Here is a 72,089-nt window from a genome sequence, read left to right on the forward strand (position 1 = left end):
ATTTTAAAGCTAAATTGTGTATAATTGCGATATTAGCCTATTTTAAGATTTAATTGTTTTCATAATTATAAAATTGACTCCAGTATTTTTAGTTTGATATTACATATTATTAATCATTTTAGTATCTTTAATTTATTTCCAAAAATTATTTTACTATTTTTATAAAATAAATAAGGGAAAATGGCTATTTAAATGCTAGCCCCGTTTATTTCAATTTTAGCCTTATTTGAACCTCCAATTGAACCCAATTTTAAACCCAATTACCCTAACCCAATCCCTGTTTGAACCGGCCCAATTCCTAAACTACCCGCCCCTGATCCAATTAAGTTCAACCTGCCCGGCCCCCCATTAAATCCAGGTCGTTGATCAAAATGATCAACGGCCACAATCCCTCCTTTCCTTTTTTAATCCACCAATACCCCTTAACCCTAAATCATTTCACCTAACCAGCCGCCTCTGAAACCCTCCCCTCTCTCAAAACACTCTCGAACCTTCTCTAACCCTAGCCGCCTCCCATCACTTCTACCTTGAAATCCACCGGGAACCATGGCTTCTCAGGCTATGGAAGTCTTATACACACCTCCTCTTGCTCCCACGTGCCTTATACCTGAAGATTCGAGGCCTAACCGTGAAGGGTTGAACACAGACCTCTGTCGATTCGAGGTTCCAGGGTCATCTCCGGCTTTGCTCCAACGTACCAAGGTTATTTGAGCCTGTTTTTGACCTCTCCGACTCAGATCGGTGGCCTTTCAAAGCCTTTCTAATTTCTACGGTTCTTCTGAAGCCCAAACCTTTCGAGGTTTTTCTCCGATTTCTTTAGATCCGTTGTGTATCTGTGCTCTCCTTGAGTTTTCAAACGATTTCCCTAACTTTTCTTTCGAAAATTACTTTTTTAAAAAATCTTTCTTTCTGATCTAGGGTTTTCTAAAAAAATGTTTATGTGTTTCTCTTACTTTCTTTCCCTTTTCATTGTGTATTTTCCTCTACTATGCTCCAATGTTTTTATCTATCACGTTCTCGTATGTTCTCCTACTGTGTTCTGTTCTTGTATGTTCTTCAACTGAGTTTTTATACTCCGTTCTTATATGTTTCTTTTATTGTGTTTTATATACTTCATGCTTGTATGTTCTTCTATCATGTTTTTCGTACTGTGTTCTCATATGCTTTTCTATTATGTTCTTGTATTTTTCTTCTACTATGTTCCAGCATGTTTCTCCTACTGTACTTTCCTGCTAAGTTCTTAAGCTTCCTTACTTTCCTTCTACTAAGCCCTGTTTAAGTTTCTTCTAAAAAAATTCTTAAGCATGTTCACTGTTCCTATCGGTATTTCTCCTCTATTTTTTCTTTGAGTGCTTCTACTGTGTTCTGCATGTTACCTTGATATCATGCTTTCTCATGAGTTTTACTGTTGATAGAAGCATGCAAGAGGCTTCATTTATTCTCTGAAACCTCTGAGCCCGCTTTGACTACTTGTCTTCTCATCTCTGTACTTGATTCAAGGAGGAAACCCTAGAATTTGGGAGTTCTGCCAAGGTTTGATTGAATTAGGGTTTTATTTTAGAACCCTTAACTCTTTCAGACTGACTTTGAGTCTCTGACTGAGTTTGGACATCTTTGTTTTCATACAATGCTAAACTTTTTGCTAAACTATTCCACACAGGATTTTTTCTACTAATTTACACGGCAGTCTTCTTTCATGCTCACATGCTCCTTATATATGATGAATTTTCCTCTAAATGGTTTTCAAATTTGCAATTAGTGCAAGCTTCCTTCTGAATAAGGCCTGATTGATTTCTTTCCATTGTTTACTAATTTTCTCTCTGACACGACCTAAGTGAAACCCTTCTTCATCTTTTCTGACTTGGTTCATTCATACAAAATCTCTGACCCTTTTGATTTACTGGTTGTTAACTGATATTCTTACCTTATTTGCACAAACCGTGTATATTAAAACCTTGCCCTTAAATAACTTTTATGTATTTACCCCTAATTGCCTACTCTGCACAAAGTGTTTGATTAATTTCTTTCCTTAATTGGTTTATACCTGTTTGAATCTGAATCCCTTAATTAAGGGAAGCCCTGTGTAATTGATCGACAATCAGTTTTCAAACTATTTTCTTACCTTATTTCTGTCTGCTTTCTACACTATAAAAGGCACGACACTTCACACTTCACACTACACACTTCACAATCTCTTCTGAATTCTCACTCTCACATAATAGAATTCTTCCTTATTGTATGCATTCTGACTTTCACAAGACTATTGTTTTTCCCTGTTTGTTTCTTTGAAACTGGTATGTCCTAATTTAACTTTAGCATCACCACAATGTGTTTACTTACAGCTTTCTGCATCTATGTGTACTTTACTACTTCTGCAGAGTTAAATACTTAAACTAGCATGTTGATTTCCTTTTTCTTGTTTCTGCTATGAATCCCTATTCCCTATTTCCCTTCATGTGCTTTGAGTTACAGTTTAAAACATGGCAATATGCAAGTTATTATCTATGGTTTGAACTTGATCCCTTATGGGATCCTAACCTCTAAACAATGTGATCCAGTAGTCTTATGGGTGTGCCAACATGTCCCATTGTTGGGTTATATCCACTAACCCGCTTTTTCCTCTTGCAACTCCCCATTCCCTATATCCCTATGTGTACTGTCTCCCTTCCCCTTTTCCCCTTTCAGAATTCTACACTTGCACTCTCTCTTAGTTCCTAAGTTCTGCCCCTCTCTTGTGAGCCTTGCCTTGGGACCTTGAGTTCCCTCTGAACTTGGACACCTGAGGGCTGGCCCTTCCACACTGCACCATGGCTTAATCCGTGATACATTTGGGTGTAATCACTGCCCGGAGTTCATATGAGACTCTTAGGGAACTCTGACACACCCCAAATAGGAGAAAGTCTTTGAAATATGATCTCTTGGAGTTGATTTACTTCATACTTCAGACAGGAAGTCTGAATCAAGCTCTCCTTGGTTGCACTTTTTAATTTCTGATGTACTTTTCCTTTACTTTACTTTTCTGGGTTGTAATAATTTTGTAATAAAACTCTTGGGGATGATCAATAAAGAGGGAGGGTAACTATGTATGCAAAAGGGGGTAGATAACCTGCCTATAGGAGTTTATGAATTTCTGCATTCTCATGTAGATACCATGTCTATAGGAATCTTGCATTTGCGTATAGATACCATGTCTATAAGGATTTGTGCATAGATACCATGTTCATAGGAATCTTGCATTCTCTTGAAGGTACCATGCCTATAGTTTATTTCTGAACTTCTTCATAGCATATAGATATGCTGCCTATAGGAATTTCTGAATTTCTGCACATCATGTAGATATCCTGCCTATAGGTTCTTTCTGAATCTTGCATACGCATTCCTCATCAGGAAAACATGTTCGTAGGTCTTAAATAATCAACTGCAATTAGATATCATGTTCATAGGCTTTAAACAAAATTCAGCATCTAGATGTCATACCTATAAGGTTTCTGCATTTTTTGCTACGTTTATAAGAGTGTCCAAAATCGACAACACATAGAAAGCATGCCTATAGGAGCCTTAATCAAAATATGAATCGTTTTGCTTACTTATAAGTCTAAAACCAGTAACAATGACGAATGATCTTTTGTTAAAACTTGCCTTTCTTTAATAACAGACGATTTTCTTAAATTAGTATGTATTCATGTTAGTTTCATTATTTCTGGAATCAGTAGATATCATGCCTATATGGGTCTTCGTCTACACTTAGGCAAGCCATAGGGTGAAAGTTTATAAACTGAATCAGACTTTTTATCAGCTACAATCAGCAGGCAGGCCTGATTCGGGCTTCTTATCTGAACTATGTAATAAATCAATATGCCTATACCGTTTAAGTTTTAATCAGACCCTAAACAGTACATGCAAGTCATGCTACATTATGTGCTTTCTTTGGTTTAAATGAGGTCTATTTGAGCCCTTTTATTTATTTATATGCTTCCCCAAACTCGTTATATATGTTTTGATTGTCGCCTTAGTATTTTACCTTTTTGAAACCACAAATAAGCCCAATACCTCCTCCCTTTAGGATTAGTAGTCCCAAGTGCCTCTGGGGCTGATAATATGGGGACGGGTAATAGCATGCAATAAGTAAACGAGACCATTCCGCGCTTTAATACCTCAACGGGGTAGGAAAGGGTAGATATGAATAGGATGACCACGCGATAACATCACGTGTAGCCCCTCACTGAGGAGTGATTACCAGATGTTGTGTGGGGTGATCCATATTATTAATAAACCTAGGACCCCCCTTTCCTTTGTTTTCTTTGTTTCTTTTAAAAAAAATTTAACCATTTCTTTTAAGAAAATCAACTCTTTTTAGTTTCTTTTTCTTACTTTTGTTTATTTGTAACCATTACGGGAAAATCCTCTCTTGTTTGAAGCCTTTATTTGCCTATGTGTTATTTGCACTTAAGTCAAAACAATAGTTTGGCCGGGAACCACACTAGTGGATCCTGAGGGGTGCCTAACACTTTCCCCTTGGGATAATTCCAAGCCCTTACCCAATCTCTGGTTACTCAAAACAAACCCCTTCTAGTGTCCTAATGCACTTTAATTATTAGGTAGCGACTCTTAAATTCAAAACCCAATTCCCAAACGGGAACGAGTTGTCTCCCAAATGTCACAAACCCGATTTTTAGAGAAAAAAAGGGGGCGTGACATCCATTTGTATTGATTCCTCTGCGAGCTAGCCTATCCTTTATGAGTAACTTCTTTTGCACAGTCAGCCAGCATATAAAGCTGTGTTTTGGAATGTTTTGTTTCCTCCAGACCCATCTTCCGCATTGGCAAGTATCCAGATTTCCCTTCAACCATGAATAGCCTTTTTGGATTGTATACTTCCCTGTATCTGACTGCCATACTCCAGGAGTATATCCCCCTGCCAATTTGTCTATTATGTGACATATTTTCTTCCCATACTAGCTACTGTCATGTGGTACATTGTAGTGCCACCAATCTACATCTTTTAGATAGATATCATTAATCCATTTGACCCACATAGAGTCAGTCTTTTGAGTTATGTCCCAGACATACTTCCCTATGGTTTCCTCGTTCCATACCACATAGTCCTTTATTCCAATCCCCCTTCTTGTTTTGGTCGACATACAAGGTCTCAGGCCACTAGTGGTACCCTGTTTGTTTCCACCTTACCATCCTGCAAGTAATTTCGACAGATTGTTGTAATGCTTTTAAGAACTGCTTTGGGAAGTATGAAGATAGATGCCCAGTATATATGGATATGCATCAGCACTGCATTGATCATTTGCACTCGTCCAACATATGACAGATTTTTTTAACCCCAACTCCTTATTCTAGTAATTAGTTTGTCCACTAGCACTTGACATCCATTTTTGATAGTTTCTTAGATGATATTAGTACACCTAAGTATTTAAATGGGAGTTTGCCTTTGCTATAACCTGTTATTTCATACAAATCTTCTATCTCCTTTGCCTCCACTAACCCTTGACATCTAGAGAATGATTGAAGCTCTCACAACATTAGTATCACAGATTGGAACTCCCCTTTGCAGAAAAGGAGCACATCATCTGCAAAGCAGAGATGATTGAGCTGCAAGCTTCTACACTTGGTAAGAAAATGAAATCCCACCTGTTGTGCCACTAGTTTCATTATCCTTGAGAAATACTCCATACATATTACAAATAATAGAGGAGATATAGGGTCTCCTTGTCTCAGGCCTCTCTTCCCTTTTATGTTCCCATATAGCCCTCCCTTTATAGCCACAATATACTGAGGAGTTGATATGCACTCCATAATCCATCTTATGAACTTCGTAGGGAAGTTAAGTGCATGTAGAATCTCTTTCACAAAATCTCATTCTATTGAGTCATAGGCTTTCATGAGGTCTATTTAAATCAAACAGCTCTTGGTTGCTACTTTTCTATTGTATAGCCTTACCAGATCTTGACAAATCAGTATATTCTACATGATTGTTCTTTTGGCTATAAAGGCACTATAATATTCAGAAATGATATCTGGCAGGATGATCTTTAGCCTATTACACAACTTTTTGGATATGACTTTATAGACTGTGTTGCAGCAGGCAATGGGTCCATAGTCCCTAACTACCTCTGCATGGCTGCTCTTAGGAATCATTGTGATTACTGTGCTGTTGATTTTCTTTAGCAACTTCCCTGATGTGAACAACTCTAGCACTGCTTCCTTGAGGTCTTTGCTAGTTATGTCCCAGCTATCTTTGAAGAATTTACTCTCATATCCATCAGGACCTGGAGCTTTTTCCCTATCAATTTTCCATAAAGCCTATTTGACCTCCTATGTTACACCCCGCAATATTAGGATGATGTTACGTCCTGCAGTATTATATTACGATGATGTTACGCCTTGCAGTATTACATTATAATAATGTTACGCTTCGCAGTATTAAGTTACGATAATGTTGCACCCTATAGTACTACATTACGATGATGTTACGCTTCACAATATTAAGTTACGACGATGTTGCACCCTGTAGTATTGTACGTTGAATTTATCGTAAGGTAATTGACATCAGTCCAAGTAAAAGATTATTTGGAGATTATAAGGATTATGTTGTTTCACAAGTGATAAATAAATTCGTGAAAGTGAAAGGATAAGCAAATCAAAAAAAATGAATTTCGTCGAAGTTTGATATTTTGGGATAAAATACGGCCAAGCTAAAATACCCGGTATTCATGGACTAGTACCATACAAGATACCACATCAACCATGATAGTAAGGTGTATAAGGTGTGTTAAAAATGAGTAGTATTTTAAATAATTTGAGATGATTCTTAATTATGTGGATAATTGGTTAATTACCGGGTAACAGGACATTACCTAATTAATTAGTGGATAAAGATTTAAAATCACCCACCTCTATGTGGCAACAAGCCACTTTCTAATCAAATGACTCTTAGTCATTTGAGATTAGGTGGCACCATAATAGGTTAGTTACAATACACTTCAATTATAAGCCACCTAATATGTTACTTACAAGATACTTCAAAGCTAAGACTTTCAAACACAACACTTAAGACTTTCAGACGTGAACCTTTGCACCTTAGCCAACGTGATTTCTTCTTAATTTCCTACAAATTCCTACAAAAGTACTATAACCAGATGTGATTTCTTCACTTCTAATGTTATAACGTGATTTCTTCTTAATTTCCTACAAATTCCTACAAAAAGCACTACAACTAGATGTGATTTCTTCACTTCTAATGTTACAACGTGATATTTTCAACCAATAAGATTTCTTAGCACAATAGCAACGTTGGGTCTTTGTGATTCTAAGGGAGTACGGTGCAACCTTTTTCAAGAATATCATATGGATTTTTACTTACTCCAGGTATGTTAAGGTTATCCCGTCTTTCTTTTGGCATGATCCATATGGTACAAATGAAACGAGCAAAATACGCAACTTTCATAAATGACTCTATTCATATAAATAATAGGGGTGTCTATATTCTTGATTTCCTATGTGAATTATTATTATATCTTTTGTTCATGGGTCTAAGAAAAAAATTATATATTTGATAAAGTTTATCCGAAGGGCATATTGATTTTTATGGCATTTGGAGAAAATCTTATTAACATATTTCTTATGCATTTCATGCATTTATATATGTACATTGACCCATGATCAGATGGCGTTATATACGCGTATATATGTATATATATGTATGTATATATGTATATATATGTATATATATATATATGTATATATATATATGTATATATATATATGTATATATATATATATGTATATATATATGTATATATGTATATATATATGTATATATATATATATATGTATATATATATATAAAAGTTTATGGCATTATATACGTACCACCACCTGATCAGCTGGTATATGTTGATGATTTTGCCCACAGTGGCCGAGATAATATGATGGGACGCCCTTAGAGCCTGATGATGTTATGAAATATGTACCTATGCACGACATGACATTCATACGCATATGCATGACACTATAATTATTTCATGATTTATAAAGTTATCCAGACTTACAGGTGGAGTCATTTACTTTATATTTCCTCCATATCTGTTATGTACTTATTTATGTGCCTTACATACTCAGTACATTATTTGTATTGACGTCCCTTTTTCCTGGGGACGTAGCGTTTTATGCCCGTATTTCTCGATAGACAAGTCGAGAGTCCTCCAAGCAGGCGATCAGCTCAGCGGAAGATGTTGGTGCACTCCATTTGCTTCGGAGTTGCTTGTTTGGTCAATATAATTTAAATGTGTATTTTTTGGTATAGCGGGGCTCTTTCCCGACCTTTATGACAATTATGTGTCCTTATAGATAGATGTCATGTACGTAAAATATTGTATGGCCTTGTCTGCCTATGTTCAGTATACGAGTGGTTATTTTGTCTTTATAGGCCCGTACATCATAGGTATAAGTTTGGATTACATGTTGGATCGTCCATTATTGAGTATTTCTCTATGTTTTATTGTACTTATCTCATGACAACCGCTTTGGCTCATTTACCTATGATAGTATGATATAAAAGATACACTACGTAGGTACTCGGTTGAGTAAGGTACCAGGTGTCCATTGCGGCCCATCAATTTGGGTCGTGACAAAAGTGGTATCAGAGCAGTTCTGTCCTAGAGAGTCTACAAGTCATGTCTAGTAGAGTTTTGTTTATGGGTGTGTTATGCACCACACTTATAAGCAGGAGGCTACATGGCATTTAGGATTGTCACTCTTTCTTCTTACTCTAGATCGTGTGGTAGAGCTCACTTATAAGAATTCAAATTCCGAAATTCTATTTTATTCGTAATAAGACAATACCTACATCCAGAAAGAAGGTTGGAAAGAGAGATAGTTGTGGAAGAGCTGAGTTAGAGAAATTGGATATTTGTATGATGCCTACGATAAGTAAATGTGAGGTCTTTGGCAGATTATGGGTGTACTGAAAGGTGTAAGCTTCCTGATAAGAAGCCTTAAGGCAAGAATACCTATCCACCTTAATGGTGAAAGACAATGACAGATTCAAAAGATAAATACAAGTTTCAACAAGCAAGATGAAAAAGAGTAGGAGACACCCAATTAATGAAGGTTAACGTTGTTTATAATTCAGGTAGAGGAACATAAGCTTTTTGAGTTATATTCAGCTGTAACAGAGGTATGTATAATTGGTCATACCCCGTCTCAATTATTCCCTATAGGGGCTAACAGGTGTAGTTTAAGAAAAGGACGGAACATCAAGATCTAGCTGGTTAGAATAATCAAAAATGGTGAATGGATTGTTTGTGTTAGTTGACATTTATGAAGGGTATTACAAATGTACCAATAGATCTTCTTATGAGACACCCAGATGGTGCACTCTAGAATATTACGATTAGATGTGAATACTAACATTCAAAAGACAGGCACTAAAAGCCTGTATATGATAAATATTACCTTAGTGTAACTCTTATCCCAAGTAGAGCGAGGACGTTGAGTAACCCAAAGAGCCGATGAATGAAGCAAAGAGAGTTAAAAGAGAAAGAATGTCGTGTTGAAGTTTTCACAAGAAAGGGATATGTATAAATATTAGCAGAGTAATGAGAAGAGAGATAAGGAAGCATTATGAATAAGGTGTGATACATGGATAACGACGGTAGGAAAAAAAAAGAAGAAGAAATGACAGTATTACAGAGCGTAGTCAAGTGAATAAAGAGACGAGATGTGATAGGCCTTAGGATAACAAAAGAGTATAGGCCATGAAGTCATATCCTTATTTTAAGAAGTAAGTTCGTGACTCTAACGTGATTACCAATAGGAAAAGCTAGACCCCAGAATAATAGAGATCAGTATGGGCTGGTGAATAAGATAAAATAAACATGAATTAGGGATTTAGTGATTTGATAATGGTCGACATCCTGAGAATTTCAGATTTCGTGTCGGCAATAATAGAATGGACAACAGAAGACGATTCACGAGAAATTCAGAGAATGGCTATTCAGAAAGACGCTTCCCTAAAGCAAGCAATGTGAGCAAAGTTAAGCTTAAGTGATTGTATGTGCCAGTTACACTAAACGTCACCATCACGAATGAGAAATTTTGTTATACTTAGTACAAAATATTACCCAAGTGAGTAAGGGTCATCGATGATGTGAAAGGACGCCAAAGATGAAGAGGAAAAACATCTATAGGCAGGTTGTCATAGCTCCAAGTCATAGTATTCCCCTAAAGGGGGAATATGGAATGATAAAGGAAGAATGCGATAAAAATGAGAAAGGGATAAGATTGCACTTATCTAAATGTTACAGATATGCTATGATTCCAGGACGTTATGTAAGCACGAAGTCGAAAAAGGGGGGAAGTAAGGGTTCCTACCCGGGATATTATTGATAGATAAGGAGCCGGCACGCGAGGTAAGTTAAGACAAGGAAATAACCCAAGAAAGATTATGCAGAATATGGATATAAGAATGGGCCGACGAGTAATTAGTAGTTGATTCAGGAACAGCCTAGTCATGACTAGACAAGAAGTTATGGACAAATAAGCAGATCATGCAAGATGGATATAGTAAACCCCAACATAGAGAATTCAGCCTCACAGTAATGTCATTATAATACTTGAGATATATTCAAGTAGGAGTTGGGGTAGTTAAAGGTACCGTATAAGTGTTACAGGGATAAAAGAAAGTGACACTGGGAAGGCAATTAAAATGTTAGTTCAGAAGCAACCCTCAAGTACAAGGGCATGGAGGTAAGCAACTACAAATAATTATAGGAAAGGAAGGATATCAAAAGGTCTGTAATAAGCTCACATCTTTACGAGGGTCAAGGGTTCTCTCTAAGTACTACAACAAAAGACTAGCTGAGAAAATAAGGAAGAAGGCTTCAACTTAAGCACAACGACCTAAAAAGGAAATGGTCGTGTAACAACAGTCTCACAATAACATTGTAAGCACTCCAAAGGAAAGTGGCACCTATTGTGGCTAATGAACGAGAAGTAAAATTAAAAGTAATATTCGAGATCATATGAGTTTCACAAAAACTCTGGCATATATGGGCACTAAGATAAGCTAAGTATGGACGTAACAAGGGGCAGAAAGACCAGGAAAAAGTAATAGCATACGTTGAAAGAAAGCTAAGAAGGAACGAAAGAAATTATCCGATCAATTATCCAGAGTTGGTTACGATATGAACGCACTTAACAAGTTTGTAGTTTTATATATGCAGCATATACATTGATAATCATACAGCCATAGACGATTCCGTTATAAGTTAAAAGAAGGAATTGAGTCCATGTCGTAGACAAAGCATTTAATTGTTAGGAGATTATATCCTGGATATTCTATCTAGTACATGAAGTACTAAAGTAATAACTAATACCATGAGCCGCATATCAAAAGATAGCTTACGCATACATGAAGGTTGATCAAAGGGAAGAGGAAACTAAAGAGTTGCATTAACTAAGTAAATCAGGAGCCTGATTATTGGACCTAGAAAATTATAGAAATCATGATCGAGAACATTGCAGGACCAGCCTTAATATCAGAGGTACAAGAGAGATAGTACAACAATCACAGCCTATAACGGCTCTACGATAAAGCCAGTTAGAAAAGTAACAGCCTCATAAGAAGTTAGTATGGAGCTCTCACCGGAATGTAGTATTATAATAGAGCTTCAAGTTGTGGTGTGAATCATACCTATGTGGAAGGGAGGTTATGAAGGAGATAGAAGATATGATGCAAGATTTAAGTAAGTAAGGTAAAGGTGAATAACGTACGAGATCTTAAATGCAGAAAGTTATGAATGGTCCATAGTTCGGATAGAAGGCTAGAAGCGCGGGGATTCAATATCCAGGAATGATAGCGGCATCGTCTGTGGCATATCTCATGGCCTATGGTTTCTAGGTATCGAGGATGCTAATTAAGACAGTAAAGAAGATTTAGAAACGATGTGATGTCTCGCTTGATGTTCCATAGTGACATAAGGAAACCTATGATACAAGCAAGTTGAAAGAAGGTTGCGAGTAATATAAATAAATATGGGTAGGTCGCGAGCTTAAGTATGGCAAAGTGGCAAGGTTTTAGGAAGTCAAGAGTAAGGATACGAAAGGGCGAGTGAGAAGGTGACGATAATGGATAAGTCCTCAGGATTAAACCCATGAAGCGAGCTAATGGTTTCTCTAAGTCATAGAAATCTCAGTATAGCCTGAATGAACTCAACTAAGACTAATATCATTTGAAAGAGATGAGGGTGTAATTGTGGTAGATAAAGAATGACATTTGGACCTTCGTTTGAATAATGATTTTGAAAAAAAAAAGAGAAGGAGAAAAGATTTCATTAACAGCACGAGATTAGGATACCCCTCATAAGGTGAATTACTTTGCGACACTATGAAATACGATTATGGAAATCACTTCAAATATTCCTCAATGCAACATAAGCCCTAGCGGCAATGTATTAAGTAAGAAGTTTCAAATCTTCAAATGGATGATTGTAGATCAACATTGAGGTAAATCAACAATAGATAGATACAAGTTACAAAGTATGACATGAGATTACGACATCCTTCTTAAGACGAACGGTAATGAAGGAGCATTAAAGGACTGAGATTTATACCTAAAGGATAGGCAACAAAAGTAATTGGGACCTTGGTAAACATACCTCAACAATGATAAATTGAAGTAAAAACATTATGGTATATCATGACCCATGTAAATGCAGTAAATCCATACGAATGGATGACCATATCTATGAAATAAGATATGGCCATATTCGCAAGTTCTACAAAGTATCGAGCAAAGAACTTCAGTACACCTACAGATGCCCATAGAGGCATCCTATTAAGCCGTGTATATGTTTACAAAGTAAAGCCTAGAGATTAGATTGACTAAAAGCTAAAAGGAAAACGGAAAAAAATGAATCGCATAAGCGCACTTACAAAGCCAGGGTCATACAGGCTGCTTGACAGGAGGTAGCAGCAGTTGCGAGATTAGAAAGATTTCGATCACAAGTCATGATATGAGCAAAAAGACTAAAGGGGGAATACCATAGACTTTGAATTTATTCACAGAGCAACTACTTATGGCAAGGAGAGTATTAAGGTATTCACAAGAGCTATAAGTTATAAAAATGATAAAAGCATCAGTCAATATTCGAGGAAGAATATTCCAAAGGGGGGAATGATGTTACACCCCGCAATATTAGGATGATGTTACGTCCTGCAGTATTATATTACGATGATGTTATGCCTTGTAGTATTATATTACAATAATATTACGCTTCGAAGTATTAAGTTATGACAATGTTGCACCCTGCAGTATGATATTATGGTAATGTTATGCTTTGTAGTATTAAGTTACGACAATGTTGTACCCTATAGTATTATACGTTGAATTTGTCGTAAGGTAATTGACACCAGTTGAGTAAAGTACCGGGTTCCCGTTGCGGCTCATTGGTTTGGGTCGTGACAACCTCCTTCTCAGTGAATTCTTCAGTTAACATGTTCCTCTGTGCCTTTGTCACTAATTGGCCTTTTCTAACCAGAGTACTGCAAACATGTGTTCTGCTATTTGTAGTAGACCTTAGTAGAAGTATAAAATTCCACAAATGCATCTGTTATCCCTTCCATATTAGTCACCATGTTACCCATAGAGTCCTTTATTGAAAGGATTCTATTAGTTTTCCTTCTAGCCTTCATATAACTGTGGAAGTATTTGTTATTTTGTCCCCTTGTTTCAATCATTATACTTTGCTTTTCTGTCTTAAAAATTGATCATTTGCTTCCTTTAATCTACTATACTTGTTTGCCAGTTCCTGCTCCTTGTCTATAAGACTGCTGTTGGTGGGATTTTGCTGTATTTGCTTTTGACACTCCTCAAAGTTTTTCTTTGGCTTGCTCAGCTTTCAATTCTATGTCACTGATTTAGTTCTATTCAGTTATTTGAGGACTCGTTTCAATCTATTCAGTTTCTCCACTATTTGTTACATTTTGGTCCCTCTGATTCTAGTGTTCCAGCTATTTGCCACTTTTTCTTTAAATTCAGGATCCATACTTCACATGTTAAAGTACTTAAAAAGTATGTTAATCCTCTGATTTCCATTCTCCCAGTTAATAATGGCTAGACAATAGTCAAGCAATCCCTCAGTCATATACTGAACCATAGAAAGTGGTAGCTATGATGACCAGTCCAAGTTTACCAATACTCTATTTATTTTACTAAGTGCTCTGTCTCCTCCACTTTGTTTGTTGTTCCAGGTATAATAGGCAAAGTTGATTTGAGCTCTTGGAAGCTACATGCATCAACACATTGCCTGAAGTCTCTTATTCCAGCCACTGTCACATGGCTTCTTATTTTGTCTTCCTTATGCATGACAATATTGAAATCACCCATCACAGCCCATAGTATTTGCATATGTCCACTATCTCCTTCCATAGGTTCCTCTATATCATTATAAACATATACCATAGTTACTTGAAATTTCATCCCAGTACCTTTATGTCTAACTGCACTATGTATTAGTTGATCAATATTCTCAATATATCTACCTCAAATATCATTGGCTTCCACAATAACCAAATTCTCCCCTTTGGGTGTTGTGCTAGATTTGTTGTAAACGACTATCCGTTACAAATATTAAGAGAAGCTCTATGAGCTTTTGTTCTCTTAATCTTAGTTTCCAGGATACCAAACAAGCCAACTCCACTATTATCCATAAACAGATGAATATCTCTCTGTTTATCTGGCCTGTTGAGTCCCCTAACATTCCAAAAGCCTAACTTATCCATTAGCAAGGGCTTACCATCACCCCTTCCATGTCCTGGACCAATCACACCTAGTTCTTCTTCAGGGCAGGAAGTATTGGTTTTACTTTGTTTTGGGTCTTCTTCATTCCCCCCTTTGTCAAGTGCAGCAAATGCATTCCTTGTTGGTATTGCATTTGATTCACTTTGTTGTTTCCTTATCTCTTTGTCACTGGATTTATTTTCTCCCCTATTGTTCTCCTTACCCAGTCTAGGTTCCTCTGATGCTTGTTTCTCCTTCTCAATTTGTTTCCTTCTTATTTCTACTTCTTCCTTATGCAGCTTCCTACAGTCTTGCAGATCATGTCCAAAATTCTTACATTTTGGACATAATGTAGGCTTCCATTCATAATACACCTCTTGCTTTACTATTTTCCCCAATTCATTTTCAAATATTATTTGTGTAGGATATTGATGGCTTACTAACACTCCAAGTAGCACCCTTGCAAATGCTAATCACTCTTTATTAGTTATTACTCTGTCAGCTTTTAAAGGTTTTCCTACCATCCCGGATATTTTGGTAAGAGCATTCTTCCCCTCTATACTTGATATCCAGTCCTTTGAGTCTTATTCACACTGAAATTCTGTCAACTTTTTCCTTGCTCACATCTATGTCTAGTTCCCATGGCTTCACTACTACAGGCTTTTTGTCGAACATCTGGACTCCCTCCTCAATTACTTTGATTCTGCTTTCAATTGTGTGAAATCGTACCAGAAAAACTCCTCTATTGACTTGCAATTTTATCAATACCCAATCCTCCCCATATCCTCCAAAAGTAACCATCAATTACAGCCAATGGGGAATTGGATCCCAAAACATAGGATATCACTGTTGTTTTCCAATATACAATTTCATCTTTGATATCATCCATTGTAATTTTGACGTTTTCTCCTGCCAATTCCTCATAACTTAGGTTTAGCCCCTTCTCATCCGATATTGTTCCCACAATTTTACTCTATGTTTTAGGGCTCAATTGTGCCTTACTCATCTCCCTTGTCTCCGTAATTTCTGCCTCTACTCTATCTGCCCATGATTCCCCTGGTTGAGCCAGTGGAGTCTTCGTCTGAACTAGTGGATTCGTCGCCAGAGGAGTCTTTGTCGGAGTCATTGGAGTCATCACCGATACTTGGCTTAACCCTAATGGCACAATTCCTTGGATTGCATTGATGTTTCGCGTCTTCTTCGCATCAACTGACTGTGGAATTCCATTTCTACTCGATTGATTGCTTGAATTTCCTACCAGACGTTGCTGCCCTCCCCCTCCATTCTTCGTTTTCCTCGTCATTTTCAGTGTTACCTTGAGAGGAAAAGTCATTCTAGAGAGAGAAAGTTCCTAACCCTTCTATATAAGACCACACATACTCTTCACATTATCCCATCACAAACCCTTCTATCATCTCAATCTCTACTCATCAATTTAGCTCTTTAATTTTTTTCCTTGTATTTTTTTCTTAATGTTGACTTGGCCCACATATAATTATAATAACTTTTAACCAATACATCGGAGGCATAATGTATATATATGCATAATCTTTAAAAATATTACTACTGTCTACACATATAACATGATTTTTTCTTATGAAGCAGTGTCATGACAAATTTTACTAAAGGATGTCTCCACGACTGCTCACTCATAAAACAAAGAAAAAATTAAAAATGAAGGCCGTAGCTAGGACACATATTTTGCGATTGACATGATAAGATTCCACTAGAAGACTGATATAGTAGAGGTAAAACCTTTGCACCACAGAAGAAGTTGACAAATTAAGTGGCTGTTTACTTTCAACTGCTAACTTATGAGAAGCTTCTATATATGCGGTCGATCCTCTTAAATACCATATATGTGATTGTGTCGTGATTCTTTTGTGCACGTCCCTTAAAAAAGAATAGTTTTTGACTGATTTATCCTTATTAAATATTTTCTCAATTTATGTGTCATCTCTATCAATGACATTATCCATATTAATACTAAATGCGAATGCAATTTATTATTAAGGGTAAAAAGAGAAAATATAATCAATTTTGTCTTAAACTCCTAAAATGACAAATAATTTTAGATAACTATTTTTAGTAACTATGACACATTATGAGACGGAAAGAGTATATGATATATCATCCAATCTCCTGCACTTTCCCAAGCACTTAATAGCTAACGGAAACTCTTTTCACAAGAAGAACCACTTTATTTCAACGCGCTGTGACTTTATGAACCCCTTGTAGTTAGGTAACAATAAGCATCAGACTTGTCTTACCAATTGTCACTACTCTTACTAGTAGTTCTTTTTGTACTATATAAATACAAGAGTTTTCCTCATTATTTTATATCTCAGTCTTCAGATACTCAAATTCTTTGAGCTCAGCTGCCACATACTTCTCTTTTTTAATTGAAATCAGGTTTTGACCTGAAATTAAATGGCAGTAGAAGGAGAACAACAACTTCAGACTAACGGACATGCAAAGCAAGCTGAAGAATCAGCCAACTCCATACAATCCAAAGAGCTGCGCAAAAAGAAACGCAAGAAATTCTTGATTTTTGTTGCAGTCTCTACTCTATTTCAAATTGCAATCACTCTCTTCTCTTCATTGTACATAATGAAAGTCAAAACTCCCAAGTTTCGCATCCGGTCAGCTACCTTTGATGTATTGTCAAAAAATGCAGAATATTCTTCATTCAACATCACAATGAATGCTGAATTTGGTGTCATGAATACCAATTTTGGACCTTACAAGTACAGAGACAACACTGTTTATTTTTTCTATAAGGGTGTGAGTATTGGAAAAGCCTTTGTTTCCCATGGCAAAGCTGGTTTTAAGTCAACCAAGAAATTTAATGTTGTTGTGAATCTGTCATCGAAGGATGTATTAACTAAGGACTCGCAGATAAGGAACGATCTGAATTCTGAAACTTTAATTTTGACCAGCAAGTCAAAATTGGAGGGGAAAGTGGCGCTAATTTTTGTTTTGAAGAAAAAGAAATCAACGGAGATGGATTGCACCATTACTGTAGGATTGGCTGATAAAGTGATTCGGAATATAGACTGCGATTAGGGAGTTAATTCAATTCCTTACTAAAATATTTGTAATTTTTTATTTTATTTAGTAGTGTCTTTTAATTGGATGAGTTCGATTTGATATATCTATAAACCAGAGAATTAGAAACCACTAGTTTCGCAGTGTACAGTCGTACTACAAGCTGGTCTGGTGGTGCCTGCAGAAGAGGGTTAATATCTAATAGTGGTAATCAGTTGGTTAAAAATAATAATTAAGCCTCGTATTTACAAGTAAGCTTCTCCATAAGTAACACTTGATGTAAAAGAAAAAGAAATTTTTCAAAAGATCGCCAAGTTCAGAAAATATAATCGTTTGAACAATCAAAAAATGAGAGTTTTTAGAGCATCGGCTTCATTTCCAGACTTGGGGAAATGAAGAATCTTGTTTGTTATCAGAAATCTCTTAGATCGTATATGTGTGTGTGCGAACTTCCCTACACCCGTTATTACAACTAATCACATTACTATTTTACTATGGTTATCTAATAGATTAAGATGTATATAAACATTAATTAATCATGGTTAAGTACTAGTAAATTGTGTACAGCAGAAGAGACATGCCACCCTTTTCAAGTTGGATGGTGTGAAGGCGGAGTCACAGGTATTCAAGGGGTGTCAATTGATATTTCTTCATTAGAAATTAAATTGTGCAGCTAGATAATTTATATATATGTATATATTAATTTTCCTTCACATCTTCGTGCGTTCGCTTCTTTATATTTTAATCCCCTTAATGAAAAATTTGGCTTTGTCACTAGTGGAAACCCATTTAACTAAGTCGGCAAATTAAAAGGGAATAAGAGAATGAGAAATTGGACTCTGCATAAGCTGCTGCTTAAGTACAAAATGGCAACGGAGACCTTTATCTGTTTATTGTTTTCGAAATCAATGTGAAGACCATGAAATTTGTAGCATTTGTCAACACATGGTCTGCTTTCTTCCATTAATTGTTAGGTGTTTGTCCAGATTTTCTTGTCATAATTGGTTTTTCTTTCTCATGAAGGAAACGACAACATATTTATCATAATTGGGTTTTCCTTTTCCTAAAAGGAAAATATAATTCTTCTATATTTGGCTAGTCCCTTTTCCTGTAGGAAAAGGTTTAGAGTTCTATAAATTGAAGATCTGTCATTTCTCATTCAGTATCATCCATAATGTAACTATATAGGGTTTGAGAGTCGTGTTTAGGAGGGAACTTTATGGGACAAGTGTCAGTGTGTTCACTTATGTTTGCCTCTTTTTGAGGTTGGTCTCTCGATATCTTTGTACTCTCTTTTATTATAGTGGATTGCTCATCTCCTGTCGTGGACGTAGGTCAATTGACCGAACCACGTTAAATGTTTGTGTCTCTTTTGATATATTTCTCTTCTATTATCTAACTTATCGTCGTTCAAGGTTTGTTTTACTAACTTCCGCATGACACCTGGGTTTTTTCGATCCTAACAAGTGGCATCAGAGCAAGGTTCAAGACAGGTTCATCTTGGCGGATTTAGTTCTAGCTGCAACATATTTGATAATAATCGTGATTTTTGTCTAAGAAATTTACCTGTGTGTTACGCACATTGTGACAAACTTTGTGATGGAGATGCGACCTGTTGAAGGCTATGTGAAGAAGATGAATCAAGTTTATTTTGCTAGAAAATTCAGGCCAAGGGAGAGAATTGTTAGGTGTTTGTCTAGATTTTCTTACCATAATTGGGTTTTTCTTTTGATAGTGTCACTTGTGTTTGCCTCTTCATGAGGTTGTTCTCTCGATCAACCATAACTTCATCAACTAGAGCATCCATAACATCTACACTATGATGATCATTTTGATCTTGATCAATATCTCCATCATTGTCTTGGGTTCCTTCATGTGCAATAGGTGCCTTAGCAATAGAAACTGGATTACTATCAACTAAGCTCTCATTACTCTCAGAATCTATCTTCTCAGCTTTGTCAATATCTTCAATAGTCTGATCTTCAAAGAATATTGCATCACGACTTCTAATAAGTTTGTTGTCAACTGGATCATAAAAACGATACCCAAACTCATCTTGACCATAAACGATAAAGATGCACTGCTTAGTTTTGACATCCAGTTTCGATCTCTCATCTTTAGGAACATGCACACAAGCTTTACACCCAAAAACTCTAAGGTGACCATAAGAAATATCTTTGGCATACCAAACTCTATCTGGGACATCACCATCCAAAGCAATAGCAGGAGACAAATTGATGACATAAGCAACAGTGTTAAGTGCTTCCGCCCAAAATGTATTTGGAAATTTAGCCTCTGAAAGCAGGCATCTAACTCTTTCAACTAGAGCTCTATTCATCCTCTCTGCCAAACCATTCAATCGAGGCGTCTTGGGCGGAGTTTTCTTATGACGAATTCCTTGTTCCTTGCAATAGTTATCAAAAGGACCACAATATTCACCATCATTGTCAGTACGAATGCATTTTAATTTCTTCCCCGTCTGTCTCTCAATTAAGGATTGAAATTCCTTAAACACACCGAGTGTTTGATCTTTGGATTTCAAAAGGATACACCCAGAGCTTACGAGAATGATCATCAATGAAGGTCACAAAGTAAAGTGCACCACCTTTTGACTTTACTTTAAAAGGACCACACAAATCAGAGTGTACTAACTCTAATAATTCGGTCTTTCTTGAAGGAGGATGGCTATAAAAGGAAACCCTTTTCTGTTTGCCAGCTAAACAATGGATACATCTTTTCAACTTTTCTTGTTTTATTTCAGAAAGCAAACTTTTCTTAGCCAAACATATAATTCTCCTCTCACTCATATGACTAAATCTTCGGTGCCACAATTCTAATAAAGTATCACTTTCCATCAGATTTATGGAGTCATTAAGAATAGAGCCATATGTCACATATAAATAAGAAGACTTGACTCCTCGAGCCACTACTAACGATCCCTTGGTGAGCTTCCATTGGCCATTAAAGAGGGCATTATGGTAACCTTCATTGTCAAATCTTCATGCGGAGATTAAATTGAAAGGAAAGTCTGGAGCATGCTTGACATCTTGAAGAACTAATGTTGAACCATTATTAATTTTCAAACAAACTGCGCCAACACCAAACACCTTAACTTCACTGGCATTGCCCATCTTTAACACTCCAGAATCAACAGGAGTATAAGATGAGAAAAAGTCTTTTTTTGGTGTGACATGTGAGGTAGCTCTAGAATCTACTATCCAACTCGTCTCATGGGATACCAAATTGATAACGTTTTCATCATAAGCAAAAAGAAGGTCATCTCGAACAATAGCAGCAACATTGTTCTCGTTATTTTCAGCTTTCTTTCCTTCTCTAATGTCTTGATTCAACCGACAAAACATTTTAATGTGTTTTTTATTTTCACAGTGGTTGCATGTAATATTATAGTATTTGGACCTTGACTTACTGCTACTTTTACCTCTATTCCTTGAGCCTCTTGTTCTATCTCTCCCCCGATCTTCCGTAACCAAGATATCTTCTTGTGAGGACGAACCCTGAGATTTTCTCCTTACTTCATCATTCAACACACCACTCTTGGCATATTCCATGGTCACCTTATCTCCAGGAGCTGAATTTGTCAAAGAAACCCGAAGAGTTTCCCAAAAAGTCTGGTAAGGTATTAAGAAGTTAAAATCCTTGTAACTCATCATCAAAATTAACTCTCATTCCAGACAACTGATCAAGGACGCCCTGAAAATTATTTATATGATCAAGGATAGGGCCACCTTCCTTGTACTTAAAGGTCATCAATTGTTTTAGTAGGAATAACTTGTTGTTCCCGGTTTTTGAAGCATAAAGAGTCTCTAGCTTTTCCCACAATGATCTCGCATGTGTCTCATTCACAATATGGTTGCGAACATTATCTTCAAATCATTGTCGTATATATCCACATACTTGTTGGTGCTCGAAATCTCATCTTCATCAGATATACTCTCATGTTTATGAGTTGAAAAAATGGGTAGATGCATCTTTTTCACAAACAACTCTTTCATCTTGCTTCTCCAAACGTAATAATTTCTCCCATTTAAACATACCATCTTGCTCATATTCGCCTCCATTCCGTAACAACCCAGACAAATAACTAAGGCTTTGATACCACTGTTATGTCGAGAAAGAGGCAAACCCAAAAATAAAGAAAATAAAGAACACCAAATTTTAACGTGAAAAATCCTTCAAATCGAAAGTAAAAACCACGGGATCACAAAGATCCAAAAAGCTCCACTATAACAATAAGAGGGTTACAAAAGTTCTCCAAATTGGCTACACAACAAGTGCCAAACACGAAGCAAAAATAGCAACAATAAATTAATTGAAGAAAGAGGAGAATCCACAAAAATGAAGATGTTGTTAGAGGCTCAAAATCAGATGTTACGAGCCTCCAAATCCGATCTCCATCGTTCAAATACAAGACCAAGATGTTACAAACACTCAGCCAAAATTTCAGCCCGATCCAACGGTTAATATATCGAAAAACATGATTTAAAGTTGGCTGGTCGGAATAAAAATCTGCAGCAAAACAAATACGTTTCTTCTCTTTCTCTCTTGATAAAAACTCTCTCAAAACCCACTCTTATGTTCTTAAGTCTTTCAAAGACTTGTATCAATGAGCATAGAACAGTTCTCCAAGGTTGTCCTATTTATAGATCATGAGTGGTGCTTTCTCTTAGCGCCAAAACCCACTTAAAATAGGAATAAACATCGAATCTAATTCCGAATTGAAATGAAAACTAAAAGAAAATAGAATTAGGTCATTGGGCCTTTGGATGGACAACATGGGCATGTGTTCAACATTAATTGCACATAATATTGAATTTCTTTCCCTCAAACTGGTGTAAAAACATTTAAACTTATACAAGAAATGAGCATTAGCTTGCACTTTTCTTTGCTTTTAGACACTACATATGTAATGATAATTAAGGTGTGACCTGTTATATTAACTCTCAAACTTTTTGGCGGTGACTTACCTCTTAAAATACCCAGCAGGCCAATTGTTTTTCTTGACACAAATTACTTTCATAAGATAAAATGTCGTGATAAACGTCAGAGACTTTTACCATCTTCATTAGAGTACATTAAATAGGTGTTTTTTTTTTCTCATTTTATTTTTTGTTTTGTGACTATAAAAGGTGCGTTTTCAAGTCCACTACATGGAAATGGAAAGTGTTATTTGAACGAATAGTCTTTCGAAATTGGACTGTGGATGCGGTCTTTTGGTCTTTTCGTTTTTCCTTTCCCCCATACTGGGCTGCAGCCTTGGAGCTCAAATGTCCATTACTATTTGAGCCTCTTTTATTTGAGAGATCCACAGAAATAAAATATTTACGGCTCACTTATAGCCATAGATACTATTTACAGTGTTTGGCCCACAAAATTATCGATGATATACAACATAAAGAAGACCTACGACAAATATGATTTTTCCAGTATGTATGGTTGGAATTCGTTAGAAACACCTTGATAAGGCAATATTCAAATTTTGAAAAAGATTAAAAGTGATATGGACTAGTTTAGAGTCAAATTCGTGGTTGAAATCGAGTTTAAAAATATCATTGTATTATATGTATATCACATGTTTATCATTATGTATCCATGTATATCACATGTCCACATCTAACGTTCTAAACGCACCAAATGTAAATATATGAGCGCGCAGAAAGTGCTACTTGTTATGTCAAGGAAGAGGCAAACCCGAAAATATAGAAGATAAAGAACACCCTTGTCGCAGCCCTCGAGAAGCTGGAAAGTACCCATGTGGCACACCATCCACAAGCACTCCAAAGTCTTCATTACATAACATCCATGTATCAAATTCCGCCATTTATCACAAAAGCCCATTCGATCCAAAAAGATGCTACCAAATTTTAACGTGAAAAACCCTTCAAATCGAAGGTAAAAATCACGGGATCACAAAGATACAAAAAACTCCGCTATAACAATAAGAGGGTTACAAAAGTTCTCCAAATTGGCTACACAACAAGTGCCAAACACGGAGCAACAATAGCAACAAGAGCAACAACTAATCAATTGAAGAAAGAGTATAATCCACAAAAACAAAGCTGTTGTTCGAGGCTCGAAATCAGATGTTACGAGCCTCCAAATCCGATCTTCACCGTTCAAATTCAAGATCAAGATGTTACGAACACTAAGTCAAATTTTAGCCCGATCCAACGGTTAATGAATTCGAAACGTGATTTGAATGTTGGCTGGTCGGAATAAAAATCTGCAGCAAAACAAATATTTTTCTTCTCTCTTGACGAAAGCTCTCTCAAAATCCAATCTTATGTGCTTAAGTCTTTCAATGACTAGTATCAATGAGCATAGAATAATTCTCCAAGGTTGTCCTATTTATAGATTATGAGTGGTGTTTTCTCTTAAAGCCAAAACCCACTCAAAATAGGAATAAACCGAATCCAATTCCAAATAGGAATGAAAACCAAAAGAGAATAGGATTAGGCTATTGGGCCTTTGGCTGGACAACATGGGCATATTCTCAACAAACTCCCCTTCCAGCCAAGGGGCCAGATGTGTCTTCAAGTAGAGGAACTATTAACAAGCTTCATGCATGCCAATTTTCTGCAAAACACATGCTTATATGCAAACTTAGCTACAAAGTCATCAGGCTGCTTCATATAAATCACCTCATCTAAATCACCATGAAGAAAAGCAGTCTTGACATCCATCTTTTCAACCTCTAAATCTAAACTTGCACCTAAGTCTAAAACCACACGAATAGAAGACATCTTCACAACAGGGGAGAAAATTTCATCAAAGTCAACTCCCTTCTTCTGGACAAAACTTTTAACAACTAACCTCGCCTTGTATCTAGGCGCAGAGATATGGTTATCTTGCTTTATCTTGAATATCCATTTGTTAGATAAATCTCTCTTACCTTTCGGTAATTTCACTAACTCATATGTGCCATTCTCATAGAGTGGCTTCATCTCATCTTCCATCGCTTCGAACTACTGATCTTTGTGAGTATCTTGCATGGCTTCATCATAATTCTCAGGTTCTCCCATGTCAGTCAAAAGTACATACTCTTCAGGAGGATAGCGCATGGATCTTTGCTTCTCCCTTATAGATCTTCTAAGAGAGATTTCAAGAGCATTCGAAGTAGTTACCTATGCAGGAATTGGTTGTTGATCAACCACAACTTCATCAACTGGAGCATCCATAACATCTACACCATGATGATCATTTTGATCTTTATCACTATCTCCATCATTGTCTTGGGTTCCTTCCTGTGCAATGGATGCCTTAGCAATTGAAACTGGATCAATATCAGCTAAGCTCTCATTACTCTGAGAATCTATCTTCTCATCTTTGTCAATATATTCAATAGTTTGGTCTTCAAAGAATATTGCATCACGACTTCTAATAATTTTATTGTCAATTGGATCATAAAAACGATACACAAACTCATCTTGACCATAACCGATAAAGATGCATTGCTTTGTTTTGACATCCAATTTCGATCTCTCATCTTTAGGAACATGCACACAAGCTTTAAACCCAAAAACTCTCAGGTTATCATAAGAAATATCTTTTGCAAACCAAACTCTATCTGGGACATCACCATCCAAAGCAACTGCAGAAGACAAATTAATAACATAAGCAACACTGTTAAGTGCTTCCACCCAAAATGTATTTGGAAGTTTAGCCTTTGAAAGTAAGTATCTAACTCTCTCAACTAGAGTTCTATTCATCCTCTCTACCAAACCATTTAATTGAGGCGTCTTGGGTGGAGTTTTCTGATGACGAATTCCTTTTTCCTTGCAATAGTTATCAAAGAGACCACAATATTCACCACCATTGTTAGTGCGAATACATTTTAATTTCTTCCCCGTTTGTCTCTCAGCTAAAGACTGAAATTCCTTAAACACGCTAAGTGCTTGATCTTTAGATTTCAAAGGATACACCCAGTGCTTACGAGAATGATCATCAATGAAGGTCACAAAGTAAAGTGCACCACCTTTTGACTTTACTTTAAAAGGACCACACAAATCAGACTGTATTAGCTCCAATAAATCGGACTTTCTTGAGGGAGGATGGCTATGAAAGGAAACCCTTTTCTGTTTGCCAGCTAAACAATGGATACACCTTTTCAACTTTGCTTGTTTCACTCCAGAAAGCAAACTTTTCTTAGCCAAACACGTAATCCCCCTCTCGCTCATATGACTCAGTCTTCGGTGTCACAATTCTGATAAAGTATCACTTTCCACCAGATTTATAGAGTCATTAAGAATAGAGCCTTGTGTCACATATATTTGACACAAGCCACTACTAACGAGCCCTTGGTGAGCTTTCATTGGCCATTAAAGAGGGCATTATGATAACCTTCATCGTCTAATCTTCCCGCGGAGATCAAATTGAAAGGAAAGTTTGGAGCATGCTTGACATCTTGAAGAACTAACGTTGAACCATTATTAGTTTTCAAACAAACTGTGCCAACACCAAACACCTTAACTTCAATGACATTGCCCATCTTTAACACTCCAGATTCAACATGAGTATAAGATGAAAAAAAATCTTTTCTTGGTGTGACATGCAAGGTAGCTCCAGAATCTACTATCCGGCTCGTCTCATGGGATACCAAATTGATGATGTTTTCATCATAAGAAAAAATAAGGTCATCTCGAACAATAACAGCAACATTGTTCTCGTTATTTTCAGCTTTCTTTCCTTCTCTAGTGTCTTGATTCAACTTGCGGCAAAACCTTTTGATGTGTCCTTTCTTGCCACAGTGGTTGCATGTAATATTATAGTATTTGGACCTTGACTTACTTCTACTTTTATCTCTATTCCACGAGCCTCTTGTTCTATCTCTCCCCGGTCTTCTGTAACCAAGATATCTGCTTGTGAGGACGAACCTTGAGATTTTCTCATTACTTCCTCGTTCAACACACCACTCTTGGCATATTCCATGGTCACCTTACCTCTAGGAGCTGAATTTATCAAAGAAACACGTAGAGTTTCCCAGAAGTCTGGTAAAGTATTAAAAACCCAAAGTCCTTGTATCTCATCATCAAAATTAACTCCCATTCCAGACAGTTGATCAAGGACGCCCTGAAAATCATTTATGTTATCAAGGATAGGGTTGCCTTTCTTGTATTTAAAGGTCATCAATTGCTTTAGTAGAAACAATTTGTTGTTCCCGATTTTTGAAGAATAAAAAGTTTCTATCTTTTCCCACAATGATCTCGCATGTATCTCGTTTACAATATGGTTGCGAACATTATCTTCAACCCATTATCGTATAAATCCACATACTTGTTGGTGCTCGAAATCCCAGTCTTCATCGGATATACTCGCGGGTTTATGAGCTGAAAAAATGGGTAGATGCACCTTCTTCACGAACAACAAGTCTTTCATCTTGCTTCTCCAAACATTATAATTTTCCCATTTAAAAACATCATCTTGCTCATATTCGCCTCCATTCCGTAACAACCCGGATAAATAACCAAGGCTCTGATACCACTGTTATGTCGAGGAAGAGGCAAACCCGAAAATAAAGAAGATAAAGAACACCAAATTTTAATGTGAAAAACCCTTCAAATCGAAGGTAAAATCCAGGGGATCACAAAGATCCAAAAAGCTCCACTATAACAATAAGAGGGTTACAAAAATTCTCCAAATTGGCTACACAACAAGTGCCAAATATGGAGCAACAATAGCAACAAGAACAACAACTAATCAATTGAAGAAAGAGTATCATCCACAAAAATAAAGTTGTTGTTCGAGGCTCGAAATCAGATGCTACGAGCCTCCAAATCCGATCTCCACAGTTCAAATTCAAGATCAAGATTTACGAATACCCAGTCAAAATTTCAGCCCGATCCAATGATTAACGAATCGGAAAACGTGATTTGAATGTTGCCTGGTCGGAATAAAAATCTACAGCAAAATAAATATTTTTCTTCTCTCTTCTCTCATGATGAAAGCTCTCTCAAAACCCACTCGTATGTGCTTAAGTCTTTCAAAGACTTGTATCAATGAGCATAGCATAATTCTCAAGGTTGTCCTATTTATAGATCATGAGTGGTGTTTTTTCTTAAATCCAGAACACACTCAAAATATGAATAAAGCGGATCCAATTTCAAATAGGAATGGAAATAAAAGAGAATAGGATTAGGTCATTGAACCTTTGGCCGGACAATATGGGCATATGCCCAACACTACTCTCATATTGGTAGACGCATTACTTGTTGTTTTGGACAATTCTCATCTTGTAAGCTAACTCTTGTGATTGAGTTACACCAAGGACGTAGTAGCTATCTTTGTGGAAGGAAAATCAGCTTCGATGGTAAACTACACTAAAGCAGACAAAAAATATTTTTTGTTTATGAACGGATTTTTAAATTCCCTAGACATAATTAGAAATCTTCGGTGATAATTATATATTTTCTTGATTCCCTTATATTAAAATTTTGACTTTGCAATTGAGTTACGCCTAAAGTCAATTTTCTATAACATTCTTTTTTTTTCCCTTTCGGTTTCAACGCAATATATGCATCGCTTTAAACTGCCTAATTCTATTTACTATTCTTTTGTTTGATCTACTACACTTTCTAGTAGTATTAAAAAGATAATGTTTGCTAGCATAATCAGCTACCTTCCTTTAGTTTAATTTTTCTTTTTTTTGATTTACCTTATTGATTTGATAGCTAATTAGTTGAAAAAGGTTAACCAACACGAGTCTCACAAAGCGTAAGAGTTGCTCTTAATTACATCCATTGAATGGTTGCGTTTATAGTAGCCATCATAATGTCACTTACGAGAGAACTGTTTTTAACATAATCAAGACATGAAACTAGTTCTATTAACTCTGCTTAATGACGAGAATTAGAAAGAGGAGACACGAGACGAACAAGAAGACAACTCTATAATATATTGTCCTTAAACCTAGGAATGGTGTCGAGACTTTATTTCGTGGTATGTCCTCATACATGGTATCTCCCTTCTATTTTATCTACACAAAACTAGTCTAATAATTGTTTGTGTTTCCTAGAATCTTGATTGCACATTAATTTGTACCTAAATAACTCTCACCTTGATTTTTGTCTCTTCCATCATTCATAGCCATTTAATGAGTCCTAAGTTGTAGTGTAATAAGGTCAACTTTACAAATTGTCTCAGTAACCGTCCAATTTCTTGTAATTGCTATGTTCCATAATTTTTTTCAACTTAAGTTGACAAGAGCAACGTGGAACTTAAACTACATAACATCATTTACACTTTCCTTATAAACTAAAAACTTCCTTCATAAGATCAAAGACATCTCCCAATTGCATTCTCCGAAATTTGTTTCTTCGACGATTGATGACAGGTGTACTTATTTTAATTAATATTTTATCCGTATTAGAAAAATATATTGCTTTATTAATATATAGAAAATGAAGTTCTTGACTATGTATGTGTTACGTTGTTGGCATATTCCCTAAAGTTAGTGGCGGCAAAATGGTTAGAAAAAAATAGTTGTTCACCCATATTATTTATTAAAAAATGAGTTGGATAATGAACGTTTTAAAAACGGGTTAAATATAGATAAAAATCATATTATCCACTTCGAAAATGAATAACCAATGAATAAGTAATGGGTAACTAATGGATAACTTTTACCTTTGTAAAGACTTAAATTGGGGCCCTCAAGCTTGGGAGACTATGATTTCTCTCAAAAGTGATCATATTCAAAAAGTAATGGATAATATGGTTGGTAATCATATTATCCGCCGGTCAACCCGTTTCTTATCCGTTTTTTATATTACTCGTTTTCGACCCGCTCATATTCGACCCGCCTTGCCCGTTTGCCACGTTGCCACCCCTACCTAAAGCCAATAACATATCAGTGAAATCACACAAGTAGAGTTACAAATAGAATCTGGAAAAGGTAGTGCATGTGCACAATTTACCCTTATCTTGTGAAAGTAGAGAGGCTATTTCCGATAGATTCTTGACTCAAGAAAAACATAAGCACAATACTCATACAAATGAAATACGTTAATGGAGAAGAAGCCGTGGAAAAGAAACAATAATAACAACAAGAAAAATAAGATAATCGAAGCAAAAAATAACAGGTAATAATAGAAAACTTAGGAAAACTCGGACAAAAAACTTATGGAAATAATAAATTTAGGCATGTGCTGAAGTAATATGGGATATTTGTTTTGTTCCTGTTAATGGAGACGTAATCTATAGCGGGATCAGAGCAAATCTATGGTTTTCTCGGATAAGTAGCTAAGACTAGTCTCCTTCTTTGTACTGATGCACAGTATGCTTCCACTGATCATACGAATGTAACACTTTAATTTGCTACCGTCATGCGTTATGTCTTTATGCATGTCATTGGTTCTTGAATTCTAAGTTTTTCATTTTTATATTGTCCATTAATATTTGGGGGAAACTAAATGTTATTTCCTTAGGGATCTCCGAACGAAAAGCCAAAATAAATTCAATGAATCATGAGTGAGATATTCAGAACAGAACTTACTAAAAAGGCACTTTCTGGAGAGTGTGGATGTTGTAGTTTTGACGTTTCTCTACTGTGGGTATGGCCAAAGGATTTTGAATAAGTGGACTTATGATTTTTCTTTTGTTAATATTTTGTGGAATATGGTACGCATTGGCTTTAATATTATGTTCAATTTAAGAATCAAAATCTCATGGTCTCACTAGTCAATTTATAAAGAGACCAGCAACGCTTACCAAGGATCATGAGTTAAATAGATAATTAATTTTTTTTAGTGAATTTGGTTAATAATTGAGCAATTTTAAGTTAATCGAAAAATTTAAATTCTAGTCTTGAAACTTAAAAGATAATTTCATATACTAAAAGTTAGTAAACGAGAAAGTAATGTTATCAAGTGCCTCATTAAGTAAGAAGAGACATACGACCCGTTTGTCCAGAGATATTTTTTCATTTTTTTCGATTTTTTTCAAAAGCGTGTTTTCCCAACTCATAAAACTGCAACGTTTTTTCAAGTGAAATGCATATTCAAATATAATTTCAATTTTCTAATATCATTTTCCAACGTAACTCCAAACACTATTTTTTTTTTTCAAAAATTACAATTTTCATGTCCAAATGCCTACCTAATCTCACTTACTATACATTATTGTAAATGTAGGTTAATCACTCTTAAAAGTTTCAGCAATCCAACAATTAAAAACTTCAGAGGCATTTCATTAAAAAAGCGAATAACGAGAAGAGTATAAACTATTGTATTTGATTAATGAACTTAAAATAATACTAGTAATTTTGGAGTTTACTTATGCTTGATGTGATAGTGGGGAGCCAATGATTCTTATGATATTCTATTTTCGTAGACTGATTTAATAATAGCCTACAGACTTACAATACTCTAATAAGAGTGGCATAGCTTGTATACACTATTCACAAACATAAATTGATAGCAACATATTATAGTTTTAGACATTAGAGTTTAGATAATCTATAGAGACAGAAAGCAGTCTCATTAATTTGGTCCAAAGAAAGTAAAATTTGCAAACTCACTCTTTCCTTCTTTATATGTAGCTCGCTTTATTTCTTTTTCTACTTTTCCTACTCTCACGTTCTTTTATCACTTTATAATTACATTTATGTGGAACCATTTTTTTTCTTTTTAGCTTTAGACAGTGTTCCTAAAGGAAATTTGAGGAGGACTTTTACAAAGATAAGGAAAAAGAAGCAAGTCAAAACTTTGAGGCAATTGAGCCAACCTGACTAACCCCTTCAAAAGGAAAAAGAAAGGGTAAAGCTTTAAGGCCCGTTTGTCCACAATTTTTTCTTCTTTTTTCAAATTATATATATTTTTAAAAATATTTTATCCATGAAATTTTACATGATTTGAAATTTTTTAGAAAATGAGTTTTTCAAAAGACCACTTTTTCAACATTTTCAGGAATTTTTTTTCCCTACTCACAATACTATAATATTTTTTCAAGTGAAATATATGTCAAAATATAATTTCAAATTCCAAATATAATTTTTCAACTTAACTCCAAATACTATTTCTTTCAAAAATTATAATTTTATGTCCAAACGCGTACTAACAGCTTGTTTGGATGTATCGTATTGTTACTTTAAATACAATGTTTGTTTTGATTGTTATTTAAATTTTATTGTATCGTATTGTATCGTTAAATTCGTCATTACATAACGACGAAATGTGTCACTTTATGTAATGACCGATTTGGTGTGGTCGCTTCGTTACTTTGTCTCTTTCTCTCAATCTCGCCCTTCATTATTATTAAATAATTTTATTTTATCGTTTACCTTACTTTTTTATATAATAATTTTACCATGCATTAATTTTTCTTTAAGTTTATTCTTTATATTGCGGATGCGTAATATCATGAAATGATAACAAACGACACAATCTATCTAAATATTATATTTATCAAATGATACATTATAATATAATATTATGAAATAATAAGTAACAACCATCCAATGAACAAGCTGTGAGACTCGCAACGAGCGTGCCCACACTTTGGTCCTTATATTTTAACAAAGCAAAGAAGCCAATGTCTTTGTCTATCGGTCAGAAGTAAATAATATTATCACAGATTGACAACGAAAGAAAAGAAAAAGTTGGAGTGTCCCTCACAAGAAAAACAAAGGCAGCATTGCTTATATCGTCCCCTTTTTATGAGTCTTTTCTTGTTGGAAGTTTCTCGTCACTATCCTCCTCTGAGAGCTTCTCTGCCCCAAAATCCGTTCAATCTCTTTTACTCCCTTTTTCCTTCTTTTAGTTTGTCTCTTGCTATACCCTGATTTTCAGCTCTGTAAAAAGGACTGTTTTTATTGGTACTCTTTGAGTTTAAAAAAGACATATACTGCATATGAGATATGGATATTAGAATTTTAAGCAAGTTAATATATATTTTTTGCTGGGAACCATCCAGTTTCTAAATTCGGATGTGTGGGTGGGATTCTATTAAGGAACGGAATAAAAACTGTAGAGGATAGGAGAGGGCATCAACCTTGCTCCTAGATGCAAGTTAATTCAAAGTAACACAAAGCCTATTATTTTTTAATAACAATTAGTGTAAACTTCGTATAAATATACATATTTGTGAAATTTTCTGTAATTGAAAAACGAGTATCCTAAGGGTTATTAGTTCACAGTCAAATAATGCGAGAAATATAACATAAGATTGTTATCGTAATAAACAACATATGGCGTGAAGATAATAATGATTTTTAAACATTACCAATTGCATAATGGTTGTTAATAGTTAATATACATTATTCTATTCAATATTCATTCCTATATATAAAAAAAATGCTTTCATAATCACAGAAAAAAATGTATTTGAAGTTACAGTTAAAAAAGAGTATTTTGAATTTGAATGTAAAGTTTTATGTGAGAATTTAATGTTCTTATACACCAAACTAAACAACCCCTTAGGCCATCTCCAACCCTTACCTATCTTACCTCCATTTTCTCATCCAAAATACAGTAATCTCCAAAATGCATGAAAGTTACACCAATCATTACTCTATTTTTACTTCAAAAAAAATATATTTTATTTTATATTCTTCTCTCTTCAATATTATATTATTATCTTTTATGTAAATTTTATTTTCTTATGTCTATTAAAGAAATTCTATCTTTTTTTCTTTTTTACATATTCATCATATATAATTTAATATAAAATTATTTTATACCATAAATTTTTAAATAATATAATTTATAAGAAAATATTATAGAATCCAAATAAAAGTGAAATCATTGAGATACAAGATAATTAAATATTAACCAAAGTTAAGATATAAAATTAATATTATAAAGATATTACATAAAAATAATTAGGTATATATAAAAGAGATAAATTAAAAAAATTAAATAATAAAAATAATAATAAAATATACATGAATAATAATGGGAGAAATGATCAGTATCTCATATTTGGAGGAACTCTATTCATCCCAGTCTTAAAGACAAAAATGGAGAAGTGTTGAGCTCCATATGGCAAAAATTGCCCCACCATGGAGAAGTGGGGAAGGTTGGTGATGGGCTCAAGCTATTGAAAAAGTTACGGTCATTAATATCTATAGTGTAGGCTTGGAATTACTAGTCTACAACACTTAATTTTATATTGGTAAAATAAAAATTATAGTACTACCATTAGGGGAGGACGAGACCTTTAGGCTTATAGTAGGGAACGTTGGGGAATCTTTATCTGATAAGAAAAAGGCTGTCAAATATGAAGTGTGAAGTTTATTGGATGCAACCAAATATCCTGTTAGGGCTCGTTTAGTTGGAATACGATTTATATCGGTATAAGTTATATTGTGATAAGTTATGCTAAAATTATTGTTTATTCACTGTTTGGTATATTGTATTAAGCATGACAATTTTATAATTTCTAAGAAGAATGTATAAGTTATAACGGTGCTAATTACCCCACTATCTATAAGGTATAAGTTATTCCGGTATTAAAATTAACACTGTGATAACTTATATCTGATTTGCTAACCAAATAGAATATTAAAGTAGTATTAAATTTTTATATCACCCCTATACCTTCTTATACCTCGTACCAAATGACTCTTGCTACGTTAAATTAACCTCTAGTCCGTAGTCTGTATATATGCAGAAGCATACGAATTACTTATTACTCTTCTATTTTTTAATATTTAAATCAACTGAAACTGTGCCTCTCACATGAGGATGACTCTAATTCTCCTCCGAAAAATATTATTTGTATCTCATATAACTTATATTAATTGTATAAGATTTTTTTTGTGTTATAAATTTATGGACCGAGTTAGAAAAATTGCCTCGTATTAAAATTTTCCTTCCCCTCTCTATATAAAACGATGAAACCAACAAAGGTCTTTGCATTATTCCTCACTCCTCAGTCTTTCCTCCCTCTCAAAAAGTAGTGAAGTTTACATCAACTCTTTGCTTTCACAGCCTAAAATCCATTTCGAAAGCTGCCTTTATTTATAGCCCCACGTTTTCACTCTCTTTGCCCATTCTGATCTCACATTTTCACCATTCTCACTTGTTGAAATCAATGGAAGCTTTTAACCTACTCAAATTCTGGCGAAATACCAGCACCGATACTGCTGCTGATGATCGGGACATTGTCTCTGAACTCGATGATTTGGACTACGTACGCAACCCGGCGATTGAAACTGATGAAGAAACCGATGACGATGAGGACTCCTTCTTCGAGTTGGTGTTTACTGGACCAGATAGACGCCCCAAAGTAGACAACAACAACCCAAAGTGCATTTCTGTTAACAGTCCCCGCAACCCTGAATCCCCCAGAGACGTTTTCTTTAAACAAAAACCCTTTGCAATCGACTCCAACTCAAAGCCTCAATCTCCGATTTGGATCCTCAAATCAGCCCCCAAGTTTCGGGTCTTCTTATTGGGCTTCAGGAAGTCTAAGCCGGAGAAAGTGGGCATTGACGATTCAGCTACGGCAAGCCCAAAGATTCAGAGCAAACGCTTTACGGCGAAATGCAAAGCGGAAGAGGTTCCGGTTCCAATGAGCCCTGTTTTTACAAGAGACAACAGTTTAAGGAGCAAACTGCAGAAAGAGAAAGAAGAAGATTTGTCAGTTGACGAATCGTTGAAGAAGTTTATAAGAGCTGATGTGCCCAAGTATTTGAAATTGATGAAGCCTTTGTACGCCAGAGCTTCAAAAAGGTACACCGAAAAAATTGGAGTATCGCCATTGTCTTCTCCGTCGACGCAATCAATGTGCTCCTCACCCAGAAAAGCATCAGAGGAGGGAAAACAGGGGAACCGAGTTGCTGCATTTGGAGCTGTTCGTAAGCACCTAGGTAAAAGCCGGTCTGCGGCGTCTACATTTGCCGGAGCTTCACCGTCGCCGATGAACCGGAGAGACGATTCACTTCTGCAGGAGCAAAATGATGGAATCCAAGGCGCTATTCTTCATTGCAAGAGATCTTACAGCTCAGTTGCAAAAGGTACATATTATGTCCATAAAGTTTTCTATAGTGCACTTAAGTCCTTAATTTTTTCAAATTGTGTTTGGTTACTTTAGATTTGACTAATAGTAATTCTAAACTTTACAGACTGTTCGATGTTATTACCAAGATCTGGAAGTGAAGATCTGCCAAGAGCCTCTTGGGAGGAACTGAACAGATGGAGTATCTGAATAGTAGTAATATTTTGAAAGTGTAAAGATAGCGGGAATAGGAAACTAAAGGCTTTGTTCTATTCCCTTTGCTCTGCTATCATTAACTATTTTTGTTTGCATCAGTAGTATTCAGTACAAGTAGTGTTGAAAATAGAGGAAATAGGAGAGTAGTAGTAGGATATTAGAGGAGCAGTGGCTCTGAGACGTCACATGAGAACGTCCGTCCAAGTAATGAATAGTGTTTTGGTTTATGTAAAGTGACTGTAAAAGTATCTCAAATGGAAATCAGGAGATATGATTTTGTAAAGATCCACATCTTTTAAGTGTGCCTCTTCTTTCTGAGGCTTTCTGTCAAGTGTAAATTTTCAAGTTTTGTTATTATGTTTTTACGGAATCAATGTTATCATCAATGTCACTGACGTTCCAACGTTACAGCTGCTGCGAGCTGGACTGCGCATGACTTGCCTTGTGTTCTTGTTTTCTCCAGTTTAATGATTCACTTGTAGGGTGTAGCTAGAAATGGAGTGCTCCGTCTCCTTTATCTGTGAGTCAGACAAACAAGTTAGACTCATATAACTACACTCAATTTAATTCTTTCTAATACGTCCTTAATTGTTTTTTTCCCGGCTAAAGATAACTTGTTTAGCAATGCCTCCAAGGGCAGAAGTAAGAACAATATAAAATAGAAAGTAAAGTTATTTTATTTAGCTTAAAAATAGAATGTAGCATAAGTTTTGCCAAATATTTCCTTTTCCTACAATGTCTGTTGAGAATGCTATTTATAGCTAAACCTAGTGAAACATGATCCTAAGATCGAGCCCTCTTAAATGACAATAAAGAGGTCCATTAATGAATATGTAAAGATATGCTATGAATGCAAATATTCTCTGAAACAGCTGCCCATTTAATGCCTGAAAATATTCTTCATTAAATACTTTTCGATGACAAATATTTAATTCTGCTCACATTGATCATGTTCCCCTTGGGGTCAGCCTGATGTTGTCACTTGCAGCTATTTTTTCCCGTCCCACTTACTACGCAATTTATTTTATACCTGTCTTCCATTCCACGTGTCACGCTATCGTTCGAGTATTAATATAAATCAATTTTACCCTATACAGATAGTCCCCCTGTTTTCCAGTGGCATATCTTTGTGTTATTACGAAGTTGGTGAAGATTTCTTTCTTAGCAGAAAAACTTCTGAAATCCTTGTGAACAGTCTCTGACACTTGAAAGGACGCATGTCTTCTCGTATTTATTTCCCTAAACACGTGTTGCCCCACGATTTCGCAATATTTTTGTCACTTATTGAGGTAATCATGACCGTAATTTTTGTCGTCTATATCTTTACTTATACTCATTATTTTACCACTTTCACTTCTAAAACTTTTACAAGTTCGTTATCTTCTTTGCATTTATCCTTCTTCTCTTCTGCTCTCATCTCGTTCCGACTTTCTTCAAAATGTCCATCACTATTTTGCTAACATGGCTTCTTTTACCGAGTCTTTCAAAACCTCTAGTCTTTTCTTCGGTGGGAGCCCGAAGAGAAGCAAATATAAAGAGGTGGATGCCGATACTGATCCTCCTACGGTAAGCACCATTATCCCTAAATATCTGAACACCGTCAACGACTTCCAAGAGAAGTTTCCCTCCGCATCTTCGCGGACTTGGCCATTAGCAGGTATACTTTCTCTATCTGCCCTTCTTATATTCTTACTGTGAAGGAAGACTGTAACTGCTCGGACCTTAACGTCATTTCTCCTTACCTGATAGAGCAGGTTACCTTCACCAAGGAAGATTTTACGTATGTCTATACATATCCTTTCACTTTGGGCCCATTTTCTTTGAGCAGGGGGTTGACCCTGTAGTCTTGGAATTCTACCATCGGTACTAGGTTTGCTTGGCACAAAGTAGGACCCTAAATATGGCAAATGCTGGTTTGCCTACGTCGGTTATGCATCGAGACTGGGAAAACCCTAACTCTAGCGCATATGATGAATCTTTACTCCCCAAAGATTTTCCGTGGGGGAGTAATCAATTTTAGCAAACGTGGCCACCACGCTCTTCTCACAAGTGTGGATGATGACAATAACCCTAGGTGGATGGAGCAGTTTGTTATCATTGCTACCAAGGGTATCCGGCCATAACTCCATCTTTCTGAATTGTGGAATCATTCACGTAAGTTTGTAATTCATTCGCCCTTTTTCTTTGTAAAAAGACCGTCTCCCGACGTTGTTGACCTTTTTGTCTCAGTTGTTGCAGCTACTCAGTGGACACCTCAAGGGTTCAAGGACTTGACCGATGGGTTCAGAGGATTCTGGTTATCATAATCCAAAAACTCGTCGGTGGAAGGAGATGGCCCCAAAATATGAGTGGAAGGCCAAGCACCACGGTAAACTGAGTTCTTTTTTCTTGTGTCTCTTTCTTTCTTATGTCTTTTACATGAGTGGATTTGCTAACTAAATCTTTTGCTTGTTTCAGGTCTCCCACATGGCTCTGTCACTTGCCCCCAAGTGGACGTTTTGGCTGACCGCGTGGAGGCTGCAAAAGTACTACAAAGTGCCCTCGTTTGAAGCGGTGTATGTAGTCCATTTAATGTTATTGTTATTTTTTCTTCGTATTTGACATTATTGAGTGGTAATATATTGCCAATACGAAGGATTCTTATGAAACTGATTTTGTTAAACCTTCATACATATTTTTAATAAGAATCTAATAGATAAAATTTTATTAATTTTAAAATCTTAAATATTAAAATTAGCATTGAAGGTATTGTAGTCCAAAAAATAGGTTATTGCAGTTACATTATTTTCCTACATGTTTACCTTGAAAATGGTAATTACAATTAGATTTGATTTTGTGATTCTAACAATACGTAATTTATCTTAATGCTAGTTGTTAGGAAATAAATACTGAGTGTGAGACTAGAAAATAAGATAAGATCTTGAAAATAGTATGTTATGCAAACAGAGTGGCCAAGAGACGGGGTCTCGAGCCAGCCTATACTGGGCCTCGAGGTCGAGCTAAAGTTTTAGGCTGTGGATAGCCGATGAAGGCCTAACAACTCTAAAAGCTTTGATGAGTGCTCTTTATGATCAGTGATGAGTAATAAATGAAGAACAATCAATGAAATACAATGAATGTAAGCAATAAATCAAAGGAGAGATAGTGGAGAATGTTTAAGTTAGAGAGCAAAGAATGTTCTTATTCTTGTATTGAATATCATGTGTGCAAGAAATAGCAAGGGTCCCCTTTATATAGGAGGGGGATCCCAAAATAGTACATATGCATTTATTACAAAGATAAACGGCTGGTACAACCATTTAATGCCACGGTACAGACTTGTACTATTCTTATAGACTTGGTCAGCTCTAACCACTTGCCTTGGGAATCTCCTACTCATTCATCATAGCCGCCGATTTGCTCTGCCCGGAGGTCAGACATAGGGAACCCTTGGGGTCGAGGCTCGAACTGTGCTTCAGGCCTCCTAAAGACGAGCTATGGGATGTCATAATAATCATAAAATCGGGCTCTCCGATTTTAGCCATATACAGATAGTCCTCGCGTTTTTTAGAATGGAATGATATGAAACGACTTTAACATCGTTCTCCTCGAGCTTCTCACGATGACGTCATGCTTATAAGTAAGCTTTTGTGATGATTGAGACGTCCCATCGGTTCATCTTTCCAGAAACATTCAATGCACCGCTGATTTATTTTTCCAAAAGCGATGTTATCGCCTCCGATCCGTTTCCCAAAAAGCATTGATCGCGCCTGTCGATACATTTCCAAAGGCGTTGATTGTGTCATCAGTTACGTTACTGCCTTTCTATAAATGAAAGCTTACTTGAACCAAAATTCCACCCAACCTTACTTCAACAGCCTTTAACCATTTTCTTCTCTTCATCCTCATCCAAACTCTAACTTCCATGGTTCAAGCCGGTGACCGTAAGTTCACATGGCAACGGTTTTGCCAGTTATGTCATGGTTCTTTTTCAGAGCTTTTTCCCACTGAGTGGGATCGTTCTGGTTTTTTGTTGTTGTTGTTGTTGTTGTTGGTGGCCCGAAATAACGAGAGAGGGGCTTCATATTATTCCCGTATTAGAGGATATGTGGACCATGAACTGCTGCTTACCTCTCTTAACTTCAACTTGGTGTGGCGCTTCACTCCTTTTGCTTTTTATGGAGTGAAGTGGTGCCATCTACTAACTTTTGCATCCCGCACCATTACAATGTCTCAGGAAGTGGCTTCCCAATAGTAGTGCTGGCGAGTCCCACAATCGCCAAATTTTTCACCAAGCCACAATTTTCCCTGCCTATTAAAAGCTTTGGCTCTTTGATAGGCTACAACCTCTTCCTCATCTATTGCTTCTTCGGAGGAGATTCTCAAAGACGTCGTTCGGAAGATCGAAATGAAGTTCATTCTCGTAGATGTCGCTCCCGTGAATGTACCTCCGAGAGTAGATTAGGATTTTAGAATGTTGTTTTCTGCTTCTTTGTTTCTATGTAAGGACCCCTCATGGGCTTTTGTAACCGTCTTTTATCAATATAAAAGTTGCTTTGATTTGCCTTTGGCTTGTGCTGGACTTTTATTTTGCTTTTGATTGGCCCGAACACTGGAACCGGACATTGTAATCCCTCTGGTTCTTGATTAGTTAATATGATATTTCTTGAGATTCTTTGTCACCCCTTGGACTAAGTCTGGATTGATCTGGTACAAACTTAGGCCGGCGGGACTTCTGAGTTCGAGTTGAGCGAGAGCAGGGTTCCGATTTTCTTTGAAATAGGGGTTAGCCCATTTAGTTCTTGTCGCTAATCCTCGAGTGAGAGTTTGCTCGAACTCGGGCAGCCTCGAAAACTCGATTTCAACTTAAAATGAAGATAGCTGTAAGGCGTTATAGATGGCCCATAAGCGAGGATACACTTGAACTCGGATGGCCCCTGAGCGAGGATGCACTCGAACTCGGATGGCCCCTGGGCTAAAGTAACTGAGAGAGCATTTAAATTGATCAGAACGCGAAGATAACCCTAAGTCTTTATTAATAATTCTCGAGTGAGAACTGACTCGGGCTTAGGTAGCCCGAGGGCCAAAGAATCGGGTTAATTACCCGCACTTGTAATAGCAGAGATCCTCGAGATAGGGTAACATTTTGAGGTTGTTTGACTTCTATCGAAGATATCGAGTTACCCTAGCATAGGTTCACCAGTCGTTCTGGAGGATAATATTGATGATGAGGTTCTTTGTGGAGGAAGCTGGGCTTAAGTTCACCCTTAGCCATCTCATCAGATTGTACTGGCCCTTTCATTACCGAGGCCTGATAGCTTTACGATGTCTATCCACCAGGCCCTTTGTTGCCGATGATGAAGAAAATAGGGACCGAGGGTGGATAAATAGATTTGTCCTAGTGCGGGCTGTCGATATTTTCTCCGTGGAGTTCCAGCTGTTTCCTGAGAAATGGAATTTCACACGTAAGTGGTACACTTGTGTTTTAGTAATTTTTGTTTATGGTGGAGGTAGACTCCGTAAAGATGTTTTCCTTTTCCTTTGTACAAAAATTCCTTGGATTCCATACGAGGTCCCCGACCTAGCGGATTGGACTTGAAGCTAGAAGCTCGCTTGACCTACGATGAGCGTAAGTGATGAGACCTGTCGAAGGGTAGATGAGAGGAAAAATACCACGGTACGTGCTGTGTGGTTTATTTTCTTTGAAAGGTACTTTCTTTTAGGTATATTAAGTCCGTCGCCACATGCATTAGAGAATTTCCTGAAGTGAGACTGTGCCCCCCGGAGGGGAGAAAGGGTCATCAGCTTCGGGGCCGAGTAATAATAATAAACGGAAGGAATCCTCCAAGAGCAAAAGTGCTCATAGCGAGGCAAGCTCTGCCCGGAGGCTCAAAAAAGATGTATCAGTTGAGCCCGCAGCACCCGAGGCTTCTAGCCTTGGGAAAATGGTTCCTTCTTTGCCGCTGTCTTCTTCTCTCGTCGAAGGTACTTTGAGGGACACAAATTTTCTACCGCCGTCTTTTTCTCCCGTTGAAGGTACTTCGCTGGATGTTCGAGGCCAGGGCCTGCCTAATTTGAGCTGGGTCTCGATTGATCATATTCCTATCGAGAGTGGTCTGGTTGGGGCTAGTAAGACCATGCTAGTAGATGTACGTTCAACCTTTGAGAAGGCTCAACAACTCTGTTCTGTGGTGAGTTTTGTTGACTTTGTTGGTTTTTTGCTTTTGCATTTTCAGTTTCTCACTGAGCTTCTTCATAAGCCTTTGACAAGCTCAAGTCCGAGCTTCTCCTCTGTGAATCCAGGTTGCGGAAGGCCTTAAACGGGGAAAAATCCCTCAGGCTCCTTTGTGATGAAAGGGATAAGGATTTGAGACACCTTCGGTACGAGATGAATCGAAGCCTGAACTACGAAGGCCGCCTCGAGAAACAGGTAACCTTTGTTCCAAGGGAATGCATGCTTCTTCTTCTATCCTCTGAGGTTAATATTTTGATACTTTAGCTGCAGAGCAATACGGATGACCTGGAATGCCTTTGGGGCGAAGTCGGCTAGGCCAAGTATGAGTGTGATGAGCTAAAGGCTCAGATAGATGCCCAAGTTGCAGCCAAGAAGAATGTTTTGGCCAAGGCTTCTACCCTCAAGGTGCAGTTCCAGAACGCTCACAAAAACAACTTGGCCAGACGAGCAGGATTGCAAGTCTCGAGTCTGAACTTTTGAAGATGAAGGCCGAGGTTGTGGACACCGGGGCCGAAGCCGAAGAGATTCGAGATAAGGCTGACAAGAAAGTGGCCGTCTATTTAAAAGATGCTACCAATGCCCAGGCTGAGTTTAGAGGGGCTTACGATCAGGAGAGCAGAAGCAATGAGTATGGCCGGTGCAAATTCCTGAGGGAAACCCTCGAGGAAATCCATGCTAAGGGCTTCGATCTCTCCGAAGAGAATGAGCAGGCCAAGGCAGATGAATACGATGCCAAGTTCCTCGTATTTGATGCCGAAGATAATGAGGGAGAGGCCGACGGGGCCGTAGTCCCCGAGGGTAAAGTAGAATAGGCCATTCTTTTCTTATTCTGTGTATAGGTGATCGAGGCCAACCCTGCACAACTATTGAGTAGCGAGAGAGGGTATAAGCAGCTTTTACCCGATTAAGGTCGGGATCGATTTCCATAGGGAGCTAGAAGTTGGAGTTTAGTTTCTATCTAATTGAGAGTTGTGTATGTGTTCCAAATTACACTTCTAAACATTTTTGGGTTTTTGTTTTACTTCTAATTTTATGAAACTACAATGCTAAATTAAACTAGAATAAGCTAAGAGTAAACTATTGCGAGTTGTTCAAATGGTTAAAAGGCAATACGGTAGTGACTTTCGCCTAGGTGGTCAATTGACGGGTACTTGAGTCTAAGGCATGATTGACACATTTGGGGAGTATGATATAACTGTTGCACAATTTTACCCGCTCTACACCTCTCGGTGGTTCGAGTGATTTTGCCCAAATTGATTTTCTCAAGACCAGTTGGGTATGCAAATTTGTACAAGTAATCAAGGTTCAAGTCGGGTATTACTATCTCTAGGTTTAACCCTTTAATTGGGGCTATCAATCTCTTGAGTACGCCCCAATTCCTTGTTGGACCAATTTCAAAGACTTGGGCTCTCTTTCTCAAAAAGAGCCAAAGTCAACTAAATACAAACTAGTGTTTGCAACCACCAATTCAGCAATTAAACATGCAATTGGACCAAATATCAAACACCAATAGTCAATCTAGCCCTAAAACACAAGACTCCTCAATTACCCACACTAGGGTTGAGCCACAACCCTAACTTATGGGTCTAGCTAGTCATAATTGAAGAAGAAAACAAAGAAATAGATGAAGAAGAGCTCATATTAATTAATTGCTAAGATAAACTAGAAGATTCAATGTTGAAATGAAGCTAAAATTGCTCAAAATAGCCAAAACTATCGAAGTCACAAGCGCAGCAGTACAAAATCTATCTGATGACCTAAAAATGGGAAAAGAAGCTATTTATACTAAGCTGAAAAATCTGGACAAAATACCTCTGTGGGGCTAGTGCGGACCGCACAAAATCACGTGCGGCCGCACTAGGGCTCTGAACTTGAAAATCCAACTCTCTGAACTCGGGCAATGCGGACTGCACAGAATAGAGTGCGGACGCGGTGGCTTCTAGTGCGGTCCGCATGAAATGGAGTGCGGACTACATTGGCTTTAATCTCCAAACTGGCACTTCTCTGATCCTTGATTTTGCGGACCGCACTAAATCGAGTGCGGTTGTAGTTACTCCAATGCGGACCGTATTAAATCTCATGCGGCCAAATTGCCTTTTGTCCTGGAAATCAACCACTTTGAACCTCACTTGTGCGGATCACACAGAATGGTGTGCGGCTGCATTGGGCCTGTTTTGCCTGAGCTTTGTCTTGTCTTGGTACTTGTACAAGTTTCACTCCTTTTTGAGCAGATCTTTGATATCTTATCACTTTGTTGATCAAATCTGCAATCAAGCACAACTTGTGAGCCTTTTGGGACTATTTTGTACAAATTTCTAATCAAAACATAAGCAAGAAGGAGTATAAAATGTATCAAAATACATGGTTATCAACTCCCCCAAACTTAAGCTTTTACTTGTCCTCAAGCAAACAAAATAAGACCCACCCCTTAAGGAAAAATCCAGGAAAATTCAGATGTCCTAAAGTGACCTCATCTAGCATCAATTGGGACTAACAATTGCCCTAAATACAAATGAATCATTAACAACGTTTACCCTTTTAAACACCATGGATTAAGTGCGACACAAGAGCATCAAGAGTTGACTCAACATATCAAAGAACTCTTTCTATTACTTTGGTCATCGTGGAACCCAAACTCACACATCCTCTACTCTCCCTGAGCAAACCTCACCTTTAGAATAGTAGCACTCAGAACGAGGTTAATGGAAAATCACTCATCTCTCTCAAGGAAAAGTCACAAGTCCGGCTCTAAGTACCATATGCTTGCCCCTTATATGAGTCACCACTAATGCAAGTTTCATTCAACTCAAGATCATATAGGGCTTTTGTGGAGACATAGTGAAGGCTTTTTGGTTTAGTGTAGGTAATGTTTGGTCTAAGTAGGTTCCATCTTCCCTTAAGCACTTCTTTTATTTCATTTTGGCTCAAATTCATTTGACTTTTTTTAGTCTTTTCACTTCTTTCTAAGTGGTTAGAGAGACACACTGTTACTCTTTCTTATGCATTTCAAATCTTTTATCCTTTCTCAACTTTCCACACATTTCATTATTTGCTTTTCTTGAATCCCTTTTTATTCAATTCTACTTTGAGCATTCTTTTTGTCTTTTTACTTTTTTTTCTTTTTTATTGCCTTTCCTTTTTTTATTTGGTACCTTTTTACCACTTTGTTGCCATCCTCGTCCCTCCCCCCAAACTTATACTTTTGCCATGTGCTAAAGGAAAGATCGGGTACCAAGAGAGGGTATCTTTTAGAACGGGTAAAGGCTTGTATCATGGTTCTTTGAAGGAAAAAGGTCTAAGGCTCAAAAGGGTTGACTAGGGATCTTATCATTGGTAGGTTATTGAAGTGTTCAAGCTATCATTTGGACCAAGGAGAGCCTATAATCATGTCTCAAGTCAAAAGTCACTTAGGATTTTGCCTCAACAAACATTCAGGGTAAGTTCTAGACCAATGGCTCGAGACTTGGACTTGCAATGTGATTTCTCACCACACAAGCTACGAAATAACTAAAGACATAGATTTGAGGGCCCACAACGACCTTAGATAAGATTTGAGCGCAATGGTCCCAAAAAATCACTTGATGATTATCGGTCAATACAAGAGTCTCAAGGTCACGACTTTCACCATCCTAAACACAACAATTTATTTTTGACCATGAGATCAAAGGCAAATGTGCTAGGCCCAAGTGAAGCTGTGCTTGAGGCACCTTTAACCACTAACTACTAAAAGAGAAAAGAAAGACGGACTCAAACCATTAAGAAGGTTGGCACGCCATCCATCATTGGAAAGAGACACCCGGTTCACACAAACTCCACCTTTGGAAAAAAACTGTGACATTAAGAAAACCAAAAGCTTATTGCAAACGTTCAAAACAAGAAGCTACGAATAAAAATAAGGAGCTACGGAAAGGAAAAATGCGAAAAGTAAAATGAATATTTACAAGAGGGGATTTAATCGAATATACAATAGATGAGATGAATATGTACAATGTAACATAACTTTATATACAAACCCAAAGTAAAATAAAAGCATGAGAAATGTAACGAAATGTTAAAATTATATACAAACCACAGATGAAAATAAAGAAAGCATAAAAATTGTCAAATATATACAATAATCCAAATCCATAAAAGTAGGGCCTACCCCATGAAATGAAAGCTGGCATTGTCCCCAATGCCAACTAAACCAAATAAGCACCAAAAAGAAAAGGGAAAGTGATATAGAGACTCCCTATGGCCCGCCTGTCTGCATGGGATCCTGAGTGGTCCCTGGGTCCTCAATATGCTCGGGAACCTCAGATTGGTTCCCTATGACCTACTGCTCTACTACTAGGACCTAGGCCTGGACCTGGACAGGCTCCTGAGGTGCATCCTATGGCTGACTGGAGGAGGTCTCCGGTGGGTCTGCCAACTGGATGACTGCATCGTCTACTCGGGGAATCATCCTCTTCCTCTTGGGAGGCCTCTGGGACTACTCAGGCTAGGGATGAGCTGCTGGTACCGGGTCCTGTAGCAATAAGTCCAAAGGCAGATGATCTGCCTTCATCCTGTCAACCTCAACCCTCAGCTCTTTTACGGACTCCTTGGAAGCCCGCGCCTTCCTCAACTTCTTGTGCTCCTTAGCAAGCTACTTGAGAGCCTTGCTGTGTGAATCAACGGCATTCATGAGCACTTTCTGGGTGTCAAAGATTTTCTTATGGTTGGCCAAAATCACCTTGAGGGCGTCCTCGAAAGACTGCGAGACCTTCGGAGGCGGAGGTGGAGGTGCCGACTGAGCTTCTACTGTAGTAGTGAGGATAGACAACTTGGATGAAGCTGTCTGCATCCAGTTGTTGATGTTGAGAAAAGCCTGGCTCAGTTGGTGTGCAGTCACTGGGTAGTCTCGGTAAGAGGGTATCTCGGGATCTGCTGAAGTGGATGGACCAGGAGGAATGTCTGCGGAGGTGGAAGCAGGCTGAGTAGGAGCCACTACCACAACTGGCTCTTCAGACTGGCTAGTTGGAGCAGTAGCTGTTCCCTTGAAGTTCTTGCTCTTTGGGTTGTCATCACCCTGCATACTATACCATGAAAACGGGGCCTTTGCTTTCACTTTGATATCAAACAGCCTCTTTTCAACTTTGAGGTCCTTGAAGTACATGGTCAAGAAGCTAGGGATGGGGTAGTTTCTGTCACCCTCACTAACTACCTGCGTATTTACCCGAGACATTACCTTTTCGACATTAATCAGGTACCCCGCCATGATCGATGCCACCAAAACTGGCCGATGAAGAGGGAGGGAGTTGTCATGAGTGGTGGGGTCCAATCTGCTGCACACAAATGTTTTCCACCCCTTGGCTTCGAAATTCAGACTTCTTCTCAAAATTTTCACTCCCGCATTTAGCCAATCGGGGGTGGTACCTGGGATTTCCAGATACTGTGCCAACCAGGGACGGACCTCCTCGGCCAATTCCATCTTTGCCATATACAGTGCCTCATCATCCTCATCAAAACCGAGGTAATCATTTATTGTTTTTCTGTCAAAAAGCACCTTCAGATTTCGCACCTTGGTCATTTTTGTGCCCTTTTTGATGTGGGTAACATTGGTATAGAATTCCTTGACCAGGTGCTCGTTTGCATCCTCACAGTTGTTTAAGAAATACTCCCAACCCATTTTCTCTCTAAAATGACTTCTCACATTAGGGTTGTGAGGTAATAAGTCTCTATCAACAAAGCTCCTCTCCGAGATCAACTTTCTCACTGGCCACCATTCCCTAAATTTGTGATAAGCTACCTCGCTCACAAACCGGTCTTGCCATACCTCCGAGTTTTTAGTTCGTTCTACCCCGCCAACTTGGGGCTCATCCCCTTCTCCTACTACCTCTTCTTCTCATACTGCACCCTTTCCGGATAATGAAGCTATGGGAGAGGTGGAGTATTCATCCCCACTGCCTTCAGCTGAGCCCTTAGATGACCCAGAAGATACATTTACTGATGTTTGGGCAGTGGGGAAAGGTGGAGGAGTGTCTCTTAGCCTTTTCCTCTATGGCCAATCAGGGATGTATTCTGGCATAGAGTCTGAAGATATCTCTCAGGAGGGCTCGTACTCACTCCCAGACATGTCAATGGCCCTATCAGTAGATTTAATCATCTTTATCATGTTTTTAATGTTTTGGCGGGCTTGAGGAGTCAGTCTTATCATTTTCTATTTCCCTCCCCGGGAGGATTCTCCTCTACCTGGTTGTTTAGAGCCCTTGCCTCTATGTTTCACCATTGTCTGCAAACAACATCCATTAGGCTTGTTAGTATCAGTACAAGTAAGTAAGATCAGAGTTGCAGAAAAGGTTGCAGACAGTTGCAGAAATCACACAGTGCGAACCGCCCAAAATGGATTGCGGCCGTACAGAGGCCAATGCAGACCGCGCAAAATGGCAATGCGGTCCGCACAGAGGTGGGGTTCAGACTACCCACTCTCTGTATCTAGGCAATGCGAACTGCACAAAATATAGTAAGGCTGCACAAGGACCAATACGGACCGCACAAAAAGTAGTGCGGCCGCAGTCCTTGAAGATCAGATTACAGACACTCATCAATGCGGTACGCACAGAATGCCATTGCGGACTGCACTAAAGCACCACAGACCGCACAGAATCGACCGCGGTCCGCACTGAGTGCCCAGAAGCAACACTAACTTAGGGTTCAATGTATTTTTATTTTAAGTCCAATTTTACACCTAAGAAAGGTTCCTATGTGTTTGCCCAATGTTTCTGACTACCTAATCCTACTTTAATCAAGAAATTAACTAACCTAATTTTACCAAATCAAAGAAGTACGGGCATAACAGAAGGGAAGCAAGAAAAACAAAAATTAAAAGAAATTAACAAAATTAAACAATTAAAAAGAAGTTAATGGTACCGGATGTGAGATGAACTAAAGGTAAACGAGTCCAAGCAGTGAATTACGAGCAAAAGGAAAGATGAACATTGCTTTTATGAGTTCTGAGAGCAAAAAGTCGAAAAGTGTAAAAGGAGGATCTCAGGCCCAGCTTACAACCTAATGCGGACCGCACAAAATGGACTACGGTCCGCACCACATAGCATTTTTTAAGTTTGAGAAGGCAACCTACTGCGGTCCGTACAAAATACCGTGCGACCGCAGTGGTCCACCGCGGACCGCACAAAACGTAATGTGGCCGCGGTGGCAAACTTCAGAGAGCTGGACTTTTCGTCCTTCATCAGTGTGGTCCACACTAAATGTAGTGCATCCGCATTGAAAACTTTAGAGACCTAAACACTTTTTTCACTATGTCCTGTACTGCATCAACACAATCTTGTAGCATCTCACAACTAGTTAGTCCAAAAATAAATCCTATACTACAATGAAAATCAAATAAAAACAAGAAGAAAAACACATGGTTTGTCTCCCAAGAAGCACCTGATTTAATATCGCGGCACGACGCAGGTCACCATCAAATCATTTTAGATGAAGAAGTGCCACCATGTAGCTGTCATCAATTTTTCCCAAGTAGTCCTTGACCCTATTCCCATTCACTCTTAAAACTTCCCCATTTTTATTATTTAAATCAAGTGCACCAAACGGGGTCATGCACACCACTTCAAAAGGTCCACTCCATTTAGACTTAAGCTTTCCCAAAAACAGACGTAACCGAGAGTTGAACAAGAGAACCAAATCACATACTTTGAACTCCTTGCTACGAGCATATTTATCATGAAGGTACTTTATCTTGTCCTTGTACAAGGACGAATTGGAGTAGACATAGAATCTGAATTCATCAAGTTCATTGAGCTGCTCCACACAAAGATTGGCTACAATATCCCATTCAAGATTTAGCTTCCTCAAAGCCCACATGACCTTGTGCTCTAACTCGACCGGTAGATGACAAGCTTTCACAAACACAAACCGATATGGATACATACCAATCGGAGTCTTGTAAGTAGTCCTATAAGCCCATAGAGCGTCATCCAACTTCTTTGACTAGTCGGTCCTATTTGCATTGACCGTCTTTGACAATATGCTTTTGATTTCCCTGTTGGAGACTTCAACTTGACCACTTTCTTGAGGATGATAGGGATTAGAAACTTTGTGATTAACACCATAGTTTGCAAGCAAAGTGTCAAAATCTCTATTGCAAAAATGAGACCCCCATCACTTATGATTGCACGAGGAGTACCAAACCTTGTAAAAATGCTTTTCTTGAGAAATGCAACAAAACTCCGGGCCTCATTGTTGGGAAAAGCCACGGCTTCAACCAACTTTGAAACATAGTCTACCGCCACAAGAATGTATGTGTTCCCACACGAGCTAACAAATAGGCCCATAAAATCAATGCTCCACACATCAAAAATATCAACCTCAAGAATGGTATTGAGAGGCATCTCATCTTTCTTCGAAATTCCACCCGCTCTTTGACATTCATCACACCTCTTTACAAGTTCACTTGTATCTTTGTACAAAGTTGGCCAATAAAACCCACAACTAAGTACTTTGGAAGCCGTCCTCGCCCCGCCATGATGGCCACCATAGGGAGAGGAATTGCAAGCCTCCAAGATATTCAATTGCTCTTCCTCTAGGACACACCTTTGGATCACACAATCCGTGCAAATCTTGAAAAAGTACGGCTCATCCCAATAGAAATGCAAACTATCCCTCTTGAGCTTCTTCCTTTGGTTAGAAGAGAGCTCACACAGGATTATACCAGTCACAAGGAAATTAGCAACATCGGCAAACCATGGCATATCATTCATTGACATTGAAAGGAGTTGTTAGTCGGGAAATGAATCATTGATGTCTAGGCCATCACGAGGCCTCCCATCCTCCTCCTAGCGGGACAAGTGGTCCGCCACTTGGTTCTCACTACCCTTCCGGTCCACAATCTCTAAATCAAACTCTTGAAGTAACAAGACCCATCACATCAGTCTAGCTTTGGATTCCTTCTTTGTCATCAAGTACCGGAGTGGGGCATGGTTAGTATGAATAATAACCTTAGCACCCATAAGACACGGCAGGAACTTTTCCATTGCGAAACACAATAGCCAAAAGTTATTTCTCGATCACCGTGTAGTTCACTTGATCATCATTCATTCTCTTGCTCAAATAGTACATCGGATGAAATATTTTGTTCACTCTTTGACCCCAAAACCGCCCCAACCGCAATACCGCTTGCATCACATATGAGCTCAAAAGGCAAGCTCCAATTAGGTGCGGTAATGATAGGAGTGGTGGTCAACTTATACTTGAGAAGTTCAAAGGCTTGCATACATTTTTCATCAAACATGAACTTAGTATCTTTTTCCAACAACTTGCACAAGGGATTCACCATCTTCAAAAAGTCTTTGATAAATCTCCGGTAGAACCCCGCATGCCCAAGAAAACTTTAGACTCCCTTGACAGATGTAGGGGAGGGAGCATTGAAATCACATCAAATTTTGCTTTGTCTACCTCAATACCTGCTTTGAAATTTTATGCCCAAGAACTATGCCCTCTTCCACCATAAAGTGGCATGCCGAACACCAAAAAATCTTGCTCAAGACCCTGAACGAAGCGTACATACCAGTTGAAACTTCAGTCAAACAACTGGAACGAATGACGGAGAGGTTCTTCGCAGTTAACCAGGTTTCTTTCAGCAAGAACGACTTACCTCCAGAGGGAGCAGCTCACAACAAAGCCTTACATCTGACAGTTAAATGCGAAGACTACTACGTCAAGCAGGTAATGTTGGATGGAGGTTCAGGTGTTGACATTTGTCCGCTCTCCACGCTGCAGAGAATGGAAATTGGGACTGGAAGAATTTGCCCCAATAATGTCTGCGTAAGGGCTTTTGATGGCGTCAAGAGGGACACCCTCGGGGAAATAGACTTGGTGTTAACTATAGGACCAGTGGAGTTTGAAATAACTTTCCAGGTGCTTGACATGGATACGTCTTACAATTTTCTCCTCGGCAGACCTTGGATTCATGCGGCAGGGGCTGTGCCTTCCACTCTCCACCAAATGGTGAAGTTTGAATACAAAGATCGGGAAATTGTGGTCCTTGGAGAAGACGAACAGTCTATTTATCGGGGCCCATCCATCCCATATCTTGAAGCGAGGTAAGGGAGCGAGCACACGGTTTATCAGGCTTTCGAAGTTGTGCTAGCAGAGCAGTATGAAGAAGGAAGACCTTGCCCCTAACCTTTCTTGTCCAACGCCTCAATCATGTTGGCTAAAGAAATGATCCGACATGGATTCAGGCCAGGGAAAGGGCTTGGTCGAGCACTGCAAGGAATAACGGAACCCATCACCTTGCCTTCCACCAAGAAACTTTTTGGGATAGGTTTTCAACCCACTCCAAAAGATGAAGAGTGGGCAAGGAAGAGGAAAAATGAGGGTTGGAAACTGCCTCGACCATTGCTAGATTTATACGAGACTTTCGTCGGACCGAAATACATCGAAGAAGAAGACGATGAGGTTTTTACGGCCGAAGAGATTGAGGAGATATGTGGGGTAATGAGAGGCACATCATCAATAATACCCAATTGTCTCTTCATCGTTCTATCTGCCATTTGTAATCTCATGGAAGTCGGCCTCGAATGCCCAATACCCAAAGTCTTGAAAACGGAATAGGGCATCAAATTGATACTAGCCCCCAGATCACATAGAGCTTTAGCAAAATCCGCACTCCAATGGTGCAAGGAATGGTGAAAGCACTGGGATCTTGAAGCTTCAGGGCCATTGAATGCACTATTGCACTATCTTGGTGAGTTATCTTTATAGTTTCACAATCCATAGACCGCTTCTTTGTTACCAAGTCCTTCATGAATTTAGCATAGCCTGACATTTGTTCAAGATCCTCCACCAAAGGCACATTGATGGATAAGCTCTTCATCATGTCAATAAACTTTTTAAACTGATTTTCATTTTTCTGCTTCGCGAACCTTTGAGGATAAGGCGGAGGTGGCCTTGGCAAAGGAGCCATGGCTTTAGGCACAACCAGCTCCGACATGTCTATTATGTGTTCCCTAGACGGGTTCACATAATTTTGAGTTTCCACCTTGACATCTTGAATATCAATCCTCACTTCTTCATTCACATTTTCATCAATCACATTTTCAACCAGCAAAGGAGCTTCATTTTCTTGCAACTCAACATCATTATCTACAATTTTCTTTTATTTTGAGGTATGCACATCACTGCCTCTCCCACTTCTTGTTGTTACCGCTATAACATGATTGTTCCCACCCTTCGGGTTCACTGCCGTATCACTTGGTAAAGCACCCTTAGGGCGAGTATTTAAAGATTGTGAGATTTGGCCTAACTGTACCTCCAAGTTTCTGATAGAGGTATTGTGGAAAGCCAACTGAGCATCCGAGTCCACATTCTTCTTCATCATCTGTTCGAACATCATTTCAATTCTACCCATATCATTGCTAGAAGAACTAGGACATTGAGATGGAAATGGGGGTGGATTGTTCAGTTGTTGGTATATTGGGGGCCTTTGAAAGCCTTGCCCCCGGTTTACTTGGTTTCCATTGTTCTATCTACCTTGATTTTTATTACTACCCCAATTGTTGTTATTACCATTCCAATTTCCTTGGTTGTTTTGATTTTTGTTCTGATTGCCCCAATTATTATTTTGGTTGTTGTTTCCCCAATTACCATTGCCTTGTTGTTGATTACCCCAATTGCCTTGGGGTCTCCATTGTTGTTGGTTGGAAGAATTGCCTCTTTGGCTTTGATAATTATTCACGTATTGCACCTCTTCACTTTGTTCATCATAACCATCATTTTGAAATCCACCATAATCATTGTCAAATTGCTCCGAATTCCCTTGGTTCTGTTGACCTCTTTGTCTTCTTTTGTTGACAAGCATGTTAACACCCTCCATGGCATTCACTTGGCGAGGATTTTGAACTTGTTGCAACTGTGCCTTTGCTAGTTGGTTCATTGTAGTTGTCAACTCAGCTATAGCCTGCCCATGATCATGTAATTCCTTGTGCAAATGAATAAGCGTGGGGTCACCCTGGGGCGCATTGGCTCTACTTTGCCATGCGGAAGAAATGTCAGCCATCTCGTCAAGAATGTCACAAGCCTCATCATAAGACAGCTTCATGACGTTGCCCCCAGCAAGTTGGTTCACTATGCATTGGTTTGTGGTGTTAATACCCCAATAGAAAGTCTGTTGGATCATCACCTTAGTTATATCATTGTTGGGTAATTCCTTCACCTTTGTTCTATAACGCCCCCAAATCACATGCAAAGGTTCCGTGGGCTCTTGATTGAACACCAAGATCTCATCTCTCAATGTAACCATATTCCCTGGTGAGAAAAATTTTGCAATGAACTTATCCGCCAACTCATCCCAAGTAGTGATGGAATGGTTAGGAAGTCGCTCAAGCCAATCAAGTGCTTTCCCTCTAAGTGAAAATGGGAAGAGTCTCAACTGGAGTGCATTCTCGGACACATTAGTTTGCTTACTCCCCCAACATGTATCCACGAACCCCTTGAGATGTTTGTAAGTATTTTGATTTGCAGCTCCCGTGAAATACCCACGCTACTCTAGTAAGGTCAGCATCACATTGGTTATTTGAAAATTTTCGGCCCGGATTCGGGGTGGGACAATAGCACTTGCATAGCCTTGGTTCGGAAGCACTCTAGGAGCCACTCTTGGAGGTGGTGGAGGAGGGTCTGGAATATTGTCATTTGCATTAGCATTAGCCTGGCGGCCTCTGCATTGTCCTTCAGGTACTAGAGCCACCTCATCATCTCCGACGTCATCTACCTCCTCCCCCGCAATCATATTTCCAAGAGGGTCATTGGCGTTGTTTGTTGCCATTTGGTACCTAAAGTTGTGACACACACAAATTAATAACAAAGAAGGAAAGAAGAACAATATACAAAACTAGTTAGATAGATAGCCAAAACCGTTAGCTCCACGGCAACGGCGCCAAAAAGTTTATCGAGCCCAACCCTGCACTACTATTGAGTAGCGAGAGAGGGTTGAAGAAGCATTTACCCGATTAAGGTCGGGATCGATTTACACAGGGAGCTAGAAGTTGGAGTTGAGTTTTTATCTAATTGAGAGTTGTGTATGTGTTCCAAATTACACTTCTAAACATTTTTGGGTTTTTGTTTACTTCTAATTTTTTTCAAACTACAATGCTAAATTAAACTAGAATAAGCTAGGAGTAAACTATTGCACTGGCGTAGTGACTTTCTCCTAGGTGGTCAATTGATGGGTACTTGAGTCTAAGGCATGATTGACACATTTGGGGAGTATGATATAACCGTTGCACAATTTTACCCACTCTACACCTCTCGGTGGTTCGAGTTATTTTGCCCAAATTGATTTTCTTAAGACCAGTTGGGTATGCAAATTTGTACAAGCAATAAAGGTTCAAGTCGGGTATTACTATCTCTAGGTTTAACCTTTTAATTGGGGCTATCAATCTCTTGAGTATGCCCCAATTCCTTGTTGGACCAATTTCAGAGACTTCGACTCTCTTTCTCAAGAAAAGCCAAAGTCAACTAAACACAAACTAGTGTTTGCAACCACCAATTCAGCAATTAAACATGAAATTGGCCCAAATATCAAACACCAATAGTCAATCTAGCCCTAAAACACAAGACCCCTCAATTATCCACACTAGGGTTGAGCCACAACCCTAGCTTATGGGTCTAGCTAGTCATAATTGAAGAAGAAAACAAAGAAATAGATGAAGAAAAACTCATATTAATTAATAGCTAAGATAAACTAGAAGATTTAATGTTGAAATGAAGCTAAAATTGCTCAAAATAGCCAAAACTATCGAAGTCACGAGCGCAACTCAGTACAAAATCTATCTAATGACCTAAAAATTGGAAAAGAAGCTATTTATACTAAGCTGAAAAATCTGGACAAAATACCCCTGCGGGGCTAGTGCGGATCGCACAAAATTACGTGCGGCCGCACTAGGACTCTGAACTTGAAAATCCAACTCTCTGAACTCGGGCAATGCGGACTGCACAGAATAGAGTGCGGACGCGGTGGCTTCTAGTGCGGTCCGCATGAAATGGAGCGTGGACTGCATTGGCTTTAATCTCCAAACTGGCACTTCTCTAATCCTTGGTTCTGCGGACCGCACTAAATCGAGTGCGGCCGTAGTAACTCCAATGCGGACCACATTAAATCTCATGCGGCCACATTTCCTGTTGGCCTGGAAATCAACGTCTCTGAACCTCACTTGTGCGGACCGCATAAATTGGTGTGCGACCGCATTGGGCCTGTTTTGCCTGAGGTTTGTCTTGTTTTGGTACTTGTGCAAGTTTCACTCCTTTTTGAGCTGATCTTTGATATCTTGTCACTTTGTTGATCAAGCCTGCAATCAAGCACAAATTGTGAGCCTTTTGGGACTATTTTGTACAAATTTCTAATCAAACATAAGCAAGAAGGAGTATAAAATGCATCAAAATCCCTAGTTATCACATGCTTTCATTAAAAAAGGTAGTCACACAGCAAAAAAAAAAGGAAGAAGAAGAGGTTGAGATTTCATGCATCTCCCTTTGCTTGTATGTGTCTTTCTTTGTCTTGTATTTCGACGTTTGTCAATGATTAGCCAGATGAATTGGCTTTGAGGCTTGTTAGGCTGGCCCGTAGGCTTTTACGCATTTGGCCGGCATGACTGTTAATGTGGGCTGGTGCTTAGGCTCTTATGTGTTAGGTCAGTACGACCTTTAATGTGGTCTGGAACTTAGGCTCTTACGCGTTGGATCAGTACGACCTTTAACTTAAGCTGGCGATAGTGGCTCTTACATGTTGGGTTGGTACGACCCTTAATTTAAGCTAGCGATAGTGGCTCCTATGCGTTGGGTCATTACGACCCTTAATTTAAGTTGGCGACAGTGGCTCTTACGTGTTTAGTCGGTACGACCCTTAATTTAAGGTGTCAACAGTGGCTCTTACGAGTTAGGTCGGTACAACCTCTAATATATGCTTTATTTTTCCCTCGTTAAAGACTTTTTGAAATTTTTGTGTTCGTCCGACTCTTCGACGGTTCAATAAAGACCTTGATTGTGAGTCATTATGTGACGATAAATGAGCACCTTGGGAGGTTTCGCTCTATAGATGAATTATTTCGAAGCCTTTTCATTATTTGGAGCTGATATGATCAAAACTCTTTTGCTTATACCGAGGGTAGCCTGATTAACCGGTTCTTTTCGAAGTATTTTTGAAGTAATTGAAGGCCTGTGATTTTATGGTGACGGTCGGGCGTCCCCGAGTCGCGTTAGTTTGGCCGGAGCCTTATGACTGTAGTTATTATGTTTGGCCGTAGCCTTTTAGTTCCCGAGTGAAGTAGCTTCGGCGTCTATATCGAGGGTATGACCTTTTAGGGGTCTTACAAGTTTGAATATGTAGCATTGACTTTAAGATCGGGATTATGCCTTTTGTAAGGTCTTATAAATTTGAGCATGCCTTGCTTGAGGTCTTACAGATAAGTTACTTGGCACAAGTATAATTCATGCCTTGATTGAGGTCTTACAGTTTTTGTGTTGCCTTTTGGAGGTCTTATGAGCACGAGGTTGCCCACACGGGGCCTTATGGCCTCGAGTTTTTGACAACTCGATGGGTGACAGTCGACGACATTCCCCGAGACATCGAGCGCCTTTTTGGCTCTATAACCGTTCTTTGTGAACTTTGATGTTGCCTCGTTGAGGTCTTATGAGCTCAAAGTTTTCCAGCCTGGAGGACTTACTGCTTTGAGTTTTTGATGTCAGTCCCCAAGTGTTCGGGAAATTTCTGGCCCTGGAGCAATTTCTTGTAAAAATAGCATACTTCTTTGAAGAGCGAAGCGTTTTTAGTGGTAAAAGATACTCCTTTGATTACTTGGTACAAGTATACATGTTTTCATCATCAAGGGTTCAAATATTCTATGCGGACACGGTTCATTCGATCGTTTGGCCCGATACATCATTTTCCTATTAAGACCCTTTTTGGCTCATCTTGACTTCTTCGAGAAGGTGATCTTCCGGAGGGATGCCCCCTAGTGCTTGAGATTGATCGAAGAGAAGCCTTGAATACTTGTGAAGTTCTCCTTAGGTAGCATATAGATGTTGCCTCGTTAAAAACCTTATCGGTAAAACCCTTCTTGGGATAAAATCCGACCAAAGGAAAAGAGTGAAACGCATGCTTTAAAACATAAGGTCCTCAAGCTGGAAGGTGCTTCGATTCTTCTTATCCGGACGCCTGTGCAAAGGTTAGTATAAAACGTAAATAAAAAGGGAGACGGTTATACCTTAGCTGTGATGGCGCTCGAGCCTCGATATGCTTCAACCGCTCTCTTTGGGGACGTGGTACGGTCCTTCTCTTATTTACTCGGGTGCAACCGAGCATATAGCTCATGATTGCTACGTCATTTTTTTCTTATCCTTTGGCTACTTCAATATTGAAGGTGTCGATGTCGGTGCCACATCTTGCACTACAAACATCTCTCTTGCAGCAAGTTGCTCCCCGTATACCGTTTTTATTCCGTCCTTTGTTGGAAACTTCATCATTTTATGAAGGGTTGATAGTACTGCTCTCATGCAGTGTATCCATGGCCTTTCGAGCAAGGCATTGTATCTCATGTCTCCTTCGATGATATGAAACTTGACGTTTTGGGTTGTTCCGGTCACGTTAACTGGGAGGGTGATTTCCCCTTAGTTGTCTCACTCGCCATGTTGAATTAGTTGAGGACTCGAGAGGAGGGAACGATCTAGTCGAGAAGTCCGAGCTGCTCCACCACCCTCGACCTGATAATGTTGGCCAAGCTACCTAGATCCACAAGTACACGTTTAATTTGAAATGTATTCACAAGAAAAGAAATTACCAATGCGTCGTTATGAGGCTGAGATAGGATCTTGATGTCCTCGTCATTGAATGTGAGAGCATCCTTGGGTATGTAACCTCGAGTTCGATTTTCCCTGGTGATGTATATTTTTGTTCTTTTGATAGTGGGTTCCTATGGGATGTCGACTCCCCCAACAATTATGTGGATGACATGTTGTAGTTCTTCTGTTTCATTTTTCCCGTTCGCCTCTCTTTCCCGAAATTAATTTTTGGCTCGGTCGCTGAGGAATTCTTAGAGGTGCCTTTTGTTGATTAGTTGGGCTACTTCTTATCGGAGTTGTCTGCAATCTTCGGTCCTATGATCGTGTGTGCCATGAAATTCGCACACCAGGTTAGGGTTCCTTTGCGACGGATCTGATAGCATGGGTTTTGGCCATCTAGTGTCTCTGATTTTGCCGATGGCTGATATGATGTCCGAAACATCAATGTTGAAGTTGTATTCAGACAATCAGGGTGCCTCTGTTGGCCCTGTGTATCTGTCGAACCCGGCTCTGCTTACGAGTCCCCAAGGATTCTGACTTCAGAGTATGTTACGCCTTGGGGCGTTTCTTCGACTTTAGTATATGGTTGGTACATTTCCTTGTTTGGCTTTGGTTACTTCGCCAGGAGCCTTCTAGGATATACTGAGCCCGAGGGGGATCCTAGTTGGTCATCCTCGACCGTAATCTTTGATTGATATCGGTTGTGGACATCCTCCCAAGTCATGGTGGGATATTCAACCAAGTTTTGCTTTTGTTGCTTCGAAGCTATCGAGCTTCGTTCATTCAAATCTTGGGGGAAGGCCTGCACTGCCCATTCATCGGAGACTGGTGGTAACTCCATTCGCTCCATCTGGAAGTGAGATACAAACTCCCGCAACATCTCGTTTTCTCTCTGTTTTATTTTGAAGAAGTCGGACTTTCTTGTAGCAACCTTGATGGCACCGGCATGTGCCTTAATAAAAGAATCTGCCAGCATGGTGAATGAGTCTATCGAATTTGGGGACGGGTTGTGATACCACATCATGGCCCATTTTGAAAGTGTTTCCTCGAATTTCTTCAACAGGACGGATTCAATTTTGTTGTCCTTCAGGTTATTTTCCTTTTACGGCACAAGTGTAGGCAGTGACGAGCTCGTTGGGATCCGAGGTTCCGTTGTACTTCCGGAGATCGGGCATTCTAAATTTCTTCAGGATGGGCTTTGGATCTGCACTTTATGGGAATGGATTTTGTACGAATTTCTTTGAATCGACACTAACCAGGATCGGGGGTTCGCTCGGGATCCGATCGACCCTTGAATTGTAGGTCTCCACCTTTAATCATTAGCTTCTATCTTCTTTCCGCCCGATTTAATCCTCTTTGTGAGGTCCTTGATCATCTTCATAATAGCAGGGTCGATTGTTGACCCGTTGTTGCTTGATCTTTTTGGTACCTGTTCGACTTGAGGGGCCGCTTCCGGTGCTGCTGTGATTTGAGTTTTTTTGTGGCTTTGTAGTTGAGCAATCGCCAGCTGTTGTTCCTGCAACATCTCAAAAATGACGTGAAGGCTAACCTCTTATTCCTCCTGAGCAGGGGTCTTCTAATCTTCTTGTTGGTTTTCTTGGCGTATACTCCTGTTAGTGCGGGAGCTTACATCGACGTGTTGGGCATTGCGTGAGACCACATCTATGAGAATTGGTTCTGGTGCATCCTCAGGGTTTCTTGGTGGTACACCGATACCTGGAACAGCTACACCATTCTCCCCATGGTCCTCAGAACCGTTGTTTTCATGTGCATTTACCGAGTTAGACATTTTGACCTGAAATCAAAGATTCTTGGGCAAGAAAAAGTGTAAAAAATATCTTGTGTTTTCAGTAAACCAGCACGAAAACAATCACTGTTATTTTTAGCCCCACGATGGACGCCAAACTGTTTACCTTGAAAATGGTAATTACAATTAGATTTGCTTTTATAGTTCTAAAAATACGTGATTTATCTTAATGCTAGTTATTAGTCAGTAGATGCTGAGTGTAGGACTAGAAAATGAGATAGATCTTGAAAATAGTATGTTATGCAAACCAAGTGGCTGAGAGTCGGGGTCTTGAGCCAGCCTATACTGGCCTCGAGGTCGAGCTAAAGCATTAGGCTGTGGATAGTCGATGAAGGGCTAACAACTCTAAAAGCTTTGATGAGTGATCTTTATGATCAATGATGAGTAATAAATGAAGAACAATCAATGCAATACAATGAATGTAAGCAATAAATCAAAGGAGAGATAGTGGAGAATGTTTAAGTTAGAGAGCAAAGAATGTTCTTGTTCTTGTATTGAATATCATGTGTGCAAGAAATAGCAAGGGTCCCCTTTATATAGGAGGGAGGATCCCAACATAGTACATATGCATTTATTACAAAGATAAACGCCTGTTACAACCATTTAATGCCACTGTACAGACTTGTACTATTCTTATAGACTTGGTTAGCTCTAACCACTTGCCTTGGGAATCTCCCACTCGTTCATCATAGCCGCCGATTTGCTCTGCCCCGAGGTCGGACATAGGGAACCCTCGTGGTTGAGGCTCGAACTGTGCTTCGGGCCTCCTTAAAACAGGCTATGGGGTATCATAATAATCATAAAATCGGGCTCTCCGATTTTAGCCGTATACAGATAGTCCCCGTGTACTTGTTGCTCCCTATACGAACTTTTTAAAAGAATTATAGGTAATTTGCCATAACTAGGAAAGTACATAGGTGGGATTGATTGAATTTTTTCATCTATCATAGCAAACTGACTATGTCGCATTTTTAAATTTATAAACCAACGAAAGTCGGCCTTTTCCAATATCGATTCATTTTTTTTTTCGATTTGGTTCGATTTTTTCTCCGATAAGGTCTCTACAACATAAAACATGTTATTCATACTTCCAAATATTTCTCACATCCTAGTAAGTTATGATAATTATATGGCTTTTTCCTGTAAAATAACAAAAAATGTGAGATGAATCATGCATTATAGCTAAAATATAGTATCACCAGCAATAATGATAATGAAAACCCATAAAACAAGTAATGTTAATAAGTGAATATGAAAATGAACATAGTTTAATTCAAAATTTATTTGAGTTACTATACATCTATGGGTTCAGGAGCGAGGCGCCTTGTTCCAAGCGGTATCACATTTTTCCTCGCTTCGTCGAATTTTTTTTCATAATATATATGTAGAAATAATAAACAAAATTAAAATATAAGTATAATTATAAAAGATAACATTGTTTGTCACTACAGTAATTTATTTATTTATTTATTCACTTTTTCACATATTGACACCCTTACGAAAATTCCTGCATTCGTCACTATATGGGTTATGATTCTATAGTAGGCCATTGCATCATTAAAAATTTATATGTCTAAACATGAACAATATGTTACTCCTATAAAGCATAAACTATGAAAATTATTAAGAAACACTATTATAATAAATATTTTTATGTATAAAATATTTTTAAAAAGGTATATACATATAATATTGATTTGGTTCGGTTTTGTTTGACCTTTTTAAATTAAAATCAACTTAAATCAATTATGATCTATTTTCTTTTAATATCAAATCAAATCAAAACTAGATCGTTCAATTTTTTCTTCTATTTAACTCAATTTATCGATTTAGTGCGAGTTGTTGGATTTGGAGGAGCACCCCTGTCACGACCCAATTTAGGATTGTGACCGGCGCTTAGGAGCAAGTGCTCCCAAGTAAGCCTTATCAGTAATTTTACAGAAAATCAGACAGAGTTTCCCTTGTTTTTGGACCATCCCAAAATATTTCCTGTCTCAAATCAACAACCAACCATTCTAATATCATACCAAACAATTGACAACTTGTCAATGAATCAATACAAGTCTCCACCATAACTAAACCACCAACTAACAACTAGAAATAGTAATTTATCTCCAACTTTGATAAATGAGAACGATACTCAACATCAGATTATAATAACAAAAGAATACCCATAATACTAAAATAATGGATATGGAGCAACTCTAAGAGTTTAATGAAAAGATTATAACAATAAATAAAATCTCTGCCCACGCGAACAAGTGCGAGGCTCACCGAGAAATATCAACATGTGCGCTCTAATTAACGAAATCCTCGCCTGCGTCAACATCTGTCTCTGTAAAAAAAAATTAGAGGGAAATGAGTCGCTAGCTCAGTGAGTAATAACACTTAACCACAACCGTTTTTATTGGGGACAAGTCAGGAAACATGCTAGCATCTCAAACAGAAAATAACATAAAAATGCCCTTTTAAAATAATAAATAATTTTCAGCCTCATCACGCTTTTCTTGTAGTAAATTATAATTAACAATTTAGTAATAAGTTCGGTAACCACTGTATAATATCAGTATTCACATTTTGGGAGGTTTCAATGAACGGATCATGTAATCGGTATAACTGTGGACTTTTTTGCAAGAAGTCATATATAACGGTAGTCCCTACTCGAGGGAAATTGGTAAAGGTATGCTAGTTCTACCTTCCCACTAGCGAGAGCTATAACGGTAATCAAAAATTACAAGGTGAACCAGGTCTAACGACCTGCCGTTAGCTACGGGATCCTTCAATATTTACTCCTATTTATACTTGTCTATGTAATCCGTATATACTCGTAGAAACTATTTTAAAACAATATAGGGCATTTCGGTTCTTATCAAATCATATGATTTCCTTTCGATAATAGTAAATTCAAGTAATGGTAAAACAAATCTAGTGATAACGAAAATATTTAAAACCACAGTATTCATCTCAAATAACTATTTCGGTATCATATCGAGTAAAAGACTTGTTCCACATGCAACTCAAAATAATCGGTAACATATTCATATTAAAAATCATGTGTAAATCATGCAAGTTATGACAAAATAAATTGCGGTAAGATTACTACTCACTGTACTCGTGCCGAAATGTCAACTGCTTCACCTCAAGCAACTCGTACAAATTCCTCCAATCAATCTATAATTACATAATATCGATCTCATGTTAATTTCCTTTTTTAGGATAATTCATATCTATTTTAAAATACCCAATCCTCCGAGTTTTATACTTTATCATCAATTCGCCGAATTATATTTACCCATGCTATGAGTAATTTAAATTAGTCCAAAATCTTTTAAGTAAAAATATATTTATATGGTTTATTCCCTTTACTGTTCAATTTCCTTAATCATGTGCATAAATTGAAACTGAAATAACTTTACTTTCCATAATATTCCTTCTTAATTAGTACCTATCTTTTGTACTTAATACTAGATTCATAACATTCATACCCAAATTCACTATTGTCAATGCAATACAGTTTAACACCAAAACTCAATCTTTGTACCCTAACTTAATTTACACCTAGCAAAGATCATATATAATGAGACTAGTTTAAGTACAAATACATCAACACCCTTCTTTTTCCAAGTGAATTTATCCTACAATAACATTGACCAACTTTCAATTACATAAGTTGCCCCAAATAACTCTAATTGGTATTAAACTTCTTATACCTTGTGAAACCTTTAAAATATATGAATTGAGATAAAAATAATTACCAGGAGAAAAGAACCTACATGAGAAATTCGATTATTACCCGTAAGAACCAGTGCGTATTTAAAATTTCTCAAGGTTTAGTTCCATCCTTCTTCTTCTTCTTCTTCTTCTTCTTCTTCTTCTTCTTCTTCTTCTTCTTCTTCTTCTTCTTCTTCTTCTTCTCCCTTTTGGAATTCTGTTTTTTTCTCGGCGTTCTGAAGCTTCTGCTTCAATGAAATCGGCAGCCTCTTTTTGCCCTTTCTTTTCTTTTGGCAAATGGGCTTCGACCTTTTTTCCTTACTTATCTCTATTTTTATTATTATTATTATTATAATTATTATTATTATTATTATTATTATTATTATTATTATTATTATCATTTTCATTATTATTATTATTATGACCAATACACTCTTATTTAAAAATATAGGGTATTACATCCTCCCCACCTTATGAAATTTGGTCCCCGAATTTAGCTCAAATATGTACATGTAGACTGAAACAATTGGGGGTACTTGACTCACATAGTGTCTTCTATTTCCCAAGTAGCTTCTTCAACTGTATGATTTCTCCATAAGACTTTCACGAACATGATTTCTTTTGATCGTAGTTTTCTTATTTGTCTATCAACAATAGCCATTTGATCCTCCTTGTAAGACAACTTCTCATCGAGTGGTATAGTTGGTGCTTCAATCACCTGAGATGAGTTTGATATACATTTTCTTAGCATTGAGATGTGAAACACTGGATGAATAAAGGACAACTCAGGAGGAAGTGAAATACGATAAGCCACCACTCCCACTCGGTTTAATATCTCATACGGTCCTATAAACCTGGGGCTCAACTTGCCTCTTTTCCCAAACCGCATCACACCTTTAAAAGGGGATACTCGTAGGAACACTTTGTCCCCAATTGTGAACACTAAATCTCTTCTTCTCTTATCAGCATAAGAATTTTGTCTACTTTGACCTGCAAGTAATCTCTGTCTGATCAACTGGACCTTGTCCATATCTTCTTGTACTAGGTCGGGTCCCAATAAGTTAGTCTCACCAGCTTCAAACCATCCGATAGGAGAACGACATCTTCTACCATACAATGCTTCGTACGGTGCCATTTGAATACTGGAGTGGAAGATATTATTGTAAGCAAATTTAGCTAAAGGTAGATAAGCATCCCAACTACATCCAAATTCAATAATACAAGCTCTCAACATATCCTCCAAGATCTGTATAGTACATTCAGACTGCCCGTCTGTCTGTGGATGAAATGTAGTACTAAGATCTACTCGTGTACCCAATGCTTCTTGAAAAGATTTCCAAAAGCATGAGGTAAATTGTGATCCTCTATCAGAGATGATGGATATTGGAACTCCGTGAAGTCGGACAATTTCGTTCATAAATATCTGTGCATACCTGACTCCACCATATGTAGTCTTCACCGGCAAAAAGTGTGCTGATTTCATCAGTCGATCTACAATCACCCATTCTGAGTCATAACCTCTAATGGTTCATGGTAGCATGATGACAAAATCCATAGTAATTCTTTCCCATTTCTGCTCTGGAATCTCAATTTGTTGTAGTAGTCTTGTGGGTCACTGATGCTCAGCCTTGACCTACTGATATGTCAAACAACTAGAAACAAAGTTAGCAACATCTTTCTTCATACCTTCCCACCAATAAAATTGCTTCAGGTCATGGTACATTTTGTTGGATCCAGCATGTATAGTGTATTTAGAGTTGTGGGCTTCTTCAAGAATAGCATGTCTGAACCCATCTACGTCTGCTACACACGTAGCCTGTCACCCATTCGAAGAACCCCATCACTTTCAACAATCATATCCTTACTTTTACCAGCTAAGACCTCATCTTTGTATTTACATAATCATTCATCCTCATATTGGGTGGCCTTAATGCGCTCAACTAATGAAGACTTAGCCTGAGCACAAGCCAACAATGCCTCTGAATTTCTGACACTAAATTTGAAACCTGTATCTTCTAGTCTCTAAATTTTTTTGGCCAAAAGTCTCTTTGCAAGGGCTATATGTGCCAAACTCCCCATATATTTTCTACTCAATGCATCAGCGACCACATTGGCTTTTCCAGGATGATACAAAATAGAACAATCATAGTCTTTGAGTAGTTCCATCCAACGACGCTGCTGAAGATTTATATCTCTCTGCTGAAAGATATACTTCAGATTTTTATGGTCAGTATAAATCTCACAAGTTTCACCGTTTAGATAATGTCTCCAAATATTTAGAACAAATACCAATGCAGCCATCTCCAAATCATGTGTAAGATAATTTTGCTCGTGATTTTTCAATTGTCTCGAAGCATAATCTATAACACGACCATTTTTCATGAGAACATATCCTAATCCCACCATCAAGGCCTCACAGAATACTGTAAATCCCTAGAACCTGATGGTAAGACTAATATTGGTGCAGTTGTCAAACATGTTTTGAGTTTTTGCAAGCTCTGCTCACATTCCTACATCCACTGAAACTTTGCATTTTTCTGTGTTAGCTTGGTCAGCGGCGCCGCTATTCTAGAGAAATCCTGCACATAACGCCTGTAATAGCCTGCTAAGCCTAAAACACTACGAATCTTTGTAGGAGAAGTAGGTCTGGGCCATTTCTGCACAGCTTCAGTCTTCTTAGGATCTACCATAATTCCATCTTTGGATACAACATGCCCCAAAAATGCTACCGAGTCTAGCCAGAATTCACACTTCGAGAACTTAGCATAAAGCTGATGTTCTCGCAATGTCTGCAACATAGTCCTGAGATGATTCTCGTGTTCTCCTTGGCTACGAGAATCTATCAGTATATCATCAATAAATACTATTACAAATCTATACAGAAACGGATTGAACACCCTATTCATTAAATCCATGAATGCAGCTGGAGAATTTGTCAGTCCGAAAGGCATCACAAGGAACTCATAGTGCCCGTATCGAGTTCTAAAAGTAGTCTTAAAAATACCTTCATCTTTGATTTTAAGTTGATGATAACTAGAATAGAGGTCAATCTTTGAAAAGTGGGTAGCTCCTTGTAACTGATCAAACATATCATCTATACGAGGCAAAGGATATTTATTGCGTATTGTTATCTTGTTCAACTGCCTGTAGTCAATGCACATTCTCACAGATCCATCTTTCTTCTTTACGAACAGTACTGGTGCACCCCATGGTGATACACTAGGTCTAATAAAACCCTTATCTAACAAATCCTGTAACTGTTGCTTTAGCTCCCTCAACTCTGCTGGTGCCATTCGATATGAGGGAATTATGGGCTGTGTGTCAAGTAGAAAATCAATATCAAAGTCTATTTCTTGTACTAGAGGCAATCCTGGTAAATCCTCAGGAAATACATCAGAGAATTCTCTTACTATTAGTACATTTTCTATACTAACTGTTTCCTTTCTTGTGTCATTTACAATTGTTAAGAGACCCAAGCAACCTTTCTTTATAAGTCCTTGAGCCTTCATAAAAGATACAATTTTGCAAGTCTCTGGAACCTGACTCCCTCTTAGAATAAAACTGGGTTCATTTGGTATCTCAAACTTAACTATCTTTGCATGACAATCAACTATAGCATAGCAAGAAGATAACCAATCCATTCCCATCAACATGTCAAAGTCAATCATATCAAGTACAATAAGGTCAGCTAGAGTATCTCTACCTTTAACCCGAATTTGACAAGCACGATACATGTATTCGGCTAATAGAGACTCTCCAACAGGATTAGCAACTAGAAAAGGATCATTCAATAGCTCAGGCTGTCTACTAAACCTCAAAAAAAATTATGAGGACACATAGGAGTGGGTAGATCATGGATCAATCAATGCAATGCTGCCAAAAACTCTCGCCTGACCTCTACCAGCATTGCCTTGTCCTTAATTCACAGTAGCACGGTCTCCATCACCTCGACCTTTATTTCCTGTACCTATAGCACCTGAAGTATTACGAGTAGTCTGAGTTGGTCCAACTGACTGAATAGAAGCCTGGTTGAAATTTCTTGGAGGCTGAGGGCAATCCCTCAAATGATGTCCCAACAGGCCACACCGAAAGCACTCTCCAGTTAGAACACGACATTGGACCAAATGTGATCTACCACAAGTCTGGTAGATTGGAGTAGTAGCATATATCTGCCCAGAATTACGATGTCCAGAAAATGATGGTCCTCTATTACCTTGTCTGTAATGTGGTCTGTATGTGGACTATGAAGACATGTGTGTCCATGTTTGAGAACCCTGTTGTTGTTGTTGTCCCTGATTTCCTGCTCTTCTATTTTCACTAAAACCACCACTGAAAGCCCCTCCTATCTTGGCCTTCTTACGTAAATCACTAGTTGCACGCTCCTCACGTCCCTTGTTTTCAATATTTCTAGCAAGGTCGACTACATCAGAGTAGGATAAAGTCTTCATCTGTGGGGCTACTGCAGTGTATAGATGACCAACCAATCCATCAACAAACCTCTGAACTCGAGCTTCTTCGGTAGGCACTAAGTGGTAAGCATATATAACCAGCTTACAAAACTTAGTGTTATATGTTGACACATCCATATCCGAAGTCTGAACCAATCTCAAAGTCTCTAGCATATTGTTGTACTAGACTGTCACGAAGAAAATGATTCTTAAACAACTTAGTGGACTCGTCCCATGTCAGTGGTGGTGCTCCTGCTGGCCTTCCTAGCAATACTGTTTCATACCATGTGTTGGCCATATCCTCTAGTTTGTATGTTGCGAGCTCCACGGCTCTTTCCCTAGAACATCCAAGAGCACGTAATGCCTTAAGTGTCCCATCCAAGAAACTTTGAGGATCTGCTAAATTATCGGAACTTGTGAATTTTGGTGATTTCAATTTCAGAAACTCTTGTAGGGATACTTCCTTATTCCCAAAAGTTCGAGTTAGTGCAGGTGCTTGTGTTTGTAAAGTAGACTGAGGAGCTAAACTTCCTCCTTGAGTAGGCACCAATGCCTCTAACACATTTAATAACCTTGCCACTACATCTGGGGGTATGACAACAGTAGTACAACAGTTGGCACTGGTGATGGAGCGTTCTGAACTCCCTGCTCTTGCACTTGATCTGGCAAAACAGCATGGGTTTGACCCATGTTCCCAACTTGAGGTTGATGAGCAATCTGTCTTCTAGTTTGATGAACCCCAACTTGACCGCCACCCTAGGTAGCACCACGTCCAACACCACGTCCAGTAGATGAGGGTGTGCATGTCCTAGCGATATGCGAAAGGAATATTCCAAAGTCAATCTCAAGTTATCTCAATGCACGATCAAAGAATGAAAGAAGGGAAAACATTCCTAGATGTTCAGTAGCCTCAGGATCATAAGTATGGGTGCCTACATACCCATGACCAAGACTCTACTAAACATTGCTCTATGCCTCAGGACTTAAAGCCTAAGCACTGATACCAACTTTGTCACAACCCAATTTAGGATTGTGACCGGCGCTTAGGAACAAGTGCTCCCAAGTAAGCCTCATCGGTAATTTTACAGAAAATCGGGCAAAGTTTCCCTTATTTTTGGACCATTCCAAAATTTTTCCTGTCTCAAATCAACAACCAACCATCCTAATATCATATCAAATAATTTACACTTGTCAATTAACCAATACAAGTCTCCACTATAACTAACCCACCAACTAACCACTAGAAATACTAATTTATCTCCAACTTTGATAAATGAGAACAATACTCAACATCAGACTATAGTAACAAAAAAATACCCATGAAACTAAAATAATGACTATGGAGCGCATCTAAGAGTTCAATGAAAAGACCATAATAATAAATAAAATCTCTGCCCATGCGAACAAGTGCGAGGCTCACCGAGAAATATCAACCTGTGCGCTCTAATTAACGAAATCCTCGCCTGCGTCAACTGTTATCTCTGTAAAAAAAAAATTAGCGGGGAATGAGTCGCTAGCTCAGTGAATAATAACACTTAACCACAACCGTTTTTATTGGGGACAAGTCAGAAAACATGCGAATATCTCAAACAGAAAATAACATAAAAATGCCCTTTCAGAAACAATAGATAATTTTCAATCTCATCACGCTTTTCTTGTAGTAAAGAATAATTAACAATTCAGTAATAAGTTCGGTAACCACTGTATAATATCAGTATTCACATTTTGGGAGGTTTCAATGAATGGATCGTGTAATCGGTATAACTGTGGACTTCTTTGCAAGAAGTCATATATAACGGTAGTCCCTACTCGAGGGAAATTGGTAAAGGTATGCTAGTTCTACCTTCCCACTAGCGAGAGCTATAACGGTAATAAAAAATTACAAGGTGAACCAGGTCTAACGACCTGCCGTTAGCTACGGGATCCTTCAATATCTACTCTCATTTATACTTGTCTCTGTAATCCATATATACTCGTAGAAACTATTTTAAAACAATATAGGGCATTTTGGTTCTTATCAAATCATATGATTTCCTTTCGATAATAGTAAATTCAAGTAATGGTAAAACAGATCTAGTGATAACGAAAATATTTAAAACCACGGTATTCATCTCAAATAACTATTTCGGTATCATATCGAGTAAAAGACTTGTCCCACATGCAACTCAAAATAATCGGTAACATATTCATATTAAAAATCATGTGTAAATCATGCAAGTTATGAAAACACAAATTGCGGTAAGATTACTACTCACTGTACTCGTGCCAAAATACCAACTGCTTCACCTCAAGCAACTCGTACAAATTCCTCCAATCAATCTATAATTACATAATATCGATCTCATGTTAATTTCCTTTTTAGGCTAATTCATAGCTATTTTAGAATACCCAATCCTCCGAGTTTTATACTTTATCATCAATTCGCCGAATTATATTTACTCATGCTATGAGTAATTTAAATTAGTCCGAAATCTTTTAAGTAAAAATATATTTATATGGTTTATTCCCTTTACTGTTCAATTTCCTTAATCATGTGCATAAATTGAAACTGAAATAACTTTACTGTCCATAATATTCCTTCTTAATTAGTACCTATCTTTTGTACTTAATACTAGATTCATAACATTCATACCCAAATTCACTATTGTCATTGCAATACAGTTTAACACCAAAACTCAATCTTTGTACCCTAACTTAATTTACACCTAGCAAAGATCATATATAATGAGACTAGTTTAAGTACAAATACATCAATACCCTTCTTTTTCCAAGTGAATTTATCCTACAATAACATTGACCAACTTTCAATTACATAAGTTGCCCCAAATAACTCTAATTGGTATTAAATTTCTTATACCTTGTGAAACCTTTCAAATATATGAATTGAGATAAAAATAATTACCAGGAGAAAAAAACCTAGATGAGAAATTCGATTATTACCCGTAAGAACCAGTGCGTATTTAAAATTTCTCAAGGTTTAGTTCCAGCCTTTTTCTTCTTTTTCTTCTTCTTCTTCTTCTTCTTCTTCTTCTTCTTCTTCTTCTTCTTCTTCTTCTTCTTCTTCTTCTTCTTCTTCTTCTTCTT

The 72,089-nt window shown here is 38.1% G+C and overlaps 2 protein-coding genes across 2 annotated transcripts; both read left to right on the forward strand.

The window, feature by feature from the left end:
* The first annotated feature begins 17,224 nt into the window (after positions 1-17,224).
* Positions 17,225-17,860, forward strand: LOC142182073 (late embryogenesis abundant protein At1g64065-like). The gene has a single exon (XM_075255984.1). It carries the CDS (start codon positions 17,225-17,227, stop codon positions 17,858-17,860), a length of 636 nt encoding a protein of 211 aa, XP_075112085.1.
* A 16,855-nt stretch (positions 17,861-34,715) lies between these two features.
* Positions 34,716-36,341, forward strand: LOC107828692 (putative membrane-associated kinase regulator 2). The gene is made up of 2 exons (XM_016656056.2): positions 34,716-35,813; positions 35,922-36,341. Exons 1-2 carry the CDS (start codon positions 34,889-34,891, stop codon positions 36,002-36,004), a joined length of 1,008 nt encoding a protein of 335 aa, XP_016511542.1. The 5' UTR covers positions 34,716-34,888; the 3' UTR covers positions 36,005-36,341.
* The last annotated feature ends 35,748 nt before the right edge of the window (positions 36,342-72,089 follow it).

This window comes from Nicotiana tabacum, chromosome 6 (genome assembly GCF_000715075.1).
Source record: "Nicotiana tabacum cultivar K326 chromosome 6, ASM71507v2, whole genome shotgun sequence".
NCBI classification, from domain to species: domain Eukaryota; kingdom Viridiplantae; phylum Streptophyta; class Magnoliopsida; order Solanales; family Solanaceae; genus Nicotiana; species Nicotiana tabacum.

Excerpts from the sequence above, each read along its gene's own strand:
- LOC142182073 (XM_075255984.1), top strand. The coding sequence starts at position 17,225 with ATGGCAGTAGAAGGAGAACAACAACTTCAGACTAACGGACATGCAAAG.
- LOC107828692 (XM_016656056.2), top strand. The coding sequence starts at position 34,889 with ATGGAAGCTTTTAACCTACTCAAATTCTGGCGAAATACCAGCACCGAT. Across the intron at positions 35,814-35,921 it reads TTACAGCTCAGTTGCAAAAG|ACTGTTCGATGTTATTACCA; the intron begins GTACATATTATG and ends TAAACTTTACAG.